The sequence below is a fragment of the Lissotriton vulgaris genome, chromosome 1_1 (genome assembly GCF_964263255.1).
Source record: "Lissotriton vulgaris chromosome 1_1, aLisVul1.2, whole genome shotgun sequence".
NCBI lineage: Eukaryota > Metazoa > Chordata > Amphibia > Caudata > Salamandridae > Lissotriton > Lissotriton vulgaris.
The window spans coordinates 1,366,636,014-1,366,708,102 of NC_141685.1; the positions used below are offsets into that span (position 1 = coordinate 1,366,636,014).

At 43.7% G+C, this 72,089-nt stretch overlaps 1 protein-coding gene across 1 annotated transcript; it reads right to left on the reverse strand.

Annotated features, from left to right (window-relative positions):
* Positions 1-10,558: 10,558 nt before the first annotated feature.
* On the reverse strand, positions 10,559-57,132 carry LOC147749193 (maestro heat-like repeat-containing protein family member 1). Its single transcript, XM_086936549.1, has 14 exons — positions 57,072-57,132; positions 56,364-56,425; positions 55,369-55,488; positions 38,693-38,800; positions 37,367-37,487; positions 34,683-34,723; positions 34,252-34,393; positions 33,295-33,347; positions 31,871-31,978; positions 28,453-28,572; positions 27,375-27,473; positions 13,873-13,956; positions 12,240-12,311; positions 10,559-10,603 (listed from the first exon to the last, which is right to left on the reverse strand). Exons 1-14 carry the CDS (start codon positions 57,130-57,132, stop codon positions 10,559-10,561), a joined length of 1,236 nt encoding a protein of 411 aa, XP_086792675.1.
* Positions 57,133-72,089: the final 14,957 nt, after the last annotated feature.

A 72,089-nucleotide genomic window follows, 5' to 3' on the forward strand; every position in this document is an offset into this window, starting at 1 on the left:
CAGGCAGGGTTTATCCCTACGCGGGCAACATCCCATAACACTAGGACACTGTTTGCCCTCTCGCACTATCTTCAGCCTTCCACGAAGGCAGTGGCAGTCATGCTCAATGCCGCCAAGGCTTTCGATTCTATTGAATGGAGCTATCTGATTGCTATTCTGCAGAGAATGGGCTTCCCCAAACGTTTCGTACAATGGGTATCGTTGATATACACCAATCTGTGCGCCCGAGTTCGAGTGAATGGTTACGTCTCTGACATCTTTAATATAGAGCGAGGTACCAGGCAAGGGTGCCCGCTTTCACCCTTGCTCTTCACGCTAGCACTGGAGCCATTGGCCTGCCTGATCAGACAGAAATACAAATCGTCGGCCCTGCAGTTCCCTTCCAGACCACTTCATATCTCGCTGTACGCAGACGATATGTTGTTATACGTTCGCGATCCCAACACACATTTAAATCGGCTGCTGTGAGAGTATATCAAATTCGGGGGACACTCGGGATTGGCCATAAACTGGTCCAAATCCTCCATTATCCCTCTAACGGATACGACGACTCCCTTTGACACTGAATATCCGCTAGAATGGCAGAAAGATCCCATACGGTATCTGGGTGTGATGTATCATAGAGACCCTGAGGTGATTATCAGGTCGAACTATGGGTCAGCGATCTCCAAATTGGAAGACAAGGTACAGCGTTGGATACAATTGCCACTATCTTTGGCGGATCACATAGCGATCGTGAAAATGAATGTGTTACCTAAACTATACCTTTTTAATAACATTCCTATCACACCCCCTGGAGAGGTTTTCCGCCGCATAAAATCACTCGTACTAAAGCTCATATGGGCAGGCAAACAGGCTCGCGTGGATCTAACTCTTCCATATATCCGGGGAGGTTTCGGGGTGCCGGACTTTCTATTGTATTATTTATGTGCCCAGGCCCAATATGCTGCTTATTGGTACCACGAGTTACCGTACATCGCTCATACTGCCATTGAGGAAGGGGACGGGGAACCAATCCCATTGACAGCAATCCTGTCTCATGTCAGACAACCCCTTCATGCTCAAGACATCAACACTATCGACACCACAGTCAAAGCCTGGCAGAAACTCGGGCAACTGGCGCATAAGACCCCGCTATATGCACCTGCAATGCCATTACATCACCATCAGGCGTTGTCGGTCACAGGTGAAAAAGTAGGCATGTCACTATTACAACAAGTGGGCATAGAAAGAATGGGTGACCTGTTTCATGAGGGCACATTTCTTGACATTGAGGACCTAACATATATTCAAAACAAGTCGCCCATGTTCCACTTCACGCACCTCAGATTGAAACGCGCACTGAAAGAACTTTATCCTACATTCCCCAACGAACCAGATAGTTTAGACACACTACAGCTGCTCATTGAAACCCAAGACTTATCGCACCTAGTATCAAGACTATACTCCACAGCACAGGCTGAGATACCACACACCACTGAGAAGGCTAAAGCAAGATGGGACACGGTATTAGAGGATTCACTGACAGACCAAGAATGGCAGCAAACTTGCGCATTAACACAAATCCTCACTCCTAATGGCAACCTCAGAATTATCCATTAAAAGTTTGTACATCAGGCGTACTACACGCCTGCGCGTATGTGTAAATTTGGCCTACAAGTAGAAGACAGGTGTAAGAGATGTGGGGTGGAGGGCGCAGATTTCGCACACTTGGCTTGGTCATGCCTAAAGGTCCCAAACTACTGGGCGGAGGTAACCACAACACTCTCTACTATGATAGGGGTAGAGGTAGAATGCACAATACGGTCCTGCCTGCTGGGAATCGTACCACATCTTAAAGCCGCCAAACGCAAATTTTGTGTGATTTCCCTACTGTTGGCCAAAAGACAGATTGCACAATGCTGGCACAGTAGGAAAGTGCCAAAAGCATCCAGATGGCTACACGACATGTCCAGCTGTAGAGATAAGCTGTTAACATACGAGGAAGAGCTACCGGTGAAATCTAGGCCCAAGAACTTTTGGGACTACTTCACGGATTATATGGGTACACTGGATGTGGACGCGCGTGAGTGATCCATATACATGAGTTACAATGTAAGGGTCGATGTTGTGATGGTTGTGTGCCGTACTGTTCCGTCGGATTGTACATGTCATGAATCATACAGATTACACTGTTGTGACAGCTGGATTGTAATGGTCTCATTTTCAGGTTTCTAAGTAATTGTTTTCTGTTTGTCGTTGGACATCTACAAAAGAACCATAAAACTGTAAGACTTCATGTAATGCATTAAGCCGCCGGACCTAGCGTTGTCGGCTGAAGGGCTGTGTAACTCCTTCATTGGCTTGTCCTATTTCTTACCTCGCAGCCGGCCCCAGGGTTGTAGGCTCCTGGCTGTGTACGATTATCAAATGACAATAAAGGTCTTGCAAAAAAAAAAAAGAATACAGTTTCTACCTTATCTGATAAATACCATCATGTTTGCAAAGGGCTCACCTACCATTATATATCACTCTCCTCCCCTACATTGTAAAGAGCATCAGGAAAGAAATTACTGGTGGGCGTGGCCAAGCAGCCTAAAATGGTGGCCGAGTTTTAAGCAAGCTGGTGTCAGCTCTGAGAATCCTGCTGAATCTGACCCTTAGGCGACCTTTTTCGGTCGCAAGCACCCAAACAATGGTCCTTATTTTCACCCCCTTTGACTCACCTGAGCCCATCCAGGGAGCCTGTGATGAGAGAGATAATTTCGGTGATCGACAACATGGGTGTGCATATGACCTGCCGGAAGACTGCCTGCCGGTGGCTAATACCACCTGGAGCTGTGAACCCACAGTGGCGAACACCCCTTTGCATCAACTCCTGGATGAGCGAGGGAGAGAAGACAGCTGATTAGCCGGGGTGTGGGACAAAGCTGTTTTCACTTCCAAGTTGTAGCCCGTAATACCGGAACGGGTACATTAGAGTGGAGGAGATGGGCTGCCTGGACGAGCCGACTATGGGGCAACCTTTTCTCTGATACAAAAATCCATAAGGTGGCTCGAACCCTTGTCCCCTTTGGCTTACCCAAGTCCATGCTGGGAGCCGGGGACAAGAGAAACGCATTAGTCCATACAACGCCCTGCCGTGAGACTGGCATGCCGGCAATGGACACAACCTGGAGCTGCAATCGCACAGTAGAGACCCACCTTTACCTCAGCATTGACTGTTGGGGCACAGCGAGGCTGAGGAGTCAGTCTCAAGAAGAAGAGAGATAAGGACCCCCTTTCACCTTTAGGCAACCACAAGAGTTTGTGACAGCCCAGCTGAGCTGATGGACAAGGGTAGATGAGACAGACTGAGCAGCATGAGACTCCAGGACTACGATTGCAGCCTGGGTGGGTGGAAACCCACACAAGACATCTCGCCCCAAAGCCAGAAGACCTGCACACAGCTTCCCCCTCAGGAGGTGACCACCCCAGGAGCCCAAAGGGCCTGCGACACTACTACAGAAAACACTGGGCTTTGACGGTCACACAAGTACAGCAATACTCCATCTCCCCATGGTGTCTCAGGAGGATAGAGGGGGTGGCCCCTGTCCTGGACCCTCAAGACATGGCATCATAGAGACAAGCGTAACCAGATGTTCCCTGTATCTGGTGTTATGGGGGGACCCTCCTGTGCCCTTATGGCTGATGGGCCTGCCAGAGGACACGTAAGACCATCACCTGGAGAAATTCCTCATGGAATAGTACAGACCCTGGATCCTGGATTGTGAGTATTTCCCCTACTTTGTTGTGCAAAGGGCACACAGGGTGCTTGCCCTAAGGCCTCTACCGGGGGGACCTCCTAGAGCCATTGTCATCAGGGTACTGAATTTGTGAACTGATAATCTATCCTGTGGCAGGTACACCAACATCTAGACATCCATTGTATCAACTCCAGGGTTATGCTCTTCTCCGATTACACAACTAAAGTGCAGCTGCTTTGTAAATTATTCCTAGAGGTTAAGTAGAAAGTCAGGGCTGTGGACATTCAATATATACTGATGCAACCTGCCAAACTGAAATGAATGTCTCAGTGGAGAACCATTTTCTTTGAGAGCCCGGAAGAGGCATGGGACTGAGCAGCGGAGAGGAAATAACTGCCCATATAAACATAGGAGCCAATGACATCTCGGGAGACCGTAGGGGGTCAACCATCCCACCCTAGAAGGAAATGCAGCAGACTGATAGGAGGGCAACTCTGGTCACAACCAGAGGACAGACATAGGGCATCCTCTTCATAGAGCTCGGGTGATCACCGGAAAGGGGACCCTACTAGTAGATGATGAGAAGTTATTCAGCGTTATAGAGGGGAAGTTTGGTCCCCTTCCTACCTTTCCTCCATGTATAGCTACAGATTTCTTCTCATTCACTGATGGAGAAGAGACACATTGCCTCCTGAGAGAGGGGCTTGCATGCGGTGAAGCTATACAAGACTATGGTGATTACTTTCTGCCGACTTCCCCCCTCCCACCCCGTCCCACCCCACCGCTGTTACCTGTGCCAGCGAACCCTGAAGTTGGGTACTTTAGGGCTGATTTCAGTTGCAACACTATGCCTCACGCAAGACACATTACACGGCCACGGGCCCTAGTCAAACGGGCTCAACGACTCGCCTTTACCTCTGACAACAACACCATTACAATGGGCTTTGCACAATGCATTTCCGTGGCGGCAATGCCACCACGGAAAGGCATGCGGAGACTCCCTGCGGGGGCCCCTTGCGGGCCCCCTCGGAGTCCGTGGCTTGGGGGGTGCACATGGGGGGAACCATGTGTGCAACATGGCAGGCACCGTGCGGTGCCTGTCATGTTGCGCTTTGCAAAGTACAACGTGCACTTTTACCATTGCGGTGGGCGGAGATTCCTGCTCCGCCCGCCGCAATGGTAAACATACAGGATGCGCCCGCCTGTGTGGCGGGCGCATCCTAATGCCATTGTTGGGACCCCCGCACTGTGAGCGGGCGGTCCACTTCTCCGTTAGGGTGGCGGGCGGCCAAAGCCCGCCCGCCATCCTAATGGACCCCTAAAGGTTTTCTCCATGTACAACAAGAATAAATCCCATATATAGGGGGATCTATTATCTATTATAAGTTATCTATTACAAGGTCTAGTCTTTTAGCAATCTAATGCTGGGCAAGGTCGTATTACAACCATCATATTACAGCGAGTTCATATGGGGACCTAGGGCAACATCCTTTTGCGGATTAACACTGTTTGTGAACAGACCATAGGTTTTGTATATTGTACAGTTCTCTGTAAAAAAAACGTAGCACTATCATATTGTTCTACAATTTGCACACAATCAAATCTCCTTAGGCCTTAAAGACGGGTGCCCCAAGAGGCAGTTATAGGCCTTTAGTGAGGCACTATGCTCTATAACATGAGTTTTCATATATCAAGTAAAGACGAAGTAACAAGGTGCATCATGAGGATAGAAATCCCTCCCGAGCGTGCTGTATTAAGCCTGCCATAAAAAGCACCAAACCCTCATTCTGCTCATCAGATCCCATCCCTCCCAATTTTATAAACAACAAGAAAATTCTCTATAAGTGTTGGACTTGGCCCTTTTTGCAGGGTCATCCCTAAACTTTTTGCCTTCCTCCTCTATTTTTTCTGACCTGTTGTTGGCTGTTTTTTGACTCTGGGCACTTTACCACTGCTTATCAGTGCTAAAGTGCATATGCTCTCCCTATTGTAAATTGATGTATGGATTAGTGATTCCATGATTAGCAGATTCGGTTTACTTATCAGACCCTAGTGCAGTGCACTGAGTGTGCCCAGGGCTTGTAAACCAAATGCTGTTAATGGGCTTGCAGCACTGGTTGTGCCATCCACAGAAGCAGCCTGTAAAAGTGTGTCTCAGGTCTGCCATTGCAGAGCCTGTGTGCAGTCTGCTACTGCCATGTTGACTGGGCAAGTGCACCCACTTGCCAGTCCCTAAACCTTCCCTTTTCTTCATATCAGACACCCTTATGGTAGGCCCCAGGGCAGGGTGCATTGTAAGTATAAGTTAGGACAAGCCCTGTTGTGTGTGGCATGTGTCCTAATAGTGAATTACAGCAATTTTCGTTTTTCACTATTGCAAGGATACCTGTTCTCCATGTGCCAGAATGGGCAGTTAGATTAAACCTCTTATAATTCTAACTGACTCAGAGGACATGGTAGAAATTCAAGTTTAGTACGCCTGAACTCAGAATGATAAAATACATATTTTTAGCGAAGTTGGTTTTAACATTCTGTGTTTGAAAATACCACTTTTAGAAAGTAGGTATTTTCTTGTCTAACTACCCAAGCCTGCCTCTACTAGTTTGTGTATTCCTTGTCTGGAGTTTGAGTGACAGGGCTGGGGGATTCCAGGAGACAGGATGAGTCAGCCCAGTGGTGAATATAGAGATCTGCATCTAGATGGGTGGGAGGAGTTGCACTTGGGACCTGAATAGGGCTGTGCCTGCCTTCCACAATGCCGGCTCCACCCCCTGTGGTGCGTCTGATGTTTCTGCCCTGCACTGTGAAAAGAGAGAAGGAGTCATGCCAACAGATGCTCCAGGGCTGTGCCTTTCCTCCACAATGCTGGCTCCAACTCCTGTGGGGCGTCTGATGTTTCTGCCCTGCACTGTGAAAGGAGAGAAGGAATCATGTCAACAGAGTGCTCCAGGGCTGTTCCTTTCCTCCGCAATGCTGGCTCCACCTCCTGTGGGGCGTCTGATGTTTCTGCCCTGCACTGTGAAAGGAAAGAAGGAGTCATGTAAATAGAATGCTCCAGAACTGGTTTGGACTAGGCAAAACCCCCTCTGCCCTCAGAGGACAAATAATTTTGGGGTATAAATATTGGGACCTCATCCCAAGAAATTAGATCACTTTTGGACAACAAGAAAAAACCTTTGCTGAGGAGAGGAACCTGACGAAACTGAGGAAAGATTATCCCTAAGCTGAAGTGCTGCTTGGGGGACTGGCCTACAGTGGTTGCCTGACTGCCAAAGAAAGGTGAGAGGAACTTTGTGTGTACTTTCATCAACTTGTGTAAGGCTCTCCAAGGGCTTGCAACAGAGCTTGCCTCCTGCTGAAGTCTCAGGGACGGCAATTGCAAAAACAACAAGTGATGGACCGAATGTGGATCAATGTCACACATTCACCCCAGTCAAAAGATCTGGGCCCAAATCCATTGTTTTTTTGCACTCCACACCACCCTGGGTTAGACAATGGCGATATGCAAATCAGCTCTGACCCTGTTGCCCCATGGGAACAGTCCAGTCCGAACTACAAAAGCCATGTCCTTCCCAGAACGGAATCAAGCATCCGAGGAACGGACCGGTTTCGAGGTAACACCTCTCATCAGCCCGGCTAGCTTGACTCCAAGTGGTGTGGAGTGCCTGGGACCCACGTCTGGGCATCCCCAGCGCACTTAGGGCGGCAATTGCAAAAAAAACAAGTGATGGACCGAATGTGGATCAATGTCACACATTCACCCCAGTCAAAAGATCTGGGCCCAAATCCATCGTTTTTTTTGCACTCCACACCACCCTGGGTTAGACAATGGCGATATGCAAATCAGCTCTGACCCTGTTGCCCCATGGGAACAGTCCAGTCCGAACTACAAAAGCCATGTCCTTCCCAGAACGGAATCAAGCATCCGAGGACCGGACCGGTTTCGAGGTAACACCTCTCATCAGCCCGGCTAGCTTGACTCCAAGTGGTGTGGAGTGCCTGGGACCCACGTCTGGGCATCCCCAGCGCACTTAGGGCGGCAATTGCAAAAACAACAAGTGATGGACCGAATGTGGATCAATGTCACACATTCACCCCAGTCAAAAGATCTGGGCCCAAATCCATCGATTTTTTGCACTCCACACCACCCTGGGTTAGACAATGGTGATATGCAAATCAGCTCTGACCCTGTTGCCCCATGGGAACAGTCCAGTCCAAACTACAAAAGCCATGTCCTTCCCAGAACGGAATCAAGCATCCGAGGACCGGACCGGTTTCGAGGTAACACCTCTCATCAGCCCGGCTAGCTTGACTCCAAGTGGTGTGGAGTGCCTGGGACCCACGTCTGGGCATCCCCAGCGCACTTAGGGCGGCAATTGCAAAAACAACAAGTGATGGACCGAATGTGGATCAATGTCACACATTCACCCCATTCAAAAGATCTGGGCTCAAATCCATCGTTTTTTTGCACTCCACACCACAGCAGACTTCACCCACTGGCTCCTCAAGAGTTCTCCTGAAGTGCCTGCAGTTGTGTTGGACTTTTTAGGGACTTGCGCGTCGCAAGGAGCTGGTAGCACGACTCAAGATCGAGAAGTGTGTCGCAGAGCTGCCTCTTCACAACATGAGGTGCCTCGCATCGCCAGAGGAGAGTATCGATGTTGCAGCAGACGCCGCCGCCTCACCGGGAAGCGTGTCGTAGGAGTAGAGGATCGACGTTGTATCAGTCGCCGCCGCATCTCCGAGTAGCATGTCGCAGGGCCTGTCGCCGCTCATCGCCGGAGAAGAGGATCGACATTGCAGCAGATGCCGCCGCATTACCGGGAAGCGGGTCACATCAAGGAGAAAGCACCATCTTTATTTCTTTGCACCGGATATTAGCTGCATTTCCATCGTTGCAACACTTTCGTTGCCCTTCGTGTCGGATCTTAAGGTACATAGACTCAAAGTGTTGCATTTTAAGAACTAAAGAGAACTAAGCTAAAACGACCATCTTAATTTTAGGATTGTGAATTTTTGTTGGTAGTGGTCTTGTGATAAGCCTATATAAAGAATACTTATTTTTTATATAAATCCTGTGTGGTATCCATCTGTAGTGTTGTCACTTGATTACTGTATGTGTTCACAAATGCTTTACACACTGCCTCTGAGATAAACCTGTCTGCTCGTGCCAAGCTACCAATAGGGTGAGCAGGGGTTATTTTAGGAGTATACCCCCCTTACCCAGACTAGAGGCAAGGGGCCCTATTTGTCACAAGTACCTACCTGGGCCAACTACAGACCCCCAAATCTAACAATAAGAAAGGACATTTTGAGACACACAGCTACGGGGTTTGTTTACTAATTACCTTGTCTCTTACTTATGCCAGAGAAGCCATATGATCCTCAGGTACATCTCTTCCTTCTTAGAATGAGTCAGGAGTCGAAAAAATCATTTGGGGTAAAAAGCGAAAAATCTCCTACGAGTTAGGGGCTTAGATACTCTTTCACTTTTTTTTTACTTTGTTATTTATTTCCCCAAGAAAGATGTATGGGCCCATTACCCTGCTCAAGGACACTACATAATAATTGAAACAGTGAGATTATTTTTGTCCATTGAAACATCCCAAATAACGAAGATGGTTAAAAATAGTTGAAGAAGATTCATAAATGTGATCAGCATGGATTTCGTTTTTTATGGTAATTTGTGTAAATGTGGTTTCTTAGATTCTTCATGTCTTTTTAATGGCTGGCATAAGTGTTTACATAAACAAGGGACAAATTAGTAGGCTTGAGTGACAAAAAATTCCACAGCGCTCCATGGAGGTCCAGAAGCAGCAGAAGAGTGAGATAAGTCATGCTGCTGATTTTTACCACAAGAAGTAAAACAGCGTGAACAGCACCACAAGCAGAGCAAGAGGAGCAAGCTTCTTTCTGCCAATTGAAAACATGTTTAACTTGAGTGGCAGCTTCCTCAATGCAAGTGGCCGGTTTTTCAACATGAGCAGTAACGATCTGCTGTGACCACCCATGTTGAGGATTCTCGCCAGGAGATAGTCAAGCCTTGGTGAGCCAGGAGAGAGGAAATACTCCACTCCATGCCACTTTGCAGAGTTTTTCAGATCTCCGTGCTCTGTGCGGGGCACAGAGTGGGAAATACTCTGCAAACTCCGGAAGTGCAGCAGAGTTTACTGCCCAGCTAATAAACAGAATTCTTTTCTTCATGTTGCTTCTCTTGCACATGTCTGAACCAAGCAAATTCATAGACAAAGACCAGTGTGTCCCTGTGTTTCAAATTTGGGAATGTGATTTAAGAAACATGTTCCACCCAAATCTTAAATTCTGCATTAAAAAACCTTGCTGAGTGTGATTTTTCAAGAGTGTTGCATTGTGTTGCAATATGCCCCGCACCTACTTAGTTTTAAAACTCTATCTTGAAGGATTATGCCAGTCATGTAGCCAAGAATATATGATAGCTCTCATTAAAGGCAAGAGTATGGATTTTCTTTATTTAATTTATTATGTTCCAAGGGCACCTTAAAATGCATAACAAACAAAAAATGGACAATGTTTACCTTCAGTTAAGTGTGGGTAGGAACATTCACATTACACATATTTTTTGTGTTGAAAATTTGTATTGAGTTTTATAATATAATACAAGTTAATAATAAGGCATCAATAAGTGGTTAATAAATACAATACTAAAAAAAGGTATCAATGCAGGTATAACATTTGCTGTTGAATAAAACAAATAAATATGGAATACATAAATAGGTATATAATAAATGTTTATTTAAATAAATATGTAAAGAAAGGAAATGGTGAGGGATCCTCCATAAATGTGATCAGTGATATCAGTCACAGTGGTCAGAATCGAAAGTTGGCATTTCGGCTGGAACCTGAAAGTTGAAAGGTACAAGGTCAGATTGGTAAAGTAGGCAATTGCCCATCCTTACAGTCTAGCAAGCAACGTGGAGGCACCATGAGCTCATAAAATATCTATTGCCTTGCTTTAAATGTTGGCTTGCAAAGAATTTAAATAACTTTAAGTAAGGTAAAGGGGGAGTTAGCTGGGAAGAGATTATGCCTCTTTAAACACTACAAGAGGTAAGACAGTTCATAAAAATGTGCTTCCATACAATATTGTACTCCAGTAGCGGCCTCATCTCTTCTCCAGTGTCACAACCTCTCCCACGCAGGAGCTACTCCACAGAATTCTACTACTCTTTGAAGTCTCTAAACAGCCAGTAGGAGTTTTGTACTCATTCAGATTATTTATAACAATCTGACTGCGACCTGATAAACACCAGTCTTGGACTCTAGGGGGCAGATAATGTTACTTACCCATCGGGCCCCCCTTGCATCTGAACTAGATTTGCAGAATTATTTTGCTCTTCTGTGGCAATCCCAAAGCATCCATATAGGGATGACAGTCAAGCTCTTGGGAGCTCTATTCTCACATGATGCATGTAATTAATTCATATAAACAAAGTCTTTCTCTTTTAAAAGGTTTTGCACCCAATCTTAATCAACATAAATGTGTTTCTTATATGATGAGGACTGCTTTGAATGACCCTACCCCAGAAACGCTCCTTCTACAGCACCATTGGGATGTGAGCCTCAGTCTCTCCATGTCGTATGTTGATTTAACTTTTTCCCAAGACTCTTGAAAACCTATGCATTTACTTCTTTTTCTACACACCCAACTGTAATGTAATTTAAAACATTAATCAAATGTCTTCCATCAGAAGTGGTTCTGGAATTCTAAGACTATGAAGGGCCGATTGTATTCTTTAATATCTAGGACAAGAATATTGTGGCACAGTAAAACAGTGGACAAAATATAGAGAGACAAAATATCGAATGGTAAATGCACAGAGGGATGTATACATTTGCCATTATTAACCCCACATAAATGAAGATATATGTGTATGTTTTTTTTGGTACACAGATGTGGAATTAGGTACAGAAAATCTATGCAAATACCTTTTGACATTTTGTCTCTCGACTTTTTGTCAATGATATTAGTGCCTCACAATATTCATGTTCAGAGACACATTTGGAAGGCCAAATTATTGAACACAGTGAAAATGATGCAACATAATGTAGTGCATTCTGTGATAATACTATTTTGCTGTTTCATCACATATTAATGCTGTTCTCACAAGACGTTTTGCCTCTCTAGTACCAATATAACACTTGGGTGAAACAATCAGGTGAGTAGTTAACGTTTGCCACCGCGCAGCACCATGTGTTATATTTGATCCTTCTAAACAAGCCAAACATTTATTTGTGGAAAACTGCAAAGTGTGTATCATAGGATGGATTATTTGGCAAGTAAAGCAAACCCATATTGGATGGGAGGAACCCCTGGATACCCTCATGGGTGACAAGCACTGCTTTACAAATCCACCTTACATTTACATTACATTCCAGAGACCACATTGATTAGTAACGGTTAGTTGTGTGATTCTTTCAATTGGATAGTACTCACACTCTCTCTCACATTGACGGACAAAAGCATCAAAATCTTACCTCGCCCTCTGTAGATAGTATGAACTCGCACAACCTGAGAGTGCTGTTCATCATTTTGATCATGTTCTCAAGCTGATAGATAGAGAGAATGGAAACAAGAAGGCTATTTAGACTTGTAAAACTGTTGATATATTTCTCTCTAAAATGGCAAAACTGGTTGATCCTAGGTAATACGATAGGATAGTATTTATAAAGCGCACTTATACCAGCTGGTGTCAAGGCGCTAAGTGAACAGGGAGAAGTGACAGCAACAACAACCTGCTAGGAGGCAAATAACCAGGGGCCAGATGTACGACCGGGGCATTTAGCGACTTGCAAATTATGCTCAATTTCGAGTCGCAATTTGCGAGTCGCTAAATGCCATGTACAACAGTGTCAGAGACACTGTTTGTGATTCCCAATGGGGTTGCACAATACATGCCTCATCAGTATTCATGAGGCACTCGCAGTTTGCGACCCCAGTAAGAATGGCTGGCCTTCAAAGGTATGGCGACTTGCTCGACTTAGAAGACCTCCATGTCTGGGACTGCTTTTCAATAAAGCATTTTTTTTTTTTAAATCCAGCCCCTTTTCCTTTTCCTTAAAGGAAAACTGGATGTGTTTACAAATTAACGTTTTTGTTTTCCCCTGCATTTGCAAAGTGGAAGGGTCCCCTGTGGACACCTTCTCATTTGAGAGTGCATTATCACCCTCTTGAAGAGGGCGGTAAATTGTGAGTGTTTTGTGACTGCAATTGCAATCGCAAAACATCCTTACATAGGGTAGCAAATCGCAATTAGGAAGGGACACCCTCGGAATGCCCCATCCTAATTGTGAGTTGCAAATCCTATTTATCAAATTGCAAATAAATTGCTACTTGCTAAATAGGGTTTGTACATGGCCCTATTAGATTTTGCATGTGCAAACAGGTCGCTAACCCATTTGTGCATGCAAAAATGGGTCATGCATCTGGTCCCAGGTCTTCAAGAGCTTCCTAAAGACCGGAAGGGAGTCTGCCTTGGATATCAGAAGGGGCAAAGATTTCCAGAGTTTTACGGCTGCCACAGAAACGGAGCGGCCACCCCACTTGCACCTGCAAAATCTGGGAGTGACCAATTTTTTAAGAGAAGATTTTTTTATTCTTTGCTCAAAGCCAATGCCAGCTGTTTCCTTTGTCTAGTTTAGAAGTGAGGCAAAATTTGATCCTAGAGTGAAATGGAATTTTTGAGCCCATAAGTTCTTGCTTGTCCACAAGTAGGATCAACCCAGTGTATTGTTTTCTCATCTCTCACAGAAGAGGTTAGTCTAGTAGTCAAGACAATTGTTTTAATTAATCCCTGTTACCAGCAGGAGATAGATTCCAACTCTGTCTGTTTACTCTATGCACTAAAACCGTCTTTGAAATGAAGAAATCAGCTCTAGCTTTCTAAGGGTACCAGTGGCTGAGAGGCGGATTGAGTTGCTACACCATTCACTCCTTGCTAGTATCGTAAAGAATTCCTTTGTTTCTGAGAATGGAGTGCATTTTCCACAGGCAGTTATTCCTGTGATATCTTGCAGATTTACTTTGATTTGTGAAGATGGAATGGAAGAAACAGAGTCCGAGAGAGGAGGCACATAAACATGATGTTATGGTATTTTAAAGAAGACTCACATGTTTCTCAGCTGCTAAGGTGGGGATGTTGAAGGCATCTCTGTGTTCCGGTGGTGTTACTTCTTCAAGTAGTTTATATGGATACTGAAAATATAATAAAAAAGATCAGCATTACCAAGACCATTGTCAACAAATGTGGACTGTTATAAGTTTTCAGAGATGGAAGTCATGAAACGCTGCACACCTCAAACAACTAAAAATGGAGAAAAAAAATTGTACAAGTAACTGCATACTATGCTTGCTTCCTGTTTTGGCATTTCACATCCATAGCACCTTGTGTTCATCACCTTTTAAAGTAGAAGATATGTGTGAGTGAAATGTTTCTATTTGTGAGTAATAGATCAAAGATGCAGAAATAGTGAATAATGGTGAGCTGGCAGTGTACAAGTGTACTGCTACTAGAAGTGCTCACCCTGCTCTTTACTCAAGAAATCTTATATGACTCCTAAACAATACATTTTCTACCTTTTTCTACCTTATTGATGAATACCATCCTGGCTCCAAAGGGATCATCTACCATTGACATATCACTCTCCTCAACTACATTGTAAAGAGCATCAGGGAAGAAATTACTGGGGGGGGGGGGGGGGGGGGGGGTGGCCAAGCACCCTAGGATTGTGGCCACATTTTTAACAATCTGGTGTCTGCTCTGAGAATCGTGCTGAATCCAACCTTTTTTCGGTTGCAAGCACCTGAACAATGGCCCTCATATTCACCCCCTTTGGCCCATCCAGGGAGCCCGGGATGAGAGAGATCATTTTGGTGATCGACAACATGGGTGTGCGTATGGCCTGCCGAGAGATGGCCTGCCGGTGGCAAACTCCACCTGGAGCTGTGAACCCACCGTGGCAAACCCCCCTTTGCATCGATTCCTGGGATGAGCGAGGGAGAGAAGACAGCTGATTAGCCGGGGTGTGGGACAAAGCTGTTTTCACTTCCAAGCGGTAGCTCGTAATAGCGGAACGGGTACCTTAAAGTGGAGGAGATGGGCTGGGCGCTATAAGTAGCCAGGACTGCAACTGCATCCTGGAAGAGCTGACTATGGGGCAACCTTTTCTCTGAGGCAAAAATCCATAAGGCGGCCTCCGCGCTTTTCCCCTTCAGCTTACCCAAGCCGGGGACAAGAGAAACGCATTAGGCAAACAACGCCCTGCCGTGAGACTGGCATGACGCTAATGGACACAACCTGGAGCTGCAATCCCACAGCAGCGACCCACGTTTACATCAGCATTCACTCTTGGGGCACAGCGAGTCAGAAGAAACAGTCACATGGAGAAGAGAGGTAGGGACCCCCTTTCACCTTTAGGCAGCCACATGGGCTTGTGACAGCCCAGCCAAATTGGCGGACAAGGGTAGATGAGACAGACTGAGCAACATGAGAATCCAGGACTACGATTGCAGCCTGGGTGGGTGGAAACCCGCACATGACGTCTCACCCCAAAGGTAGGAGATGGGCACACAGCTTCCCCCTCAGGAGGTGACCCCCCAGGAGCACAGAGATCCTGGGAGACTACTACAGCAAACACTGGGCTTGGACGGTCAAACAAGTACAGCAATACTCCACCTCACTGTGGTGTCTCAAGAGGATAGAGGGCGTGGCCCCTGTCCTGGACCAGCGTAGGCAGATGTTCCCTGTATCAGGTGTAGGGGGTGACCCTCCTCTGCCCTTATGGCTGGTGGGCCTCCCAGAGGGCATGTAAAACCAGCACCCAGAGAAATTCCTCATGGATCCTGGATTGTGAGTTTTCCCCCTACTTTGTTCTGGAAAGGGCACACAGGGTGGTTGCCCTAAGGCCTCCACCGGGGGGGGACCCACTAGAGCCATTGTCATCAGGGTACTGAACTTTGTGAACTGATAATATATCCTGTGGCAGGTACGCCAACATCTAGACATCCATTGCACCAACTCCAGGGTTATACTCTTCCCTTATTACACAACTAAAGTGCAGCTCCTTTGTAAATCTTTCTTAGAGATTAAGTAGAAAGTCAGGGCTGTGGACATTCAATATATGCTGATATAACCTGCCAAATTGAAATTAATGTCACAGTGGAGAACCATTTTCTTTGAGAGCCCGGAAGAGGCCTGGGAGTGAGCAGTGGAGAGGAAATAACTGCCCATATAAACAAAGGAGCCAATGACATCTCGGGAGACTGTAGGGGGTCAACCATCCCACCCTAAGAAGAAGTGTAGCAGACTGATAGGAGGGCAACTCTGGTCACAACCAGAGGACAGACGTAGAGCATCCTCCTCAAACAGGAGAATTTTGGTACCCTTCCTTCCTTTCCTCCATGTATAGCTACAAATGTTGTCTCATTCACTTATGGAGAAGAGACACATTGCCTCCAGATAGAGGGGCTTGTTTGGAGCGAAGCTACACAAAACTATGGTGATTACTTTCTGCCGACTTCATCCCTCCCACCCCTTCACACCCCACCACTGTTACCTGTGCCAGCCGCGCCTGAAGTTGCGTACTATAGGGCTGATTTCGGTTGCAACACTATGCCTCACGCAAGACACATTTCACGGCCACGGACCCTAGTCAAACGGGCTCAACGACTCGCCAAGACCTCTGACAACAAAACCATCCACTAAAAGCTGTTGTCTTGCAATGTCAGTGGGTTGCTGGATAAAATAAAATGCACAACAATTCTCAATAGGTCCACAAGCTGACCCTGGTGGTTCTATTGTTGGAAGAGACATATTTGCTTGGGAGTAGGGGTTCCTTTTTGGTACAGCATGGCTTTAACTGCGTATATCATGCAGGGTTTACTAAGTGCTCAACAAGAGTTACCTTTCCCCTGATGGTCACGCATGCTATCTGAGACACCATGGATAGATATTTGGTGGTTACTCAATTCCTGAATGGCATCCTATGGATGGTAGTGTCTGTGTATATTTCACCGAACCTGCAGGCGACCACAATGAAAGATCTGATGACAGTTATCACCACAGTCTCGGAGTGGGACCTTATTGTAGCAGGCCACTTCAATAATGTCATGCACCCACAACTTGGTGTGAAAAGAGAGGCTCAACCCTGGTGCCATGGGTGGAGTCCCTGATGCTTTGCAATCAATGGAAAGCAAAGAACTAGTCAGTATGTATTATTTTCACTGCTGGACTCCGATTTCTCAGAAGGGTACCATTGGACCACTGACCGATTTAACTAATTGGGGATGCCTAGGTCTAATACGCACTGAAACCTTCAGGTTGGGTGACTGAAGTATGTTAGATTTTTGGAACACATGAAGGTAAAGATATACCTTTACCTCAGAACAAACTCCACAACAGATGTCTCCCCAATCACATTGTGGGAGGGAAGGAAAGCAGTTCTTCAGGGGAACACAATAGCAGACCCTGCATGGGCAGCAGTGTCCGATTCTCAAAAACAGCGAGAATATGGGAACATTGCTACACAGGTATGCAACCAACTCTGGCAGACAGGTTTGTCCCATAGACACGGGGCCCGACGGTGAGGTGACAAATGTTGCTGAGGCAATCGGCAATGACTGCACACATTACTATGAGAAACTTTACCAATCAAACACGTTGGGCACGTGGAGCAACAACACCCCATAGCTGCGGACCTGATCATGCTGCAGGACTTGGATGCACCTCTGTCGAAGGAGGAATTATTTTCAGCCTTGCAGGAGATGCATTCTGAGAAGGTGCCCGGTTCAAGTGCAGAAAAGGTTACACCAACACTACTCTCTCACTTCTTTACAATGGTCGAAGCTGCAGGTACAGCTATGATAATTCCCTATCATATCTAGGGGGCCTCAGTTGTAGTTTTCCCCAAACCATATAGGCCACCTACAGACTGTGCATTTTACAGCCTGATTCCCCTAAGTAATATTTAAACCAAAATATTTGCAAAGGCCGAGGCACCAGGGTACTGAAACAGGTGAGATTCCTAGTGATGCAACTGGACTTAGAGAAGGCCTTCGACTCAATTGAATGACCTTTCCTCCACGCATCATGGAAAAGATTAATTTTGGCCCTAAAGTCCTTCAGTCTGTAAAGATGTTATACACAGTGCCATGTGATAGGGTCAGAGTGAACACCATTTACTCACAACAGTTCCAGCTAGGCAGAGGCCACTGGCAGGGCTACTAGTGAAGTAGTGTGGCTCACTGGTTAGAGGCGGCAGACCCGAGAGCAGAGGACGGCCCGGGACCAGGGTTCGATTCCCGACGCGGCAGGTTTCTAGGACCAGGGTCAGCGGACTCGATAATTCTCTCGCCTCGGTGCCCACTCTGATCAGCGATCACACTCGGCAACTCTGGGCACTAGCTTGCCTCATCTTCACTAACGGCCCCATCAGACCGCCGGGGATGCCTGGTCTCACCCCGGAGATACCCATTAAGGGACCATCTCTCAGGGAAGCCAGGAAGGGTTTCGCAGCGGTCTAAGCGCGGGGACACTCCGGTGCGCGTAAAAACCCAGCGCTATATAAATGCCCCTATTACTATTACTATTACTATATCACCTGCTGTCTACTCTCCTGTTCGCTCTTGTGATTGAAACACTGGCCAAATAGATTGGGGGATGCGCAGGTTTGGGGCTTGAGGTGGGGTGTAGAATTAGGGTACTGCATCTCTTTGTATGTGGTATGATGTCCTCCTTTATATTCAGCACCTAAACCAACTGATCCTACAGCTGATTTGCATTCTAGAAATCTACAAAGAAGAAACAGGCCTGAGAGTGAACTGGGGGAAATCAGTCATAATCCCTGTGGTGGCCATTCCTCCAGAGTTACTTCCAGGTGATCTGGAGCATTTAAATAGTTGGTGTTTGACCTGTCAGCCCGAGGGTGGTCTTCCCCAATCTTTTTGCCTCCACATTTGGCTGAATCTATTGTTGGTCCTAAGACTCTGAGCGCTTTACCACTCTGAATCAGTGCTAAAGAGCATGTGCTTCTTCCTTAAACATGTGTATAATTGGTGTATACTTAATTGACCTGTTTATTTAACTTGTAAGTCCCTTGTAAGGTGGTATATCATATACCCAGGGCCTGTAAATATAGTGCTACTAGTGGGCTGCAGCTCTGATCGTGCGACCAACAGAAGAAGCCTTTCAAACTTCTCTCAGGCCTGCAACTGCAGTGCCTGTGTTTGCAGTTTAATGCTACTTTGATTTGGCATTTAGAACTACTTACTAAGCCTTAAACTCCCCCTTTATTACTTATAAGTCACCCCTAAGGTAGGCCCTATGTAGCCCTAAGGGCACAGTGTATGCAAGTAAAACGTAGGACATGTACTTTTCTGTTTTGCGTGTCCTGATAGTGACAAACAGCATATTTCACTTTTCACTACAATGAGGCTTTTTTGTGTTTCGTATGTTTGGAATGGTAGTGATAAATCCTACTTACTGGTGAAGTTGAATTTAACATTGCTATTTTGGAAATGCCGCTATGCTTTAAGAAAGTATGCAAAAGAAACAATTGCTGGACAGAATGCTGGACAATGCAAACATTCACCCCCGGTCACAAGGATCTGGGTTTAATCTATCATTCTTTTGCTTACCACACCACCCCAGTTTGGACCCAGCCATATGCAAATCAGTCTTGACCCTGTTCCTTATGGGAGCAGTCCAGCCTGAACTGCCAAGCCAGGTTCAAGACTGATTTGCATGTAGCTGGGTCTGAACTGAAGTGGCGAAGTGAGCTAAAGAATGATGATGCATTCATCCCAATCTGTGACAGGGGGTGAGTGTCTGAAAAGTGTCAGCGCTCCGTACATCATTTCCTTGTGTTTGCTTTGTTCACAATAAGAAAGTAGACATTTATCTGCACATACTGCGTTGTGTGCCTGACAGCCCATCTCCAATAATTGGAGTAAGTGACAGCTACACTTTTTGCATTCCCTCTCGACAGCCACAACCAAGAAAAGATAGGTGTGTCTGAGTAGCCATCAACATGCATTTGTATTCTGATGGCCTTACCTGGGCAGAGTGCAACAGAGGGTCTAACACTTTACTTGAATAGGCAGTGGCCTGTCCCCACACAAAGGACTGATTATCCCCTATAGATAGCCTGGAGGACAGGACTGGGCTGAAAGAGGAAGCTGTGCACTTCAGAGAGCTGCTTTGAATTCACCAACCAGCATCAAAGGCACTTTTGGCTATAAGTCTGGGTCTCTGACCAACACGCCCCACTCAAAATCAGGCACTTCTGGATCTTGAACTGAATCTATGTCAGAAGGACTGCTGTTCTGCTTAAATGACTTATCTTTGGCTTGCAGGCTTGGAAGGCCTGCTTTTCTCTGGTGTTTCTCTGCTGTCTGCTTTTCTCTGACTGCCCTGAAGGAGAGCTGGGCTCTGCCTATCCTCCAAGTGATCTCCAAGGGCTTGTTGGCTGGCCTCCTATTGCATGAGACTGAGGGACATCAAAGTCTCTATCCCTGCTCCAGTACCTGAACTCACTGGAAGTGGCCCAGACACTTGTAGCATGGAATTTGATGAATTGTATGTCTGTGTTTAACAGAACTGGCGCATCAACCAGTTGCAGGAGTAAAATGGGCACAGCGCATCAGAACTAGCGCTTTGCCCTCAGAGATCGATACATTAGACTGCGTATCGCCTCGGCGGCAGCTTGGTAAGATCGATGCATCCCCTCGACTGTGTCGCAGAATCCGATGTGGCACATCACTCAACACATCTACCACCCATTTTCAGAACTGACGTATCGCCTTCACTACGTGGAGCAGATCAACACATCTCACTGTTTGAGACCAGGAAAGGTACTTTTTTCACTTCTTCCTGCCGGGGTTCTGTAGCTGGCCTGCGCTTCCACGCGTTTGGCCTGAACTTTGACCCGATACAGCGCAACCTGAAGTAACCTTTTTAGAGCTGCTTGCTTCTAGGTGCTCTAATGCATTTATTCATTTAAAAATGTTATATATCTCAACTTCTATACATTGGATTTTTGTCATTTTAGGCTTGTTTTGGTTATAATATAATTGTCTATCATTTTCTAAACCTGTCTAGAGTCTTGTTGTGGTGTATTCATTGTGTTACTGTGCATGTGTGTGTGTTGCACACATACTTTGCACATTGTCTCTTTGGATACCCCTGAGTGTTCTGTGCCAAGCTGAGCACAGGTTATCTTTTAGTGTGTATCTTGCTTATCCTGACCAGGATTATGGCTTCTGCTTGGACAGGGTGCGTACCTGTGCCAACTAGAAAGCCAATTTCAAACACTGAGGCATGATCTTATCAAGAGACCCAGAGGAACGCTGGGGCAGGAATATAACCCCTTTGACATGCAAAATTAAGGGACATATGGCAAGATGGAACTCTCTCCCCCTGATCATGATGGGGTCTATAGCCCTCTTCAAAATTGTGGCCTGGTCACAGCTGTTGTATGTTTTGCAACACTACCCCCACAAAATCCCTAGCCTTTTGTTTACAACCCTAGAGGCCAACTTCAATAGCAACAAGTAGCGAGGATTGTTGTTGTGAATCTCCCATAAGAACTGCATACAATCCCCTTATGATGGTGGACTAGGGGCAGTAGACATCAGACTGTATTACTTTACTGGGCCGCCCAGCTGGTTGTGGTTATTGATTGGATCTTTGGTGCACGGGGACCCACTACGAGACGCACATGGACTTTACCAGGCAAGCACCAGGGTTTTGGCTGTATGGGGAGTCCCTCCTACCCACTCCCCCGGCCATTCCAGCCATTCCAGCCATTCCAGTGATTAGCTGGAAAGAGGCATTGCAATGGATATGAAAGTGGAGGGTGCCCACTAGGAAGAAGCCATTGTGGAAGGGTACATGGCTGTGGAAAACAGTAGGGCTCAAGTACACTGAAATAAGTTGGGGATCTCAAAATTGGGAGACGTCTGGCAGACACACCATATGATGTTCTCTGACCATCTCAAAGCTGAATGCCATTTACACAGAACTTATTCCCGGGTTGGGACAGGTAAGGGGACAAAAATTGATGGTTGGGATCAGTTATTTTTTGGCTAAACATCACATAGCGGGCCATTGAGGATCCGGGGGGCCCTCCCAATCTCAAAGTGGCTAAGAGGGATGGATTTCTTCTTTTCAGCTGAGGAAGCAGTGAATAGGTCCAGAGGGGGACCACAAAAGTATGATAACATCTGGGGACAGTAAAAAGCACTTCACAAAATACCCAGAGCGGCCCACCCATAGGAAGTTGTTGGGGAAAAGCACACAGTTGACTGGGGCACAGACCCATCTATAGTGCACCGGACTGGTTGCAGTGGACTTGACTGTGGTCTACTTCATGGTATTTTGGAACTGAATGGGATATTAAGAAAGGGGAGAATCAGGTGGATGGCGAAGCAGTGTCACAGTATTGTGATCTTAAAATTGTTGAAAACTAAGTAAAATAATTTTTTTAAAGAAATAAATTACTATCCAGCTACAGGAAATACAACAAGAATTATCTCTTGTGCAATAGCTACTCTCGAATCAGAGTAAAATGCAGCAATGAATCTCCACCAATCTGTTCACATCACAGTCAAAGCTGACCCTGCAGATGTGCCGGCTGAATTTCTTCACAACTTTTGGTATTATTGACCCAAGTCCTACAAACTAGCATGGGATTTTCAGAGGGAAGAAATCCCTCAATATGGTTGGCTGTATGTCTGCCAGTCAGTAGAGTACATGCCACCACTGTCCTGTCCAAACGGAGTACACTATTTGATGGTCTGGCCCATCCATCAACACTACAATATTTATGAAGTTCAGATTATAGAAATATCTATGCATACATACATGCAATATCAGTGTAGAGTGTTAGGTTACCTAGGAAGAGGTGGGACTGCTGTTGTGACTGATGTATTCTAAGAGAATCAAATTACATGTTTCTAGATTGACAACTATTGGTTAAAGTAGGCACCTCACTTCAGCCTTTGTAGGTGCTGTTGCATTTCTCTAAACTCTTCATCTAGTCTGAGCCTTTCATTGTCTTGCTTTATTAGCCACTGATCATCTACATTATCCCTTTCATAACCCTCAGCCAATGCACAGAGACCTTCACAGTTATTGGATTGCATAATTTAACAAGCATTTGCAATACATTAGGACTCAGATTTTTGATATTTAGAGCAATTGACGTACATGACAATGCCTTTTACCTATATATTTTGGTTTGGAGTGAAGTGGATGCATGTGGTGTAGAGTGGAAATATGTGGGTTGTATTGGAAATTGTTAGTTTTGAAATTGTGTTGTGTATTTGTGAAAGGGAATGTTGTGGCATAGTGAATAGATAGGGATGAGAGCTGCACAGAATAGATAGAAAAGAAGATCGAGAGGAATAGGTAGTTTGTGCAGGAAGAGGTGATTGATATTGAGATAGGGTAGCAAAAAGAAGGGGACAGCAGGCCACAGATGCATACAGTGGGACCACATGTGTAAGCAGAAGACACCCAAAGAAGAGGAGGAGAGGATGGGTTTGAGGGATTGAAATTTTGAAAAGGCACGAGAAAGAAACTGTGCTTCAAGACCTGAAGAGAACCATATGAGAGAGGCGGTAAGCGTGTGTGAGGGAGCGAGAGAGAGGGATGAGAGAGAATACAAGTGAGAGAGAGAGAGAGAAAAAGGCATGAGTGGAAGGGGCACCCATGGGGGAGAAGCGGACCAGTGCAGAGCGTGAGGAGGTACAGGAAGGTAGCGTGTGTGAGCAGGCAGTATAGAGAGGAGACAGTGAATGTGAGGGAGGGATGAGAGGGCAGTGGTATTGCAAGATGAGAGCGGGTACTGTGAGTGTGAGGGAGAGATGAGAGGGGCTGTGGGTATGTGGAAGAGAGATGACAGGTTTGGTGGTAGTGCAAGTGTTGGATTGAAATTGTTTGTTGTGGAATTGTGTGGCGTAGTGTGAAGTTGTGTAGTGGAAATATGTGGCATGGTGTGCTGTGGAATTATGCGGATAGAATTTAAGAGTGACAAAGGTTTCAGCAAATTGGAAGCCCATGGGCAGGCTGAAGCCTATGTAGTAGATGCAGTATTTCTTGGTTTGAGACAGCTCATGTGTGCTGTCTAGAGCCAAGACCTAAAAACATGACTTAATCTAACTGTGTAATTTACCATCAGAGAGATACCTGAATAGCGGTGCAAGGCTTTGCCTGTACCAATGCATATATGTTTTCTTCGCATTCTCAGAGTGAGGCATAGAGCAAGATAGACTGACCAAGCAGACACTGTGGTTTATGAGTAAGTGGGAGCAGTATGCCTGACAACAAAAATGGCTGCGTGTGTTTTGGCCACGGTATAGGGGTAGTGGACAAATTTGTAGATGCAGACATAAATGTGCAATATGGCATCCTGTCCTTGGGGTATGCACACAAAGTAGCACACATGTGTACAAATGTAATCCTAGGAAAATCACATGTACATGCAAATATGGTGTAATCCAATATAATAAAAGAAACATATGTAACAGGTTTCTTCAAATTAGATGAGTGTAAAATGACTCCGATGGTTCTCAAAATGTTCATAGTGTAGTACCTTACAATCTGCCACTCTTTTCGATCACATACCAACCTTTCGACCCACAGTTACGTTCTGAGAAAAGTAGGCGTTGTTCCTATTTTAATGAAGAGGTGGCACACGGATTGAGAGGTTGCTTCAGTGCGGCCCACACTGCAGTGAAAGGCCCCTCCTGCAGAGAGCCCAGGTGGGCAGTGGCAAGGGACACATAAGCTTTTGCATTTTCAAATCCACTGGAGTGTGAGAGGGTACCTAGCCCCAGGAGTTAGAAAGAGAGAGCAATAATAAGGGCACGTTATACAAATGAAAAAGCCCAATAGGGACCCATCTCAGCACCTGTTTTTTAGTACTGCTGGTGCACCGTCAAGACCCAGCCCACTTAAAGCCCTGGGACTACGTGATATTTATTTGTGCCTACCCACCGGATGCCAGTGCACCCATTCCCCTGAGCTGCATACTCCTCAGCATACGCTCCCTGCACAGACATGCAGTAGAAATCTGGGACTTACTCAGCGGAACCTAGGCACCGCTACTACACCTACAACCAGCAATGCCAACCAGCCTACCATCACCGCATGGACCCCTGTCACCACAGAAGACACAGCTAAAACCATGAGAAGCATACACTCAGGAGCCCCCACTGACCCCAGCCCGACGTACATCTACCACAGAGCCGCCTCCCCTATAGCACCCTCAAAACAGGCATGTTTCCCGGTGATTGGAAACACACTGATGTCAAGATCCTCCTCAAGAAGCCCTCCGCAGAGCTGACAACCTCCAGAACTATAGATCCATCGTTCTCCTCCCCTTTGCAGCCAAAGTCACCGAGAAGATCGTCAACAACCAGCTCACTAACTTATAGAATCCAACTCAATCCTCTACACTTCCCAATTTGTATTACGTAGTAACCTTAGCACTGAGACTGCCCTTATAGCCACCACGGGCAACATCCGCACCCTCCTCGACCAGGGACACATGACTGCCCTCATCCTATTAGATCTATCAGCAGCCTTCGACACCGTCTCCCACTGTGCATTAACCGCCAGTCTCTGCTACGCCGGAATTCAGGGGAATGGATCCGTTCCTTTCTCACCTCGCTCCTCCCCTTCGCAGCCAAAGTCATACAGAAGATCGTCAACAACCAGCTCACGAACTTTATTGAATCCAACTCGATCCTCTACACTTCCTAATCTGTATTCCGTAGCAACCTCCGCATGAGACTACCCAACTAGCCGCCACGGGCGACATCCTCACCCTCCTTGACCAAGGACACATGGCTGCCCTCATCCCACTAGACCTATCAGCAGCCTTCGACACCGTCTCCCACCGTGCACTAACCGCCAGACTCTGCGACGCCGGCATTCAGGGGAATGGATCCATTCCTTTCTCACCGGCCGAACTCAAATAATCAGACTCCCGCCCTTCCTCTCTGAACCAACAGAGATCAGCTGCGGAGTACCCCAAGGATCCTCTATCAGCCCCACGCTCCTCAACATCTGCATGGTCCTTCTTGCCACCATTGTCAGAAAACACAGACTCAGGATAGTATTCCACGCTTCCGACACCCAGCTCATTTTCTCATTCACGAACCAGGTACACGAACTGCAAATCCGATGCCTAACGATAACGCTATCCTCATCAATTGCCCATTACTCTTATGCAATGTAACCCAAACACAAAACCCCTAACACTAGCAGCATAATTTACACCTACATTCCATAAACCTAAACCTAGTTCAATCCTGCAAAGTATCCTTAACCTTAAGAAAATCATTTACCAATACCCTGTATCAAACCCATACTTCATCTCTAGCCATAAAGGTATCCCTAAGACTAACATTAAACAAAAACTGTTCCATAATTGGCACAATATACACAACCTGGAGTCTATCACTGCACCTAACTTTAATGTGTCCCATTACTCCTACTGTAGCTCTTATTCACACACACACACACACTCTCTGGTATTAACACTACAGTCAACACTAAGGGGAGCGCCCTAAGTGTTGACTGTAGTGTTTACACTACAGTCAACACTGAGGTAAGCACAAATTGTACCATGATACAGAGGAGCAAACTTATCTGGGTCATGATGCAGTGTCTGGCCATACCCTTTTCCCTGCCAGACTGTTTTAAATGGCCTCCTCTATAATTTATCACATGTTCCTAATGTTCCTTTTTGTAAATTTTGCATTCCAGCCCATTTATTACACTTCATCCGGCCTGAGCTGGAAAGAACGACTCAAAATGGAGAGTAATGCCACAGCTGGAGAGTACTGCCCCAGCCGGAGAGTAAGGCCTGGGTGTGTAGAGTTTGGGACAGAGGCGAAGATTCCGGCCCGACTGCAAACGTATAGATACGACTCATAAATGACCTCTTTGAATACCAAAAGTCATAAATAACTTCTGTGAATACCAAAAGTTGTAAAATTAGACTTTTGTCTCAGATTGCCTTTGCTATTCGGCCCCAGGATGTCCTGAATGTAGCACAACACACCAGGGCCAGTGAAGGTTGCCTCCTGGCTTAAGCCAGTCACTATTTCAACTGGAGTTATGAACAGAGCCCTTCCCCTTTCCTCAATGTAACTGTATTGTGTATCCTGTGGATACAGAGCCCAGCCTTTAGCCAGGCCTGGTGTTTGATCCTGAGTACTCCGCCACCTCGGAGTGCAGGGACCGGTCTTAGACCCTGTCTTGTATTGATTCCTAAATGCGAGTCGCCTTGGAGGGCAGCCTTTCCCTCTGTGCTCTATCACTTCTGAAATCATGAGTAATGCAAAGGAGGAAGTAAAGGTTGAATGTTCTTGTTGTTTATAGTGAATTTAAGACATTGTTGCATTTGGTATCATAAGCCCATTCAAAATAAATATTTAAATTTCTTTTGTTTTCGGTATTGTAGACCACCTACGCCTTTAGACATATTTTTGCTTTTCTTTCTTGTAAACTGTTATCTAATTGCAAATTACACTTTTATAGATGTGAATCGCCACTGCTGAGGAAAGTTGGAAATATGAGACAAAAAGAGATGCATGGTTCTTACCAGGTCAATAGCAAAAAGGTAGCCTTTGTACTCTTCAATCACCCGACGGCTTTCGAATGGATGAGTCTTGGCACATGTTTGAAATCCAATTATTATATCCTGCAAAGAGTGAAAGACAACTCACAGCATTAGGGAAACATTAACCAAACACAGGCATTTAGGAATAGAGATTCCATATTCGAAAGAAATTATAATGATACGGTTCTTGATTGGACCTTCAGTGTTTACAACTGGCAATTACAAATGGTTCTCCACTAGTAAAGCAAATATATTCAGTTTCCAGAAAGCATGATTTAAGGATACCCCCTATACAACTATGCTGGAGTGTCCTTACCATGCAACTGAAGAAACATCTATGGACAATAAGATGAGAGTTCAGTCACTATTTGTGTTCTGTAACTTAGTTCTTTCTGGTTTTCACCTAAAGAAACTGCAAGGACTTTTTAGTACACAAGCATTTGGGAAGAAGGAGTGCACTTTCTTTAGAAGGAATGCTTATCCTCTCTTCCTCAAGGGTACTGTGCAGGGATTATACCAGATTCTGCTCTGTCCTTCATTCTTTGAGAAATCGCCCCCCTCTGACAACAGGTAGAAACAGACAGCTCTGTTATCTATTTGGGCCTCTCTGAAAGCTTCACAAAGCTTTAGAACTTCATCCCATTTATCTGCTACATTGATTAAGCTTGATTTATATAAATAATTCACTTGTGTCCATCAAGACGGATCACCTAAAGAGGCAAAAATAATCCCTGATGAAATGCAGCAGTAGTAACCCGAACAAAGGCGCTACACTTCTAGTTTCAGCTAGCTTAGTCTTCACCCACTCAGCGGAGGGTTTCCACTCTGATATGATTTGGCTATCCATGGGGTAGATATCACACTTTTGGGTGACAGGATGTGCTAAGTGAGGAAGGTGTTTCCTGTTATCATTAATTTACCATCAAGCTCCTTTAATGAAGTTACAATCCAGAACAATATAACCCAGATGTTCTTCAGTTCCTTAAGACTCCATGTGCTTGTTCTGGTCATACAGGGTCAAATTTTACCTAAGGGGAATAGAAATACACTTGATACTTACTGCATGGTGAGGAGTTGTAATAAACTTAGTAGAGTTGAACATCTTTCGAAGGTAACGTAAGATCAGCTCAGTATCATCGCATGCGGCGAGGCACTTCCCGAGGCACCGGAAAATAAAACCCTAATATAGGAGTAAATTAAAGACAGTCTGAGTTAAGAATGAAAAGAAACTCCTGCCCACTCTATGAGAGTAATACTTATAGAGGAGTATTCATCTTTGATTCACTCTACACATGTCTTCAACTCACACTATGAAACAACTCTTAATGAGTTGAGCGAAATGTTTGTTATGTTATGTCATGTTATATCTTCTGGACATTGTAGAGATTTGGATATGGCCATGAATATGACTCAAAACAATGAAGAGGGAGGACTGGGAGCCAGTAAAGGTCCAGTACCTATGCTCCGAAACTGCTAATCCAAAAAGCAGTTGAGGTACTGTTCCTTTCAGGAAGCAAAGAAGAAAGAAAGGCTGACAAAGAAGGGAGAATCCCTTTGATTATATCTTGGTGCCATCACACATCCATGAAGATGTACTATATCATCATAGGATGTGCTCCTCATAGGGCTGGTGCTGCAGTGCCCCACGAAGGGTCGCTTTAGCAAAGACCTTTTTAGGTTTGCTATCTGATGACATGTGCCAGTGTGATGGCATTTTGAATGTGTGGGGTGGAGTGAATGGGTATAGTGAAATGAAGGGAGACTAAAACAGTCTAAGAGATACCACGCAGGACTTTAATGTGATGGTTCCCTCTGCAAGATTGAAAAACGTAATTTGGTAGGGGCTATTACAGGGACGTAATGTATCCAAGTAGCCTAAATCTGTAAGTGTGGTCAGGTCAACATGTTTTGCGCATGATGGTCCAAAAAGGATCCAAAGTGCTTCTTCAGAACCTAAAAGGGGGGGTAACCCTACCCCACACCTAAGACGTAATATGCAGTGTAGGTATTGCCCTAGAAAACAACTTCTTGTTCAAAAATTTTAAAATTGATCATCCAACCTAGAAACTAAATTAGAAAATAAAGAAGACACACTGTAAACAAATTTGTTTCATGTATGGCAAGTAACTCATGTAGTCCTGTTAAACTTTTCAGAAGGGAGCAATGGTGTATTTTCTGCCTCTCCATGAACAGCAAAGGTCTGAATGATGAAATCCCTTGGTGCAAGGTGTAATTCCCATGTCAGTCTCCTGCTAAATCAGATACTCCCTTGCAATGGATTTATTGACATGCCGTCATACAGGGGATCTGATCTACCATTTCACCATTGAGACCATGTAACATACCTGCTTTAGAGTCTCATATACCACAAAAAGCAGTGCTTATGATAAGCCTTTTGCGACTTGCCATGGGTATCTTCTTCATTACTACAAATGTTTCTGTGGAAACAATGAGGTGGTACCCTTCATAAGAAAACATTTAACTGTGTTAGTCTACTGTTTTAGACGCCGTTTTACTAATATAATTGATGACTTTGGGCCAGCCCACATTTAACCGCACCACAGACTCCAGGATGGCCACCACTGAAGGATGATACTTCTGTTACACCAGCACATGAGGGTCTCACTCCTATGACTTCTAGCACACCCCTACTCTTCTCTCTTATCCTCATTAGCCATTTGCCCAACAGTGCTCTCCAAGCATGCAAATCCATTGGCAGTAGACCACTTAGCCGCCCTTGTTACTTATTAAATGTGACCGCCCATATTTACAACATGAACATAGACGCCAATATGCCTAGAATAATCCATGAGGGATGGCAAGCACTTATGTGCACCTGACTTGCTTCCCGTCACTATATATGCGTGAGCACTTAGGTGCCCCATACATTTCTCTTACCATCACCTTCCATTAAGAAAACCTTCAACTGTCTTAGTTTACTGCTTAGATGCCACCTTTCAAAAACCATGGTTGACTTTGGGTCGGCCAGCATTTCAGCACTACACACTCTGAGATGGCCGCCAATGAGGGATGATACCTCTGTTACACCAGCACGTGAGGGGCTTGCTCCTACTGGCTCAAGGTTACCCCTCCTCTCCTCATTGGCCATTTGGTCATCACTTCTTCCCGCAAATGCACACACCACACCTGTAAAAATCACTCCAATTGCCTGCACCTTAAAGCAGAGGAGAATAGACTCTTGTGCTTTTGAACTATGGGGCATAATACATTGTATCAAAGTGTAAGACCCTGCACTCACACCTGAAGACAACCAATCACTCATGAAGCGATGTGTAACACCACCAGAGATTGGTTTTATGTTGTCTGTTCCACGTATGTCCACTTGCTTTATCTGTTATATTGTAAGTACAAGTGTGTTTTTCACATTTTTCACATTGTGGTGACTGATCAGCACCAATATGAGCATGAACATTTGTACCTTTGGAGACAATGTGATACAGTGAGCTGGAAAAGCGATTCCAGTGAATCATTGGACCATATATACAAAACATTTGCTTACTGTGTGTTTTTTTTTATATTCTCATTTATTTTCTAGATTGGATGATCAATTTTTAACTTGTTGAACCGGGTATTTTCTTTTGAGGGAATACCTATACTGGATGTCACGTCTTAGGTGTGGGAAAGGGTTATCCACCCGTTTTTTAGGTACTGAAGATGCATTGTGGATCCTTTTTAGGCCATTGGGCGTGAAACATACCGACCTGCCCACACTTTAGGCTACTTGGGTACATCACCCTACTAAATTATGTTTTTTAATCCTTGCAAGGGACCCATCACATTAAAGTCCAGTTTGGTATCTCTTAGATAGTTTTAGTCTCCCTTCCCTTCACTTTATACTTTCACTCCACCCCTCACATTCAAAATGCCCTCACACAGACACTTTTCATCAGACAGCAAAAATAAAAAGATCCCCGCTAAAGCGACTCTTTGTGGGGCCCATAGAGCATTGCGGTGCTGGCCTTACAAGGAGCACGCCCACTATGAAGCATGACATCCTCATTGATGTGTGAGGGCACCAAGAAATAATCCTTAGGGTTCCCCCTTCTTGTCTGCCTTTCTTTCATCCTTGCTTTTCAATAGGAACAATAGCTCCACTGATTTTTGCATGAATATGACCTTACATCCACTGAATGGGGAGTGGCTCTAATGAATAATACCTATTGGCTAAAGAAGATCCATTAGGGCAAGGAGTATAGCCCTGGTATGTGGTGTCTCCTAACGAGCCAGGTGGAGAGGAATTACCTCATGGTGTTTATCTCCATCTGACTCTAAGACGGTTGGCTTTTCCAGGGAGTTGGAGAACCATACCTGATTTTCCCAACTGACTAATTCCAGTGCTGTGCACCCATAGTATACAAGTGTAGTTTACCAATCACAGTGCGATTGGAATACAAAGTTATATCCTTCTCTGACTTTGTATTAAACTGCCTTTCCAAATGACCCTTGAGAGCACTAACCTCCTCATTCTCATGATGGGCAAAACTGTCAATTTGTGCGGTGAGTTCTTCCATAAAAAAGGCATGCCATTTTCTGTATGGTGCTTGCTTCAGGATAGTCCCCAGGAACTAAAAAGAAAACAGTGAGAGACTTTAATGCAGTAATATAAACATTAATGCAGTATCCACAGCTGATGTTTGCAGTGACTTTGAGAAGATATGGGAAAACAAACTTCAGCTGACAACAACCTCAGTAATGATGAAATAATGTGTGGACAGAAGAACCAGAGAACACATAGAGCAGCACGTAAATAGTGTGGTGTGAAATCAGTGGTCAGAAGAAATAGGATGCCTTTACAGTGGCAGTGATTTACACAGAAACATACGCACCAAAAGCATGCTACCTGCAAATTATTGTGAAAAGAGTTACAGTGCAGCCATCCAGACAGAAAACACATGGGGATTTTGCAGCTATATCATATACTTAGGAGCAGAATGCAAACCTCTAGGGGCTGATTTACAAGCCCCTTGAGCCACTTTTAACATGGGAAAAGTGGGAAAAGTGACGCAAAAGGGGCGGACAGGGTTGTAAATCTGCTCCATATACCCTTAGATCACCAGAGTTAGGGCTGAATGAAAATGTAGTGTTAATAAGGGTGAAGACTGAACACAAGGAAAAGAAAATTACCTCACAGGAGCACCATAAAAGCAAAGTGAAGTGTGATGACCTGGCAAAGAATAAACTGTTACAAAGGAACCAAGTAGGAGTGCGATAACCAAGGAGTGAATAGAGACAGTTATAACCTGACCATTCCAAGGTTAAACTAGAACAGTGACAATTCAGATGAATATGGGGAGCACTGATCACATGCCAAACTGATTGCAGAATATAAAAATTCTGATTATGTGAAAAGCAGTTGGCAGACCCGGAAGAGTGATATTGTGACAATCCAGGGAAAGAAGAATGTTGTGCTAGTGTGACTATCCTGGGGACAAAAAAAGTCAGAGGACCTGATTTCCAACACGGGGCTACATTTCTAACCCTGTGTAAAAACAGTCAGATTGATTTAATGCAATAATCACTGCAGTGCCTGTAATTTATGTAGGTAAAACATGGAGATAAAATCTTATACATGCAGGACTATCTGCAGTAAGCACGTAATTCCAAGGTTCTGAATGTGAATATGGCCAATGAGGTTTTAAATGGTTCTGGTAAATATTGCATTTTAGGAAAAAGTTGTGTACCGAGATTGGCTTCTCCCTCACCGTGCCCATTCACAATCCAGAGAAACAATAGGCATATGGTGAACATATTGCAACCACATAGCAGAACAGCACTATGATGGGGTGAATTTAATATCTGCATTAATTCACTCTAAATGAGTGAATATGAAAGACAATGCGTTAAGAGCCATGTGTGACATTCATTAGCAATTAATCCTTACTGAAACAAGCGCGCATTTCCACTGTTCCAAGTCAAAGTTTCTTTCAGTTGCAGCTGAAATAGCAGTTGGGAAAAAAGAAAATATGTAAGTAAAAGTGAACAGCAGGCAACATTTCAAATGCCATGGGCTTCAATACCAAGCACTAGCAGAAGTAGAGTCACACAATTCAAAGTGTGCAAAATCTGGCTGTTGGCTCAGCCTGTCCTGGGATTTGAATTCAATGTCATCAGTTGTTCATGTGCCCTTGATGTCACTCTTACATCCTTATATCTGGTTGTAATTTTAGGTTTATATATTTTTGTTTCCTTTCTTATATAACCGAAAGGCTGCCACATCACTTGTTTGCAGAAGATCTATTTTTACAGAGCTTTAGCCTGAAAGCATTTGGCTGTCAGATGCAGCCTTGATCACATAGGGGATGGCCGTCGTGGTTCAGAGATAAAAAGTACATACCTGCTCTAAAATTACATACATATAGAAAAATACTCCTTTATTATAACCAAGACCAAAATGATTATAACACTTCATAGTTCGACCTCCTCATCTGTTGACCTATTGTTTCATATCATTCACATTCTCTTCTGCCCTCCACAGCATTCATCATGGGCCAAATCAGCCTTAAGCTAACTTCACTGTAAGTGATGGCATTCTGCTTTTTCAATCAATCAATCAATACACTTGTAGAGCGCACTACTCACCCGTGAGGGTCACAAGGAGCACATCCACAAAGTATTTTTCTTTAGTTCCAGGGACTACTAAGGGAATGTGGGCTTTTTGAGTACCTGGCATCTCCTCCCAAAGTAAAGGCTTACAAAAACTGTGAAAAAAAACAAGCGTGGACAAAGCCTAAAAACTAGCAGCCAACACCAGGCTTAATAGCTTTGTCAATGCTTGTTTGAAATACCATTAATTCTTGTTTAAATTGGGTGCTCAATGGCTTGTGCTTTGGGAACTCACCTTCCAAATATGTTATCAATGGGGGGATCTTCATTCTGATGAGCCTCGCTAAAAATGGGTAGTTTGCAGGAATCAGGCGTTCGAGAAGAGCCAAGACAGCGGTTCCCTTTTCGACATCCCAGCGAGGATGTGAAGAAATGACCTGAAAACCCACAACAAAGAATTCAGCAAGAGAATACTCACTGGTCTTTAAAGCATATGGAAATGCTACCTTGTTTTCTATACAGTACTTAATACCTCATTTTGGCTGTTTCTGTGTGATATAAATAGTATGTCTTACTGATAACCAATTGACTAGAAATAAAACCATCAAGTTCAAAAGGATAAAAGCCGAGTTGAATGCAAGCTCTCCATGGGCAGGTTGCATAGAAATGCCAGCAAAGAACTTGAGGAGAGGGATCTGTTGGAATATGGTGGGGGTGGATACTCACAAGCAATATTATGAAGAGGCTGTGTATTGGAATTCCTTTAGCTGTTTAGATACAAAAGAAAGAAGACATGTCATTAGGTTTCTTTCATGTCAAGAAACCTAATGGTGTTAGCTGCGCCTTACAAATTTCTTTAACATAACATAACATAACATAACATTAACATGTCATACTCAGTCCATAAAATACTGAGCAACACTTGCCAAAGGAAGACATGTGGCTGACAAACACACTTAAGACACTCAGTAGTATCTGCAAAGAAGAGGATGGAGTGATGGGTGGTATTTCAATAAGGCACTAGAGGTCATGAGGATGCTTTAATGTCCCTGCAGATACTGACAAAGACAACCCCACCACAAAGGATGCTGCTAGTGGTATACAGTACCTCAATGGTCTGTGCTACAATGCTCCACCTCCCTACCCCAACAATTGCTGTCAAGGAATGACAGCCGCAGAAGATGCTACCTAAGCTGTCATGCAATGGTACTGCTTCAGCTGTCATTGAGTGACAGAAGACTACAGTGGGATAAGAGAGGATGCAACAGGAGCCGTGGACACGCCCTACATATTGAATGGACCATGCTAAAGAGGAGTCATTCTGCGACAGCGGATATCCCAACAGAAAGAGGACACCAAAACATGTTCTTGCATAACCATTTTCTAATAATGTTAACCACCTGGGGAGCAGGCTATAATGAATACATAATTGCCTGTTCTGTTCTGCTTAGGACCCTTTACATGAGTGACAAAGAAATAGACTATGATACCATCTGCCCAGGTTACTTGTACTTTATCAACATATTCATTGGAAAGTTGAGTGGGGACTGCTAATTGGAGCTCTGGAAATGTAGTTTTCAATTACAGGTTCTCACCACATGATGCAAATCTACTTCTTGACCTTGGAGTCAGTCCAAATAATTATTTTCACTTACCCTCATTGAGTAGGCCTCCCTGTCTATCAGGTCCATATGTCAAGTGAGAGCCAATAACTAGCAATTTAGTCTGGATCTGAAGTCCAAAATAATGAACCAGAAACATTGAAGAGACAAATATCATAACCAAAAGTAACTCCATAGAGAAATAAAATACATCCATTTTGCGGCTGACTAAAGTAAAAGCGTATAAATAGGTACCATACCTAGAAAGGTCTGATCACCATACCAGAGATAGGTAACTCCATGGAGAGCAAGAATACTCCAAGGTTTGAAGAGGACCATTAGAGGCCTGAGAAGTCTCACAGAGTGTGGAAACCTGAGACAGTCAGCACATTGCATTTAAGTGGTGAGGGTAATAACCAGATGAAGAGCTGAAACCAACAGAAAGTAACTTTATGGCTGACAAACTACAATAAGTATATAGAGAACAAGGCGGCGGACCCTCCCATATCACCGGGCACATTATCTTTAAGCGACCAGGGGAGGCATCTATGCTAGTCACAGATAGAAGTACAAAAGGGGGTGGTAATGGACGGAGCATCTGAACCAATCAAACACTCACACCCAGTCAAAAGATCTGGGTTTAATCCATCACCGTTATTTAGCCCACTCTGCCACCCCAGTTCAGACATGGCTATATGCAAATCAGTCTGACCCTGTGCCTCATGGGAACAGTCCAGTCCAAACTGCCAAGCCATGCCTTCCCTGGACCGGAAACAAGCTTCCGAGGACCGGTTTCTGGCATTCCAGCCGTCTTCAGCCCGGCTTGCTTGAATCCAGTGGCAAAGTGAGCAAGGGACTAACGTCTGAGCATACCCTGCCACACTTATGGCGGCCAAAAGCAGTACAAAAGGGGGTGGTAATGGACGGAGCATCTAAACCAATCAAACACTCACACCCAGTCAAAAGATCTGGGTTTAATCCATCACCATTCTTTAGCCCACTCTGCCCCCCCAGTTCAGACATGGCTATATGCAAATTAGTCTGACCCTGTGCCTCATGGGAACAGTCCAGCCCAAACTGCCAAGCCAGGCCTTCCCTGGACCGGAAACAAGCTTCCGAGGACCGGTTTCTGGCATTCCAGCCGTCTTCAGCCCGGCTTGATTGAATCCAGTGGCAAAGTGAGCAAGGGACTCACGTCTGAGCATACCCTGCCACACTTTTGGCCGCCACAGGACACCTTACACTTTGTCTTCTTATGTAAATATTTTCCCCACCCCAGGAGATTGATTCTTAGGCTCCTTTTAAAAGCCATGAAATTTAGACAAGCCTGGGTTGTAGTAATGCATTTGCAGCTTTTGCCTAACAACCATACCCTTTTTGTTGCCACAAATTTCCTGAGGGATTCTTTTAGATCAAGAAGCTCAAGATGCGACTGATGTCAGCTTGGACCATGCAAATTTGCACAGTATCTCTTTTAATGTAATGAAGTTCTTCTTATAGTTATATTTTATATTTTTTCGAATCTTTTATGGATGTGACTACTTCCGAATGAAGATTTATTATTATATAGAAAGCAGCAACATCAACACAGATACATATATCACTAAAGTGAGAGCAAACACTGTTATTGAAAGAATGACACCCACATACTATAGTAAATTAACCAAACTCCTGAGCTAATGGACTGGTTCTTCACCTCATGCCAGATCATTACTAAATATGAGGGAATCTGGGGAGAGGAGGAGGAAGCATTAACCACCTTCAATGGTAGATCCCACGGCATCAATGAGTAGGATGTTTAAGACTCACCACATTCCTTAAAGTTGATGCTTGCTTTCTTATCTACAACAAGTACCATCTGGCACAGTGCTGGCACAGATGAAGTATAGCCCTCTTCCAGCATGTAGAGCAAAATCTCTTTCCAAAAGTCCTGCAAGAATGAGTGGTGAACGTGTTATTTGTATCATTAGCATTTAATAAGGCTTTATTCCCACAGATAAACAATCATGGCTGGTGGGAGGGTTTTTGGCATTTTATTTAGTTCATAGGGCATTTTGCAAGCTCCCATATCCAAGAGATGGGGCTATATTTGATTCATCCCCTTGCTGATACAATTCCTCGCTGATGGGGTCCAAGGCAGATGCCTAGTATTACACTGATGTAGCACTTACTGTGTTTAATGCTACAATCTGGGATTCTGCATCCAATCAAAATGAACCCATTATGTGCAGAGAATGTGTGAAACATGTTACTTTCCAAAAACCCTACAAGTGAGCTGAAGTTTGCAAATTAGCTCATTATCTGTTGGAATCTTCATAGAATCATCTTTAGGAATGTGCCAGAATACGAAAAGCAATGGCTGGGAATGAACAACCATGTTGATATGAAATATTGGTGCCTGATGTATCATGGGACAGGTAGCAAATAGGAGATGCAAATTGAGAAGCAAAGTTATGCAATATAACCGGTGTACCATTAAGTCTCATTTCAGTCTATTTAGAAGAAGCTGCAAACCCTTCTGCCTCATTCTAATGAATGAGGTAGGATTCAATTGGTGCTCTTGTACAAATGCTCCAAACCCTGGGAAGTTCTGCATGGGACAGCAGACCTCCATTCCTCCATCAGAGGACACAACTTTTACATCGTATCTCGAACCACTGCGCGCATTAACAATGTGATCCAACTCACTAATGCATCTTTACAATGTATTCCTTTACCACACAGGTAGTTGCGATGCCTCTCCTAAAGGAAAGCGTTGTTGGACTAATTTTGGACTTTAAGGCCAACACTTTCCCTACTGTTGCACATAATGGAGTTGGAATAGTACATTTTACTATTCCAAAGTCCAGCACTTTCCCTAAGGCAATTCATTGTAACAACTTCTCTGGTAAAGGAATGCGTTTCAAACATGCAATCGTGGTTCAGAACACGTTGTTAAGGCAGGTGTGATAAATGCCTGCATGGTTCCAACATACAACCCTGCAGCAGAGGGAGCTTTACAAAAATGTGCTTGTATTTGAGCCGGAGGATAATGAAGATCACCCGGGAATTTAGGAGTCTTTGGATATTCTGCAAGTTATATTTTCTATACACCTAGTTAAATAACCCACCTTGTTTCACATCCTCCTCGCTTACCTCATCAGTATTTCTATGGTGTAATGCAATTGTATTGAGGAGCTGAGAGATTTGGATGAGGATGGTCTCTTCCTCAACATCAGATTCATCATCCAGGTGACTAGCGATCTGTGGAAATGTGGAAAAGAAAGCAAAGTAAAATACGATGTATTTGCACATAATTTTAATTGTGTTTTCTCTCCTTATGGAGGGACAAGAGATTTGAGAGTTAAAACATCACAACTTTCTAATCAAGGTTGTCAAGCACAAAGAGAACCTCTTGACAAATCCAAATGTGAAAGCAAAACTACTAACCTCAAACATGTAAATAGAAATGTACAAATGCGGTTATGCTCTCATGTTCCGCTCTGTTGAGTATAAAAGTACCCAGCCATTAGGCGTGGGAGGGTATAGCATTCATATACAGTCAAAATACCGGTGGACTCACTTATAATATATAAGGTTCTGATACATGGGACACTACCCCTGAGAAATTGCGCCTCTGGCACCACACAGTAGTATCTCGTGCTCACCACACAGATTTGCCCTTCCCCTATGACTTGATGAGGAAGTATGTGATACCTTATGGGACTTAATACACTCAATAAAGACTAAAGAATACCAGGAACCACGTTTATGGTAGGCAGTTTTTATATGAAATACTGATTTGAAGTATGTTCATGCTACTTTGCGCTGGATTTGGTGGTTTGCCATGTTAGGCATTTAAACTGTAAAGTGGGGTATGCAACAGAAAATAACCCACTAGATAAAGCACTGTCAGTGAAAAGCCCAGCTTATCAGTGCAGTAGCTGAATGCCCATGTGCCTTCCCCAATCACCCCAGAAATAGCCCAGTTAGCCTTGGTAAAGTCTAAGGGGTAGTTGGATCTCATAGGCTGGATTGTGTGGTTGGCCTCTGTACTGCCTGTGAGCACTGATGTTGAGCCAGTCCCATTCCCAAAGTGTCTGAGCATTTTATTTCTTTGCGCTTAAGCCAGTCAACATGTGCATCAGGTTAACTAAGATGGGATCTAGGTGTACAAGCATCATTCTTACAGTGCGATGCAACACAAGGACAGGCATCTGAATTGTCCCCAGCATCAGACCTTGTTAGAATAAAATTGTTTTTGCTGTTTTGATTATGCACTTATTCATGTAAAAATTTGCATTTGCGGCACCATTTTATCTTTGGCCACCATTTTGAATCATGACCAAAACTGACCCTTGCCTTTCCAAAAAATGGCTTTTCATAGGTTTTGTTTTTTTAAGGTTGGGCCTTGCTTAACTGTCAGTCAACATGAGCTTTATTCGACAGATGTCACAAAAGCAATTCACATAAAAACGATTTTTCAAGTTATAAAAAAAATACAATAAATTGAAAATTTCAATAAAAAGATAGAATCAAACACATTAAAAGAGCATATACTATATGTTGATAGACAAAATTAATGCTACTAATTGATAGATAGTTTAAAAAAGTGTCCAAGCATTAAAATATAGCATATTATTATTATTATCGGTAGGAGACTTCATTTACAGAGGTACAAAAGGAGCCTAGATCCAATTGTCCACATCCATCTCAAAAACGTTTCCACTGATACTGCGCACTGGACTGATGGATCAGAACACAATATTCTCATTGCTACACTTAACAAGTGAGTACCCATGTTCCTACAAATGGGTGTCAGCCAGGCTTTGCGGGGAGCAGCGTACGCCGGACAGACAAACAGCACATGCGCGTATGATTCTTCAGTGTCAGTGCAGTTTAAACCTTTGTCATCGGCCGCAGTGGACCATGCAGCTGTAAAGGACTTCAAAGGTAAGCAGCCTGCTCTAAACTGAAAACACAGTTTGCGATCTAGCGGCTTAGTACTAATTACGTGGTTTCAGAAAGGAGAGGGTACCCCACTTCCCCAGGGAACAGGGTAGAAAGACAATTAGTCAAAGAGGGAGATCCCTGGAGTCGAATAGTCGACTAGTAACTATTAGCCTTTCCTATATACAAGGGAAAGGTCACACACTACCATGGGTGTTAAACTAACACAAAAATAGGTTTTCCACACTGAAATAGAATCGTTTACAGTCTATTTTTATTAAAATTTCAATCAATTTAAACAATAAAAAACAGAGTAAATTCATATACTTTTCACACCACAATTTAAAATCCAAGTAAAAAGATACTTTGGAGGGTTAAAAATAAGCAAAAATATTATTCAACAGTATTGCACGAGTATAATGCAACTATAAACGATAAACAAAGACACAATCAAAGCATATTCACTGTAAATAGACGACAAACTACATATAGTCACAAAAACCCCTCAATTTCTATGCGGCCAACCAGATATCTAGGCCACTATCATTTGCTTGATCCAATGGCCTCAATCCGTTTTGCTATTGTAAAACTCTAGTGGAGGAATGACGTGCCCATCTACAGTTTTATACGGCCCTCATTGGATTCTATTAGAAAAGGACAAACAGTGCGTCGACGCGTTTCGGTGCTGTACTCTGGATTCGGTTGCACCTTCCTCAGGACTTCTTATTTTCTGGGGTTTCAAGCAATGGATGGTTCCACCATATCTGTGGATATATATGGAGAGATGTGCAAAATCAGTTATCGTGCAAAATATCTATTCTCTCCTTCTCTTTAAGAGATGGGTATCTGGTATGTAGCTTTCCCACCGTGAGTTTCAATAACATTATTGTCTCCCACTCTTACTTAGCTGGCACCTATGCATTTATATAAGACATGTACCATTGGGGTAACTCTGTATTCTACACGTTGTCCGCTGCTGTTGCTCCGGAACGTTTGTACACTTATTCAAGAAGTATCCATGTGCTACTGTTGTTTTTACCCGTATATACAATAACTCAATTTTCTGTATAGTGCCCACTATATAAACTTATGGACAATCACATTGGCCTGAAGTTATAAGGCCACACCATAATCCCTCCGAGTCTTTATTTCAATGTGGAAGACCATTTCATTCACAGAAGGATCGGGATATCTATGTGGATATAGAGATATGGATCCTCACCTTTTAGATCATGTGGGGGACGTATCAGGATGTAGATAGCTTTAAATTTCCATTGGCTTCTGTCAATAGTATGGGCTTCTGTCAAAAAACCACAGACTTATATTAGGGATAGCTAGGGGTGCATTATATCCTGACTACTGGACGGGTCTCTAGGTTTGTATGATTACCTCTCCCTTATGATAGGAGTTCCTTGTCTTGGCTTTCCTTGCTTTGTGCTTGACAGACGTATATTCAAGTCACGTGCATCTATGGTGAGTATTCTGTCAAATGACCACATACTTATATTAGGAATAAGTTGGAATGTCCTCTGCCCTAATTTCTAGACTAGTCTTTGGGGTCATGCGATTACCTTTATCCCCGGACAGGGGCTCCTTGTCTTGGGTTTCCTTGCTCTGAATTTGTCAGGCGTTTATTCAGGTCTCGTGCATCTGTGATATAATGCATATTTTCACTTTGATATATCTTGGGGTCACAGTGGTCTAGTCTCGTACCATATTGGTAGGGTTGTCTTACCTGGTAAAATTTTAAAAACCTCTTAGAACGGGCATACCATTTCTTTAATCTTCTCCAGAACTGGATATGTTCTACAGAATGGAGACAAGTGTAGGATAGTCATATGTTACTTGTACTTTAAATGCTAAGACAATAGTCTGCTCTCTCCTTTTTTCTTACTTTATTTGTCACTGGGAGAAAAAATATATAACTCTTCTATGTCTTTATACTCTCTTATGTTTGATGCTGTGATGTGCTCTCTATTTTCATCTACATCCATGATATACAGTTCCCTATTACTTGCCCTTATTGTCTAATATCAGAGGGGGACACATTGTACTATTGATAAGTGGCTTGCCCCATATCACTCAGGTTACAGTATCAGTTATGGATCTAGATTGAATTAGGACAAATTATTTTTACCTATTTTGTGCTACAAGAAGGTACAGGGTTAAAGTTATCCCCTGCTTCAGTCCCCTTCAGGAAATAATTCCCTATTACTAGCAAATAGCTTTTAGAGTAGGACCCTCTCTTGCAAAGGCACCAGCTACACTTACCGGATTAGCGCTGCGTGTGTACTTCTGCCTCGTTCGTCCCCTCGATCTGGTGTGTGGTGTTTGGTGTGTGCATTTATACCTCACCTTAATTCCTAAAGTGATTGCACCTGGCTGTGGTCGCGCTGGTCTCGTAGTTCCGAAACCGCTGTGCGCGTGGGCGCCATCTTAGAACGGGGTTAGATGCCTCGCTATGTATCGGATGCCTAATTTGCTTATTAGTTGTCTGTGTCTCAACTCAATACGGGATATATCCGTACTTTTCTGCTTGCTGTCCCGAATATTATGAGCCGTCAAGTCGTCCTGGTACTGCCCGGGCTCGCGTTGCCGGCATATGGTGGCGTTTTGCGAGTACAACACTCGAACTTCGCCCATCAACGTCCCGTATGGATTTCCGTTGCCTGGTATAATATAACAACGGCTATACAGATATTATCGTGGTACGCCCGGACATATTTAGTGTTACTATTTAGACTGATTGGCCGGTTTACTGTAACTCCTCACTACGGGCGCCATCTTGGACTGGTGTGTCCTCTGTGTTCTATTCACCCATTTCCCGTCTGAATAGGGTATTTGTTCAGTTGTTCTTTTCCCTTCTGCTTAATACAATCGCCAATGTGTTTATATTTGGGTATATTAAGGAAACGGCTAGACTAGTATTATCAAAGTATGTCCGAGTGATCCTAGTTGCACCACTAGTGCTATTATTAGGGCCAATGGGCCGCCCTGCTGTGTCCCCTATTCATGGGCGCCATCTTAGACTGGTTCATCCTATACATTTAATTCGCCCGCTTTCGGTCAGAGTAGGGTGTTGATTAGTTGCACTTTCCCTCTAAGTGGTATATGTGTTCCTAGTCAACCATATATTTGTATTTAAAAAGGAACCTCACTGATCTAGGAATTGTTACTGTCGGAGCTTGTCTTGATCTAATATAAGGTTAATTTTACAGAAAGTGGAAAGATGGTCACACAGTGTAATAGGCTACCTAAATGAGAGCCTCCCACTCTTCCCTGGAATTTAACCCTTTCCTTATGGTATCGAATTTCACCATATACCATTGTTCCTGTAATTTTCGTCTTTTTGTGCTATCTCCTGATCTTGTGAGTTCTCTAATTCTTTCAAGGATGACCCATCTGAGATCTTTAATAGTGTGTCCATTTTCTTTCCAATGGGACACAAGTGGGGCGTTTTCCTTGTTGGTGTTTATAGCAGACTTATGTTCCCCTATCCTGAACCTCAATTCTCTACCGGTTTCACCTATGTATGCCTGATTGCACGGGCATAGAATCATGTATACCACATTTTTTGTCCGGCAATTGTTCAGAGTGGTAATTGTGTGCGTGACATCATTGTGTGCTACTATTTTGGTTACTAAACATAACTCACAGATACAGCAGTTTCCGCACTTGTTGTTGCCTGTTGCTTTCTGTCCACTCAAGGTGGTTTGGGTCTCTATTCTATCCTCTCTGTATGTACACACAAGATTTGACCTCAGGTTCTTATTCTTCCTGTATGCATACAGGGGACGTTCCAACGGGGTAACATCTGGACCATTGTTTAAAATCTTCCAATTGTGGTTAATGATGTTCTTGATTTGGTTGGCTATGACTGAATGCTGGCTCACCATCACTATTTTGTCCTGCGTCTTTTTGTTATCTGCCTTTTTGATGAGGCAGTCCCTATTGTAGCATTGTGCTCTCTTAAATGAATGATTAATCAATTTCTTGGGGTAGACTCGATCCCTAAATTTCTTCTTCATTTCTTGGGCATGTTTGTGGAAGTCTGCTAAGTCCGTACAATTCCTCCTGAGACGGAGAAACTCACCAAAAGGTATCGAGTCTTTCCCAAGAGCCAGAAAGACTCGATACCTTTTGGTGAGGCTACCCCAAGAAATTGATTAATCATTCATTTAAGAGAGCACAATGCTACAATAGGGACTGCCTCATCAAAAAGGCAGATAACAAAAAGTGGACAGAAAGCAACAGGCAACAACAAGTGCGGAAACTGCTGTATCTGTGAGTTATGTTTAGTAACCAAAATAGTAGCACACAATGATGTCACGCACACAATTACCACTCTGAAAAATTGCCGGACAAAAAATGTGGTATACATGATTCTATGCCCGTGCAATCAGGCATACATAGGTGAAACCGGTAGAGAATTGAGGTTCAGGATAGGGGAACATAAGTCTGCTATAAACACCAACAAGGAAAACGCCCCACTTGTGTCCCATTGGAAAGAAAATGGACACACTATTAAAGATCTCAGATGGGTCATCCTTGAAAGAATTAGAGAACTCACAAGATCAGGAGATAGCACAAAAAGACGAAAATTACAGGAACAATGGTATATGGTGAAATTCGATACCATAAGGAAAGGGTTAAATTCCAGGGAAGAGTGGGAGGCTCTCATTTAGGTAGCCTATTACACTGTGTGACCATCTTTCCACTTTCTGTAAAATTAACCTTATATTAGATCAAGACAAGCTCCGACAGTAACAATTCCTAGATCAGTGAGGTTCCTTTTTAAATACAAATATATGGTTGACTAGGAACACATATACCACTTAGAGGGAAAGTGCAACTAATCAACACCCTACTCTGACCGAAAGCGGGCGAATTAAATGTATAGGATGAACCAGTCTAAGATGGCGCCCATGAATAGGGGACACAGCAGGGCGGCCCATTGGCCCTAATAATAGCACTAGTGGTGCAACTAGGATCACTCGGACATACTTTGATAATACTAGTCTAGCCGTTTCCTTAATATACCCAAATATAAACACATTGGCGATTGTATTAAGCAGAAGGGAAAAGAACAACTGAACAAATACCCTATTCAGACGGGAAATGGGTGAATAGAACACAGAGGACACACCAGTCCAAGATGGCGCCCGTAGTGAGGAGTTACAGTAAACCGGCCAATCAGTCTAAATAGTAACACTAAATATGTCCGGGCGTACCACGATAATATCTGTATAGCCGTTGTTATATTATACCAGGCAACGGAAATCCATACGGGACGTTGATGGGCGAAGTTCGAGTGTTGTACTCGCAAAACGCCACCATATGCCGGCAACGCGAGCCCGGGCAGTACCAGGACGACTTGACGGCTCATAATATTCGGGACAGCAAGCAGAAAAGTACGGATATATCCCGTATTGAGTTGAGACACAGACAACTAATAAGCAAATTAGGCATCCGATACATAGCGAGGCATCTAACCCCGTTCTAAGATGGCGCCCACGCGCACAGCGGTTTCGGAACTACGAGACCAGCGCGACCACAGCCAGGTGCAATCACTTTAGGAATTAAGGTGAGGTATAAATGCACACACCAAACACCACACACCAGATCGAGGGGACGAACGAGGCAGAAGTACACACGCAGCGCTAATCCGGTAAGTGTAGCTGGTGCCTTTGCAAGAGAGGGTCCTACTCTAAAAGCTATTTGCTAGTAATAGGGAATTATTTCCTGAAGGGGACTGAAGCAGGGGATAACTTTAACCCTGTACCTTCTTGTAGCACAAAATAGGTAAAAATAATTTGTCCTAATTCAATCTAGATCCATAACTGATACTGTAACCTGAGTGATATGGGGCAAGCCACTTATCAATAGTACAATGTGTCCCCCTCTGATATTAGACAATAAGGGCAAGTAATAGGGAACTGTATATCATGGATGTAGATGAAAATAGAGAGCACATCACAGCATCAAACATAAGAGAGTATAAAGACATAGAAGAGTTATATATTTTTTCTCCCAGTGACAAATAAAGTAAGAAAAAAGGAGAGAGCAGACTATTGTCTTAGCATTTAAAGTACAAGTAACATATGACTATCCTACACTTGTCTCCATTCTGTAGAACATATCCAGTTCTGGAGAAGATTAAAGAAATGGTATGCCCGTTCTAAGAGGTTTTTAAAATTTTACCAGGTAAGACAACCCTACCAATATGGTACGAGACTAGACCACTGTGACCCCAAGATATATCAAAGTGAAAATATGCATTATATCACAGATGCACGAGACCTGAATAAACGCCTGACAAATTCAGAGCAAGGAAACCCAAGACAAGGAGCCCCTGTCCGGGGATAAAGGTAATCGCATGACCCCAAAGACTAGTCTAGAAATTAGGGCATAGGACATTCCAACTTATTCCTAATATAAGTATGTGGTCATTTGACAGAATACTCACCATAGATGCACGTGACTTGAATATACGTCTGTCAAGCACAAAGCAAGGAAAGCCAAGACAAGGAACTCCTATCATAAGGGAGAGGTAATCATACAAACCTAGAGACCCGTCCAGTAGTCAGGATATAATGCACCCCTAGCTATCCCTAATATAAGTCTGTGGTTTTTTGACAGAAGCCCATACTATTGACAGAAGCCAATGGAAATTTAAAGCTATCTACATCCTGATACGTCCCCCACATGATCTAAAAGGTGAGGATCCATATCTCTATATCCACATAGATATCCCGATCCTTCTGTGAATGAAATGGTCTTCCACATTGAAATAAAGACTCGGAGGGATTATGGTGTGGCCTTATAACTTCAGGCCAATGTGATTGTCCATAAGTTTATATAGTGGGCACTATACAGAAAATTGAGTTATTGTATATACGGGTAAAAACAACAGTAGCACATGGATACTTCTTGAATAAGTGTACAAACGTTCCGGAGCAACAGCAGCGGACAACGTGTAGAATACAGAGTTACCCCAATGGTACATGTCTTATATAAATGCATAGGTGCCAGCTAAGTAAGAGTGGGAGACAATAATGTTATTGAAACTCACGGTGGGAAAGCTACATACCAGATACCCATCTCTTAAAGAGAAGGAGAGAATAGATATTTTGCACGATAACTGATTTTGCACATCTCTCCATATATATCCACAGATATGGTGGAACCATCCATTGCTTGAAACCCCAGAAAATAAGAAGTCCTGAGGAAGGTGCAACCGAATCCAGAGTACAGCACCGAAAGGCGTCGACGCACTGTTTGTCCTTTTCTAATAGAATCCAATGAGGGCCGTATAAAACTGTAGATGGGCACGTCATTCCTCCACTAGAGTTTTACAATAGCAAAACGGATTGAGGCCATTGGATCAAGCAAATGATAGTGGCCTAGATATCTGGTTGGCCGCATAGAAATTGAGGGGTTTTTGTGACTATATGTAGTTTGTCGTCTATTTACAGTGAATATGCTTTGATTGTGTCTTTGTTTATCGTTTATAGTTGCATTATACTCGTGCAATACTGTTGAATAATATTTTTGCTTATTTTTAACCCTCCAAAGTATCTTTTTACTTGGATTTTAAATTGTGGTGTGAAAAGTATATGAATTTACTCTGTTTTTTATTGTTTAAATTGATTGAAATTTTAATAAAAATAGACTGTAAACGATTCTATTTCAGTGTGGAAAACCTATTTTTGTGTTAGTTTAACACCCATGGTAGTGTGTGACCTTTCCCTTGTATATAGGAAAGGCTAATAGTTACTAGTCGACTATTCGACTCCAGGGATCTCCCTCTTTGACTAATTAGTACTAATTACGTCACAGTAAAACATGGATTTGGTTTAATTTGTTAGAACTTCCCTGTTAGAGAGGTGGGATCGCTCATTCTATTTGCTTCTTGCACCATCGGTTCCCAGTACTTTTGCTTAATTAAATGTTTTGGTGGGAACCCAGTAGCACTAGGATCATCCCACAGTGATGGCATACCCATGCTAATTAGTAATGATCTGATGTTGCATAGTCAGCCAATCTTGTGGAAGTGATCTGCCTCCATTATATCTTTAAGACCGTCTGCAAAGATGGCCAATTCTGGGGTACGCCAGATTCTACGCCAGAAGAGAATAGGGCATAGCCTTGCAAGGTCTACTATGGCTTTTCTGCCTAAATCATAGGGGTACTTTGATGTAGGCTTGTTATCCCACTCAGGAACTTATTCTCGGAGAAAGCTAGAGGATGCATTTTCTCTAAGCCCCATAATATAGATGTGCAGTGCCGGGGTAAAGGGGCTTAGTCAGTGATGTCTTATGTTCCTTTTTTTCATGGCTCCGGCCAACTGCATGTGCTTTAAGGCCATGGTGTCAATATGCGGCCTCCAGCTAAGTCGTTTATGCAGGGTGATGCCTAGATAAGTAATGCATCAAGCTGATCCACGGGTTGCCCATCCATTACCCCCCATTAAATGACCTATGCGGTTTAAAGGTCATGAACTTTTATTTGAACTATTGACTGTTAGGCCAGGCAATAAGCAAAATTCTTCAAAATGCAAAAGAGAATGCTGTAGCCCACTCAGTGTTTTAGACAGTATAAGCGTATCGTCCGCAAACATTATTATGGGAATTTTTGTGCCTGCTAAAACTGGAGCATCTGTGGAAAAGGAAGCTAAAAAGCTAATAATACCATTAATAAGGAGTGAGAATAACGTAGGTGCTAAAACGCAACCCTGACGTACTCCCATCTTTACCGGGAACTGGTCAGTCTTGTTTCCTGGCGCCCCCCAACAAATGTGGTCATAGTTGTATTCGTAGAGGCGCACAATTAGGAAAAGTAGGTCGGGGGCAAGCCGAGTTCCTGCAGTACCCTCCACAGTTTGGGCCGTGATATCAAGTCAAAAGCAGACTTAAGATCAACAAAGGCTGCATAAAGGCTTCCTTTTCCAAGTGTTACTGTCCACAGATAAATTTTTATTAATCGGAATACTTTATAAATAATGCTCATATTAGCCCAGAAGAGGACTCAAAATGTCATTATCATCAATACAGGTTTAAATTTTTGCCAAGATAAGTTGAGCTATGACTTTCTGGATTGAGTTTAACAGGCTTATTTGCCTGTAGTTCCCAGGTAAGGATGTATCTCCTTTTTTTATAAATCGGGATGATTTCCGCCCCTCTCCAGGTATCCGGGATCAGAGCTCCATGAGCAATTGCATTTGCTAAAAACATTATGTTTTGATTCCATTGTCTTTATCCTGGAGAAAAATATCTGCGGGGACCTTGACTATGCCTGGCGCTCTCACAATGGTAACAGTGCTCAGCGCCATTGTCACATCAGCTAAGTTGAAGACAGTATCCGATGATTTAAAATAAACCCAAGAAGGGTCATAATCCATTTTATTATTAGATGCATATTGATCTGAAAAAACTTAACCTACAGAGCAGGCTCCACATGATTTTGCAGTGATTACATGTGCTTCCTGCACCCCATTTTATCAGGCTCCAAAAGTGGTGCATGTTCCTCTCCTTACAAGCTTCAATAAGGTCCCGCCATCTTTCACAGTGATCAAAAAGGACATGGTACGTTTGCTGTTCTGGAGGGATTGGGGAGAGCATAAGCAACTGTGGCCTACTCTCACAGGGACACTGACAAAGCCAAGTGTGCTGCAGCCTTCAGGCACCATGCCACCTCCCATTGCCCATGCTTTCACACCATCACCTGCAGCCCCACAAACACTGGTGAAGGGCACTGATCCAAAACTCATTCCCGTCCCCTAGTCAGATGACAGGTGTTTCTACAGCGACTAGAGATATGATCAAAGTGTAAGCGTCCATAGGACTTGAGAAGGTCCAAGAAAAGAGAAGAGGCAGAAGACGTGCCCAATACAAAATCACTCATTGGATCTGTGGAGGAAGAGGAGGGCAAATAATTAGAATGAGAATAACTAAAGGATATAATTGGACCCTTTTCTGATGTGCGTTGTTCACAACATTGAACAATTTTTCACACCACAAGAGCTTGATGAAAGCCATCAAAGGATCAGAAGGGCCACAGTCCTACTCAAACCAGTGGCAATGACTCTTATTTGGGGACACTGACTGCACTTGTGTTTGACATCAAAACTCGGACCCCACAATAGTAAGGGTACACTGTGTTAATCGTTTTGCAATAATTGAAAAACCATGGATAGGGTATACTTTGGCTGTCTTAGTTTTAAACCTATAATAACTGATAAACCCTCACCAGTTTAAACTTATAAACACTGAAAAAACACCTGTGTACCACTAATTAAATGCCATTCAAAGAAAGGAAAAGGAGAGTGAAAGAGTCATTTTTTCCTGAGGGGGCCTATACAATATAACTTTGTTATATAAGGTGGCAGCAAGAAAGACTGGGCTAACATTATTCTGCTTGAGTTTTGCTGTTGAGGGATGTCACTGAAATAATGTTTTTTCTTCCTTTTGCTTTTTGCAGTTTTGTGGTCTTTGGTCTAAAGATGCAGAGTTTAGAAGCATGTTTTAGGTTGTGTTTAATAATTTGATAAACTGTAGAGAATCAGGAAATATCAAAATCATATTTGATATTTTGGCTGTGTTTGATTCTTTCACTGATAGGTAAAATGGCTGGTTTCATACAAATCTGTCCCAAAATGTGCCATCACATTTATCCACAGAGAATGGGTAAAAGCCCTTGATAGATCAGCCCCAAGTTTCTAGTGAGTCAGTATTGATAGTAGGTGAATTGAAAACACCACAGGCTTTAAACATTCAATGCAATGTATAATGACAAGTATATGTGAAAAAAGTGCTATCGCCAAGCATCTGGGATAGTGGTGAAAACATGACAGGATGAAACATGGATCGCAGTGTCACTCGGTATGCCGCTGCAAAATGTTTCTTTCTAAATTCAACAAAGATTGGAGTGATTTTGATTGTACTTGCAGTGATTCAGCTACATATATAAAAAAGCTGTGTAATGACCTTTCAAAATTGATACCTGTAAGAGATCCTTTCCACTTGTTAGATGGTATGCTAAAAGCATCTTTACAATCTTCAGAGTTAATGAAGAATGCTATTGACTTTTTAGTCCATCCTAGTGCACTGTTTTGTTGTGCGAGGGGACTAAAACACAAATATTTCTCATTTTGTGCTTTGTGTGGCATCAAAGAAAAAGTCATCCCACTGTGAACTGTGTCACTTAGCTGATGGTTCTTGGACCAAGGGGCTGTGAAATGCTATAGTACCCATGTGGAAACCGTTTACAACATGTTTGCTGAATGATGATGCCAAAGGCAAGAAATGTGAGGATATTTGTTCACAAATTACTAGTGATGTGAAAAGAAGTACACTCTACTAAAGTCTTAGATGTTTACAGGAAAACATAACTGCTGTAGTGGACATAAAAAAAAATAGAGGCGGAAAACACCCTGGTCTGCCAAGTGTTCTGCATACTTGGTGTAAATGTGAAACATCGTCTTGAGAGTTGTCTGGGTGACACCTTAAATTGACTTTGGCACTGCAACATGTTCCATGTTAGAGTGCTTGCCATATGGTAAACAAATCAGTGTTGAAGAGCAATTCAGGAACTTTTATTTTACAATGTACGAGAAACGGCTTGACATAGAAATGTCCCTTCATCAACCATGGCATTTGAAGTCAATAAATCCTCACTGTGGTACACTGTGCAAGTTCTAGTTCCCTTCAGTAAAGGGGAATTTTCTCAGTAGTTTCAAAAGTGCTGCTTTATTTTTGACCACTTCAATAACTCGGAGGACAGAATCGCCCAGTTCAAAGCAAATGCTGCAGAACCTGTCCAGAGAATTGCAATCTTCAAGGGCACAGTGTAGGTATAGAAAGCTATGTCAGTGGCCAGCGTTAGCAAATAGTGTACTGGCTGTCTTGTCATTGCCCATTTCAAGTGCCAATGTTGAGAGGGCCTTTTCACAGAAAAAAGGGACATGGGAAGGAAAAAGCGAGCGCACATGACCAAAGACTCATTGAAGTCTCTGGTCTATGGTGTACTACAATACGTTTGATTTGCAAAAATGTATTTGGACCTCATATACACTGTACATACACTGTCTATATACCATGCATTATCAGTGTAGAAAGCAAGCAATAATAAAAGCAAAATGTTCCATACACACCAGAAAAACACTGATTCTGTTGCTTTTCATGGCGCGAAAAAGTTGTAACCCCTGACACCACTGATTAGGTCTCGATGAGTCAGCGCGCATGCGCTGTCCATATAGTAGCGGCTTTGGGAAGTGCTCCCAAAGCAGCCACCAGCTTGCTAGAATGCGCACAAGCATGCGGCCTGCTGCGCGCGCATCCCTTACGTGTTTTGGCACGTCATCGCAATCACTTTCGTTTTCACAACGATCGCGATGACCCACTTTAGGTTGCTGTGCTTCATGTTTAAACATCATTTGCACCTACAATGCTTTTTCGGCCACCACCTACGTGCTTTTTACAAAATGTCCTTCAGATGTTTAGCATGCGCGCGGGCACTCTCCCACCCCTCCCTCTCGTTTACTTCTTGCCTCGTGCGCGCACCACTCGTGTGCTGCTGAAGCTTGTATTTTTTTCTGTTTCTTTCACTATTATACTTTCAATGTTCATCTATAATGAAACCAAGTGAGATACATGTGGCGTCTCTGTTTCTTCCAGCATGCAGCTGTATGCTCTCTGTTATGTGCCGGGCAGATTCTAAAGCAAATGGTAGAATACAAATGCATGGTTTTGTTTAGTTCCGGTTGTTTCTAGTTTTCTTACATTCTTTGGCGAGAAGGCCCTGTGGGAGTCCATGCTCAGTCTGCACCACAAGGAAGCTGTGATGGAGGTTAGGCTCCACCTAGTGGAGGTAGCGAGCAGAGAGAACCTGCCTATCAATTCGAGCATTGGTATGTTTGGATTATTCAGTGCTGCATTTGACTGGGTAAACGTGGTCGCTCGTCGCTTAACGTATGTCTTGTAAAAGACTGGCAATAGATATTTACTCTAGCTGTGCAGGATGTGTGACTGTAGATTTGTAATGTGTTTGCTAGGCTGGTAAGCCCTGGAAGTAATTAAATATTGGATCCCACAGAGCTTCCAAACAAGCCCAAGCAAATGAGTACTGGGGTACCAGTCTGTCAAATCGCGTCTTTGCACCTTTCTAGGATTTTGAAGTGCTTTATAGGTGCAACGCCAACTTCTGATCTACAAAAGTTTAACAGATAAACCATATTGTTTTCCGTATCCCCATAGTCTCTATTTTTCCCGTTATTGTTAAAAGTAAACAAAAGCATTGTTAAAGCAGTGCAGCTCACAAGCCACTGTTGTTCCTCACTAGTAGTCCATTTTGTTTAGCATACTCGGTGCTCCAGGCAAAGAAGGAAAGCCGTCTATTTTAATGGCCTTTCCTTGATTTATTGCGCCACCTAGTCCTAATACCCTAACATTGCTGCCTCATTTCGCCTTATGCGAGTCATGGTCCTGCTGCATGGAACTTTATGTAATATTAAAACCGCACTATCTGCCCATTTATCATGAACAACTGATGAAAAGTGTGGGCACACATCTTCTTTTACATGGAAGTGCGAGATAGTTGTTTCGGAGCTGGGCCGGTGCTGCTACCCTGCTGCAGGACTCCATAAATCATAATAATTCCGACACATTTGCCCAGTCCTATCTCGTCCCTTACCAGTCCTGGTGTAGCCACAGATGGCTTTAAGCTGCTAGCGTTCTGTGAGGAACTCTGCAGCCCACCTCTGCCAATTCTTTCCACCATTATGCTCCATTATGCTCAATAAATTAACACATTTACTCCCTTTGGAAACCCTTTTATCAGTAGTTCTTAAACATCCTAATCGGAAAGGATGGTTTAGGAGCTCATTGCGAGTGGCCTGCTGGGGATGTGATATTTATGGCATTCTTTTACATCTAACACCACGGGGATCGGAAATTAAAAGGTGCCATCATTTTTGCCTGTTACAAGTGGTGCCCTTTAAAAGAGGGCATAACAGGGATATTGGTGATTTGCACAGCAGAATTTACATTTACTCCTACTTACCGGGTGTTTTGCTTGGGAAATTGTGGAGATATGAGATTTTCTAGGAAAGCTGTAATTTTGATCATTGTATAAACCATTGAGAAGGGATTTTAAAACAAGCATTGGCATAGCCAATGGGTATTTCCTCTGGGACCCTATAAGTGTTTAGCCATGCAACACTTGCTGTTGCACCAGGATATTGTGCTGGATAACTAAACACTTATAAGGTCCCAAAGGTCCCAAAGGCGAGCTCTATTGACTATGCCAATGCTTGTTTTTTAAAGGTATTGAAATAACTTGAAAACATTGAAAAAAAACACAAGAATGGACCACAAATAGAAACTGAAAACAGGAAAGCCTAGGTATACTGAAAGGATGACTGTCCAAGTGAAGCTACAAGTAAATATACTGGAAAGCACTTGAGTGGCTTGGTTCACGTCATGGGCACCCTGAAAGAACAAGACATAAAGAAATGGCATATACAGTGTTGACACTGGTAGTCAGCAGCTGAATTTCAGGTTCAAATGTAATCAGCCTGATGGAGCAAGGGAGACCCATACGGTTGAGGGAGGGTGAAAGACGCACTGGAATGCAAGTGGGGAACATCAGGCTCAAATGGAGAACATGGAATGTTAAGTGGGCCTATGTGAACTAAATAGAGGTACATAAGGTCTATATTCCACCACCAGGGGCAAATATGGAACACTGCAGATCTGTATTACGTGGCAAACAAGCTACATTGGGGCACAAGGGGGCTAAAAGGTCCACTTATTTCTTTTGGGCTGACTACGGTTGCTGTTCCCCTAACACATTCACCCACCCAAATATGTACATCTGCCACTTACCTGTTCTTCAATGATGAGACTGTTTTTCCTAAGCACATATTCCATCAAAGCTCTTCCATTCATATCATAATATCCTTTGGTTGTTAAATTGGATATTAAACTTAAAGTGGCAAGAATAACCTGTGATGAAGCAAAAAATGGTTAGTGAGAAACCCTTTTGATGTATAAATAAAACCAAATCCCACATTCTGGTGAGGGAGCAGCACGGGAGTGTGAGAAAACCATACAATCTCTCCTTCCTTTTTGTTCATAGAGGAAATAGAAATACACTTGTATGTGTGGAAAGCTAGTACCTGGATATAGCCTTTGAAAAAATATTGGAAAATGGTTATTAAGACACTCTGAGAATAAAACTTGAATCAATTTAATTAAACTGTTTTTACAGAATGTCTGACCAAAGCGTGATTGAGGGAATATTCAAACATTCCAGGTGGTGTACGCCTTCTATAGGTGATTGGAACTTGGTAAAAGATTGAAAGATACATTGCAAAAGATGTCTAGGTAGGTTACAACTAGCAAAGAAGCTCTCAGGACCTTGTATTGATTACAAAAATGCAAATGAGAAATCAGTAGGCTGTAGATTCCAATAATGTGGAAATGAAAAAAACCTAGAGTAGTCTGTGGGAAGAATGATGGCCACTGTCTAACTCAACCTGCAGGATTTAGCAGACCTACACTATACTATATATTGGGTCTGAAAATGAGTTGACACAGAGAAGGACAGGAAAACTTGGATATGTCCACTTGAACAGGGAAACAGTAGACACAAGACACTGAGGAAACACACATGGATGGAGGTTGCATGACCCAACACCTGCACGAAAGACCAGCCTTAGAAAAATACAACAGACTGTGGTATACGCACCACTGCAATGAGTCCACGTAAGTAGAGAATACTGCACTATTCAAAAAGTGCATAACTTAAATTAGATTGTGTTGCTAATTATGAAACTGCTTGACCACAGAATGCTGCACACATAATAACTTGATGGTACCTTGTGATTGTCATCCTCAAGCACGTGACGGACAGCATCCAGATAAGAGGCACCTTCTGAATCTATGAAATGAAGCCATACATCAAATGTTCATAACACATAGATATTGTCTTTGTCTAGTACGATCAGGAATAATAGATAAGTAGATGAAGCATCCATTATTACATGTGCCTACCTACCTGAGGGTCCTGTCAAGTCTTGGTGTGTGTGTCTGTGACTGTGAGCCTCATGGGCCTATCAATGTCTTCCTGTTCTACTGTGCATGTCTGTGCCATCATGTACCACTGAGTGGGTCTGTGTCTTCCTGCCCCATATTTTATGTCCCTTTTTGTTCCTCACCGAAGTCTATGTCAGGATCTCTTTCCACAGTGTCCCTGTCCCATTATTGGCTCACAGTGGGAACAATTTATCAAAAAGACAGATGTGGAAATGTTTGACCACTACTTTATTTCTTCACCACGACTCATGTTAACGATGGGAGGATTTATTCTTAAATTACAGTGCTCTACCAGGAACTGTTGGCAGTCAGTGTAGCTGAGGAATATGAAATTGAAGTGATTTGCTCATAGCTGCACCATGTCGGTTAAGTAAGAGGGTAAGTTGGAATTATAACTTAGGGCTCCACATTCCATGAAAGCATTCAGTCCTTTAACTATCTTCCATGTCTATCGAAATCACATGCTGCCACCCACCCACTGAGAGGCTTACCAGTTTCAGCAAGAAGCTTGCAGAGCAGCTTTATTGTTGTGGCACGGGACTCTGCACCCATATGGATCAAGCTACTTCCAAAATATTTAAGGACCTCACTAGAGCTAGAATGGGCTGCAAGAGTAAAGTGAAGAGAAAAATAGACATACATGAAAAATGACATACAATAAAATCATGCACGGAGGAACTAAACGCAGGGGAGCAGGTCATCAAGGCCAAATGTAAGGAAATTTTCAACGCATATCCAGGAGGTACAATATCAATAGTTTACAACATTTAATGATGATCGGTGGAGCACATGGTACTCATGTGACTACTATAGCTGTATATAGTAAATTGTACAACGTGTTCTAATGGAAAGCTAACAAATGCACTGGGAAGGGAGGTAATTACTGAAGCAACAATAGCTTTTAAGAAGATCAAGTGATGTGCAGAGCAGTGGACAGAAATTAATGTTTCGGAGGACCCGATCACTGGTAAAGACCGTCATATACTTGCAGTATCACATATATACATTTATGACCAACTCACCCAGTGACAGGATAATGGCCGTGGACACCTTGACTGACTCTTCCCTTTCATCTGAACCTCCACGGTAGGGTGCGCAGATCTGTCAATAACAAAGCCATATTAAACAATAATGGAAGCTAGGCTATTTGAAAGCCAACCCTATACATCTGGAAAGCAAATTCCATTCAGTGGGGAAATGACGGCATAAGAGTTTGTCAGGATTTGTGGGGCCATGATGGTGGAATTGCAAATTCTCAGTTGCCATTCTAAGATTAACGCCTTAGTTTCCTATGGTTTCTGCATAGTTTGGAGACTGAAGTCTCACAACATTGCAGCAGGCAGTCGTACTGAATGCTATTTAACACAGTTGGCACTAGTGACAGCGTCTGCTGTTCAAGGAAATCAAGACAGAGGCTGTTGTTGCACTTCAACTTAGTTTATCTCCAGGGACTGTAAGTGCGTTCCCCCTTTGCATCTCACAGTGTCTGGCTAGCAAGGTGGGTTGCATGCTTTTCAGAGCGGGCCTCTTTCGTGCACTTTTCCTCCCTTTTGTGTCCCCAGTTTTTGGTTGGCAGAGTAGTGAGCGAGTGTTTCTGTTGGTGCCTGCATTAGGGTCTTTTTCAGGTCTCACCGCCACTCGCTGCTTCTGCCGTACCGCTAGCAATAATTTCTTTTTTTTTGTTCTTTGCTTGCATTCAGTTCTCGCAGATTGGTCCCCATCAGAGCTGCATGTCTTTTTGGTTCCTGTTCATTGCAAATTCCGCACACCAGCATTGCTATTTAGAATTTCATGCCATGGTCGTCAAGTTGTGTATTTCCTTTTTTAGGTCTTGTGACATAGGCAGCGCATGTGCTGCTCTCGTCTTACGAATCTTCTTGGAATTGATACAATTCCAAAAGCCTCGTCTTAGCTCCACCTTCAGCTTTGATTCGTGCGCGACGTTTGGCATCAAAATTATGCCGATAGCAGTGCAATGATTGCATGCAAGGCATGTAAATCGCTGCTTGTTGCCATCCTGTCTCCTTTTAGCCATGCCTAGCGGGATTGGATCTCTTACCCGTGGCGTGACACAGTAGATATATTATCAGCTTGCCACACTTTTTTTGTAAGCTTCTTTATTCTCTGCCGCCATGACGGTAAGCGTATGCTTCTCATAATTATTTATTTTGTTCATTGCAGCACTTTTTTTTGTAAGCTTGTTTTATGTAGTAGCTATTAAGTGACACATACTTTTGTAGAAGGGAATACTGAATATTACTTTAAGGGTGATTTGTCATCAATTATTCTGGCTGAACGTGCCACACCTGAACCGGTCATTTAAGGAGTTGTGACACTGGTCTTCGACTCCAGCCATTCTGATGACTGGTTGGTGCCATAATTGCGGGTAAGCAGCCGCACGGAAGATGACTATGTAGGTCTGTTAGTAGGGAAGAGCATGATAATGGGAGACAACAGTTACAACGCGGTCTTTACACCGCGATATGTTTACAACGCGGTCATTACAACGCAAGTCGTTACAACGACTTGCGCTGGATGGCGCTATATAGTAAGGAATAGTATGAATTACTATTCCAATACCTTCCCTACTGTTACGTAGCTGGAGTTGGAATAGTAAATCATACTATTCCTAAGTCCCTCGCCTCTAGCGCAAGTCGTTCTAACAACTTGCATTGTAATGACCGCGTTGTGAACGTATCGCGGTGTAAAGACCGCGTTGTAAGGTCATACATTCCATGATAACAGCAGGTATGTTTTGACATGAGCACGACATCTTTGTAAGTCATCTTTGAACACGTGTGAAACCTAAAGCAGCATCTTGTAGGTGATTGGATGAAACCGAAACAGTAATGGATAGAGCGACTCCACTGAACAGTGGCATTTCCTTCTAGAGACAATTGGTAAAACCCTATGATACTCGTGGTTCGAGGTTCATTGCAGGGAACTTGATTCTAGGAGTTTGACATCATGGGATTTTGACAACTTGGCTTGTAGGTATGCTGCTTGCAGGTTAAAGTCCGAGACGGGGACAAGGATTGTGACACAATAGGAGATATAGAGAATGACAAGACAGGTACATGCATTGAAAGTTGGTATGTCTGGGACGCATGAAGATGCTCTTTAAGCCTGAAGGATATTTCACAATAGCCTTGGCTATTCGTCTGAAAAGGCGAGACCTGTGACTTCAGATGTTAGAAGCAAAACCCAGCTAAGATGCGTTCTACCCCGATTGATGCCTGACACCATCCGGGTATGGTGTGCGACAAGGTGGGTTATGAAGAATGACACGCAGTGTATGAGGGTTATATGTATTGTTATGGGTGGAGGAAGAGAGACTAGGGCATGAGGACTTTGACATGGCGTAAGGGAGACGGCTTGATGCATGATGACAACTGCTAGTAGCGGAACACCTGCACATTGAGGCTTGCTACCGGGAAGACACAGCGTGACACATGAAAATACTGAACAACTTTAAGTGGGTGATAAGCATGACACTAGTAGGAAGGGGTTAGGAACATTGCATATGTTGAAGTGAGGCGGAATTGCCACTACAATTAAGTGGTGTTTAAACTTTTGACATCTGTAAACAGAAACCGACTGAATCACTACTAGAAGCTGGACCCTGCCTGAGCACAATTGCTTCGATTCAAACATCTAAACAATACAGGAAAATAAAGAAACAAGTGTACATCAAAAAAAATACACAACATATGCAATTATTTCACTCACAAATAAAAAACTATGAAAAAGTTGACATTTTAATTGGAAGGTTGGAACTTTTCAAAATGTGTTTTTATTTCTCTGATTCAAAACAATATGCTAGACTGTTGCAAATCACTTTCTTTTTTGTTCCTACTGCTGGCGTTTTTCGTGTCTAGCAGTGCTCCAGTTGAGGCCACCATTTGTCCAACTGGATTCTAGTTGCTGTTCTTGTGCTGCTCCCACGAATCGTGCTAACAGTACCAACTTAATTTTTAGACTCCCAGTTGCAAATTCCTACTAATTTATAGAACATTAATACATTTTCGATGTTTAGCTAGGTTTGCTTAATTAATTTGCTATTTGATTTGATTTTCTATTGTGGGCAGCCTGAGTAGGTGTTGCAGAATCCAGGTTAAGAACCACTGCACTAGATGGTAGAATCTATATTACCAGGCTGGAGGCATGGCTTTGAAGAGCAATTTTCATGTAACATGAGCCAGGTTGCCACCACGTCGATAGTTACTCCGGAGACCGAGAGCATATAATTAATTAATAGATGTGAAGACCTAGAAAATAGGTCCAGACAGGCAATCTAAGAGGCTGTAATATGGAAAAGGAAAGGGAGAAGAAGGAGAATATGTGGTGGAGTGCTTGAACAGCTCTTTAGACTTCCCTATAGGGATTGAAAGAGACCACAAAGGGGGAGAAAGAGCTATATGACAAAGTTAGACCTCAGGACATTGTGGCAAAGATCATCTTGTGTTTGCCAAGATACCACATACCATCTGAATATATTAATTCTTGCAGAGAGGAGCAAACAGAAGACCATTCAAAGAGGAACCTGTAAAGGGATGGTTTTCCAAGACTTGATACACGACTCTCGGAACAAGTAGACTGTTTATGGGATAGCATGGTTTTGTCTAAATATAAATAAATCTAAAGCACTTGCACTGATGCCTGCACAAACAGAAGTGAAGGGATTTAAAAAATAACTTCTATTACACTAAATATTAAAGACTTTGCATCACTCCATCACTGCCAAAGATGGTCCCTGATAAATGGTTAGCATTAGTAAAAGATATTAAGCAGGATCTGAGTAAATGTAGTATGCTCCCAGTCTCTTGGAAAGTACTCATAGCAGCAATAAAAAAAACAAGCATTGAAAATGCATAGGTCTTGCTTTTGATTAAGTTAAAGGCATTAGCTTTGCTAATGCTATTGTATAGCAAAGCGAATGGCTTTAACTTGATTTTGAATTATGCATTTGGATTGTTTGAACTTATTTGTAGGGTAGTTTCTGTACATATTGACTTTAGGAATCCCAGCTGGATAAATAATGAATTTACTTTGATCGATGACATTAATCAGATGTATATGATATATACTATTTATCATTATTTATATAAGTATATGTTATATAGTAAAGTCTAGTTGGACAATTGACCCTCAGAGATAATCATTGTTAGTGATTATATATTTGTTTGTAAACCATTGTTATTGGGCAAATCTTTTCTTTTTCATGTCTCCATCCTTGGTGTACCTCCCTGTGTCCCTTCCCTTGTCAGGCCACTCTGTTGCTACCTATTATCAGAGCCAGAGTTGCTGAGAGGTAGACTTATGGGTGGTTCCTGCTGATGACCTCTCAACGCTGAAAGATCTGACAGAGGTATTTGCATTGTATTCTTTCTTTGCATCCTTGAAGCAAATTGGTTCATGTAGGCTCTTTATGGGTGATCATTTAATATTTTATACAAGCGAGTTCCCAAATGTTCCCCTCTAAAAATACTCTTACTATAAATTGGATTAATGCAGGACCCTCTTTGTTAGGAAATGTCAGTTGTCTCCTGCTGAAATACTTTGCATGTCCTCATGTATATACTTACCAGGTGATGCAGAGCCGTAAGCACGGTTGGCACAGTTTCCTTCAGTGCTCTGCAACTCTTGGTAACAGCTGCCTTCATGCATAACTCAAGGGTCTGCAAGGAGATAAGTCAATTGAGATGAGGCCAAAGGGCAAAATTGAGGACATGGTGAGGGTCAATGGTAAATGATAAACATCAAATTATAAATTCTGTATGAATGCTAGAGTGAGTTTGTGTGTGAACAAGCTCTCTTATGTACTAATTCTAAATACACATGACCACAAGTATTTTTTGAAAGGTGACCATTAATATGTCTAATTGTTTCTTCATTGATGGCTCTGTTTTTTGACTCACAGTGCCTCACACAGGAGTACCCTTTTATAATTAATGCCTGTCAGCAATCAAGATCTCTAATGTCCATAGGGATTTCTGTAGAGGTTACCTAATGGAGTCAGATTTTGGATTATAGACCTTCAAGGAACCACAAGAGGACACATGCAGCATTTAACTGGTGTAACTGTAATAAATGATGGATGGAATGCTGAATGATTCAAACATTCTCCCCCAGTCAAGAGATATGGTTTAAATCCATCATTCTTTTGCCCACTATGCCACCAGAGTTTGGACGCAGCCTTATGCAAATCAGTCTTGACACTGTGTCTCATGGGAACAGTCCAGAAAAAATCGCCAAACCAGGTCCTCCCTGGACCAGAAACAAGCATCCTGGGACCGGTTTCAGGTTATGTCACCCTTTATCAGCCAGGCTAGCTTCAATACAGTGGCACAGTGAGCAAGGGACCCATGTCTGTGAATGTCCTTCCCACTTAGGGTGAAAAGTGTAACTGCAACAAATGATGGACGGAATGCTGAATGATTCAAACACATTCCCCAAGTCAAGAGATCTGGGTTAAATCCATTGTTCTTTTGCCCACTGCTGCACCCCAGTTTGGACCCACCCATATGCAATCAGCCTTGACCTTGTGCCTCATGGGAACAGTCCAGAACAAACTGCCAAGCCAGGTCTCCCTGGACAGGAAACAAGCATCCTGGGACCAGTTTTATTTCACCCTTCATCAGCCAGGCTAGCTTGAATCCAGTGGCACACTGAGCAAGGGGCCCACGTCTGGCGCATACTCATCCCACTTAGGGCGATAAGTGTAACTGCAACAAATGATGGACGGAATGCTGAATGATTCAAACATTCTCCCCCAGTCAAGAGATCTGGGTTTCCTTTGCGTATGTCACCCCAAGTTGGAAGGGTATGCCCAGACGTTGGTCCCTAACTCACTACACCACTGGATTCAAGCTAGCTTGGCTGATGAAGGGTGATGCCCTGAAACCGGTCCCAGGATGCTTGTTTCCGGTCCACGGAGGACCTGGCTTGGCAGTTTGAGCTGGATGGTTCTCACAAGGAACAGGGTCAAGACTGATTTGCATATGGCTGTGTCGCAACTGGGGTGGTGCGGTGAGCAAAAGAATGATAGATTTAACCCAAATCCTTGTGACAGGGGGTGAATGTATGCATTGTCCAGCATTTCGTCCATCAATTGTTCCTTTACATATGTTGCCCTAAGTGGGTGGGTCCCATGCTCACTACACCACTGGATTCAAGCTAGCCTGGCTGATGCAGGGTGATGCTCTGAAACCAGTCCCAGGATGATTGTTTCCAGTCCATGGAGGACCTGGCATGGCAGTTTGGGCTGGAAGTTCCCACAAGGAACTGGGTCAAGACTGATTTGCATATGGATGGGTCCAAACTGGGGTAGTTTGTTAGCAAAAGAATGATGGATTTGACACAGATTGTTGTGACTTGGGGTGAATGTTTGCATTGTCCACCATTCTATCCATCAATTGTTCCTTTTGCATATGTCGTCCTGAGTAGTACGGGTATGCCCAGATGTGGGTCCCGTGTGCACTACACCACTGGATTCAAGCTAGCCTGGAGGATGAAGGGAGATGCCCTGAAACCGGTCCCAGGATGCTTGTTTCTGGTCCAGGGAAGACCTGGCTTGGCAGTTCGTGTTGGACTGTTCCCTCAAGGAACTTGGTCAAGACTGATTTGCATATGGCTGGGTCCAAATTGAGGTGGTGTGGTGAGCAAAGGAATGATGGATTTAACCCAGATCTTTGTGACTTGGGGTTACTGTTTGCATTGTCCAGCATTCCGTCAATCAATTGCTCCTTTGCATATGTCACCCCAATTGGGAAGGGTATGCCCAGACGTGGGTCTCGTGCTCATTACACCACTGGATTCAAGCTAGCCTGGCTGATGAAGGGTGATGTCCTGAAACGGGTCCCAGGATGCTTGTTTCTAGTCCATGGGAAGAAAGGCTTTGCAGTTCAGGCTGGATGGTTCCCATAAGGAACAGGGTGAAGACTGATTTGTTTAAGGCTGGGTCCACACTGGGGTGGTGTGGTGAGCAATAGAATGATGGATTTAACCCAGATCCCTGTAACTGGGCTTGAAGGTTTCCATTGCCCAGCAGCCCGCTCATCAATTGTTCCTTTGCAAATGTCGCCCTAAGTGGGAAGGGTATGCCCAGACGTGGGCGCCGTGCTCAATTCACCACTGGATTCAAGCTAGCCTGGCTGATGAAGGGTGATGCCCTGAAACTGGTCCTAGGATGCTTGCTTCCAGTCCAGGGAGGACCTGGCTTGGTAGCTCAGGCTGGACTGTTCCCACAAGGAACAGGTCTAAGACTGAATTGCATATGGCTGGGTCCAAACTGTGGTGGTGTGGTGAACAAAAGAATGATGGATTTAACCCAGGTCTTTGTGACTGTGGGTGAATGTTTGGATTGTCCAGAATTCTGTCCATCAATTGTTTCTTTTGCATTTAACTGGGGCATGCCCTAACGCATGTAGCCTAGAATCACTTCTTGTCATTGTGGGCCCTGTATTCCTAACCACAGTTGCTGAAGGCCCTCGTTTTGGTTGTCCTAGTTCTCTTGGTGATTCTAGTTCTCTGGGTTGTCTGCTATGCCTGCTTCTTATGGCACTCTTGTCTAGATCCTCTTGGCCATTATAGTCCCTCCCCCCAGTCATGGTCTTCTTGTTCCTCATCCTCCTGCTGGTCTTGATGGTACTAACTAGTTTTGTTGCTCTCCCTTTCCTTTTTCAAATCCTTATTCTGCATTTGCTACACCCATCCCTAGTCCTCCTAATGCTTGTTCTCACGATTCTCTTGTTGCTTGTATCCTGGTCCTCCAGGTCATGGTCCACTGATTCTCTTGGTGGACCTGGTAATCCTAGTGCTCCTAGTCTTCTCAGCTGCCCTGGTCCCTCTGCTCCTCCTGGTCATTCTCCTCATCCTGGTCTTCCACCAGCAGGTTTTCCTCTTAATGCTCCTGGTTTACCAGCTCTTCCTTTTCCTAGTTCTCCTAATTTCATGTTGGTTTTCAAGCTATCCTTTTTTCTAGATCTCTTCCTCCTGATTATCTTCTTAATCTTCTTTACCCTGTCCCACCTCGTAATTTTCCTCAAACTCATACTTCTGGTCTTCATCCACATATTCTTGGTCCTGATCTTCTGGGTATTGATAATTGGTCATAAGTGGCCCTCATCCTCCTGAGACCCTTGTCCTGTTGGTAAATATTATTTTTACCATGGTGCTTCTTGCTGTGTCCCTCCTTGTTGTTCTTCTGGCGATCTTGCCCTGATGTTCTTGGAACTTTTCATCCTTCTGTTCCCAGTCCTGCTGGTCCTCATGATCTTGCTTGTCCTTGTGTTTATGGTCCAGCTAGTCTTGGTCATCCTCTTCCTAGTCCTCTGGATCCTCTAGTGCCATTCCTCCTAGCGGTCCTGATGTTGACCCTCATGGTGATCATGGCGGTGACTGCTGTTCTGTTCCTCCTTGCCTCCTCTTATTGTTCCTTCTCTTCCTAATTCTCCTCCTTTTTCTGTTCCTGCTCCTCCTGGTTTTCCTCCTTATTCTCCTAGTCCTCTTGGAAGTCCTTTTCCCAGTCCTCCTGGTCTTGATCCTCTTGGTTTCCCTAGTACTTGGACAAGGTATTGGCCCCCTGTTGGTCAAGTGACCCAAATCCTTCTGGTGGTCCTGGAGTTCATAAACTTCTTAGTGGTCCTGGACCCCCTTCAACTCCTCTAGTCATCCTCATGGCCATCTTCCTTCTCCTCATCCTGTGTGTGGTCTTTGTAGTGGTCTAAGTCCTCCTTGTGGATCTGGCCGTCTTCTTCCTTCTTGTTCTTGTGTCCTAGTCCTCCTGATGCCCCTCGTTTTCCACTTGCCAATCATTCTCCTCCTCTTTGGCCTCCTGGTTCTGGTATTCCTCATTCTAATTCTCTTTTTCTGGTCCTTTGTGAGATTCTTGTACCCTTGTCCTCCTCGTCTGTGTAACCTCTTCACCCCTTAGTTCTCCCTCTTCATCCCACAGGTCCTCTGGGTATCTGCCTGATTCTGCAAGTGCTTCACCAATATATCCTCATCCAAAGTCAACCAGATACAGCCTCCAGTCAGAGGACACACTGAGATTGAGAATATTTAGATGGACACCATTGAAAGGAAATTAGCCCCTTGTTTACATTTAGACAGTAAAATACAGTCATAATTTGGATATTCCCCTAAACCCTGGACCTAGGTGCCACTACACCTGTTTCAGTATTAGCATTAGTGGATAAGGGATTTTTCAATGTCCCTCTTGCAGCCCTGCACATTGTGAACCAAGGGAGTGCAGATGTGCCTAATAGGGGGAGGGGTTGCTTAGAAGAGACACAGAGGTGACTTAGAGGCAGTAGCTGCAGCACATAAGATGGGTGACTGAAAGTAGATTTAGGAACACATTTAGGTTCACAGATGTTAATGAGGAGAATGATCACCTGCAGTGAAGGCTCAGAAGACTCATCAGGGGAACAGCCTCAAATGTGCATGGCCAGTAGGGTTTACACCAAAATGTTGTCATTTGTTTTTGGTTTGTAGCTGGCTTTCAAATTTTTATTCTAAGTGGAGGCTTTCAAAAGAAGGCCCATAAGGGAATCGTAACACCCTGTCCTTTGAACTGTAAGAGCTCAGACCAGGCAGAAACTGAATCACTTTGGACCTCAACATTAATCTTCTAGTCTCAAGGCTCATAAAAGTATATTTCTGTGCAAATGAAAATTGGCAGATTCAAGAAGTAATGATTCCAATAGCGAGTCCACCAAGGTCTGTCTCTCTTGCTTTTCCAGCAAATATAATTCACACCCCAGTAACTGTAGACTATTTAATTTGCAAAAATATTTTTTAAGTTCACATCGCAACCACAAATAGTATTCAATAATGCAAACACATTATTGATTTCCAACATGGTACATTTCAAGGGCTCCTCTTAAGACTGCTTTGTTTTACCTGTTTGGTCACCAGGAGTGTAATGCAAAGTCATTGTGATCTTTAGTGAAGGTCATTTATACATTTACTTGGACTGTCTAACTTTTATTTCAAAGGGTGTATGCAGCTCCTCAGACTAGAGAAGATACAATGGCACACAGTTTCTTCTAAGAGGTCTTCTTCTTCAACCAACTTTATTTCGTTTCAAGAAACCATAAAAGTGCACAGGACAAAAGCAATATAAATACATAAAAGCACAATAGATACGAATCACAGGTCATAGCAGTGTAATATATAAAACAATTACATTAATAATACATTGATTGTGAAAATGCTAAAACAATACTAAGACGAAAGCCGAAGGGACAAAAACCTCAGAAAAAAGTTCTAGGAAGTGGGCTCATTAGGGGTCGCCTATGTTACCTGTGTTATCTATATTATTGTCTAGTATGAGGAGGTCAAAAATATTCACTAAAATAGGTGGGGTACTAATGAGCCCTGCAATGATTGAAATAATATAATTTTCAAGCAATAAAACATAAATGGATGTCATTATACTGATACATTTCACCTAGCTGCTCGTCCTAATATAATGATAGGAGACTTATATTCGATTTTGCGATACAATCATACAAGTACATAAGAGAATCCATCACAGTAAAAAAAAGTATATGAATAGATTCATATGGCATACAATACAAGTGGTATTGTCCCCTATCGTACCACTTTATGAACCCCTCATATGAAACATTGATACTTTATAATATATTAATTGTGAATTTAGAAGTTGTAAAACAAAAAAGTTGCCCTGTCCCAATCAAAGGAACCAATTAAAAGAAGTGGATTTGAAAATTTGTGATGGAGATGTTCAAACATAGGACATATCATCACGATGTGCAAAATATCACTTTTAAAAGACAAATTACAGGAACAAAATGGAGAATCGGTATACTTAAACCATTTTTCCTCTGGATTTAACAACTGTTGAAACAGACCCAGCCTAAAAAAGTTAAAAGACAGTACTGGTGAACAGGCATCCCATAGAGTAAGTATGACTGGAACTGTCTTAAACATGATAATTTTTTTAAATAATGGTTTGGCCAGTGATAGAGCTTCTCTCTCAGCAGCCTGGAACTAACTGTCTGTTGGACTCCTCCCTGCGGTCATGTGCATTCTTGTCAGCAAGCGAGTGAGGCTGCGGTGTTGGAGAGTGGAACGGCCGTTTGGAAGTGACATTGCTGGATTTGCCTCATTGTAGCCGTAGCCGTAACCGTAACTCCTCTGCCACTCCTCTGAGGGCTGTGTTGGGCGCTCCCGCTGCTGGTGCTGCTCCTTCAAGAACCAGGCGGTGTGTGCCATGGTTGCTCACGGCCTTTTGCAGCCTCTTGCAGCAGCAATTGCAGTTGCAGCTGAAGTGATATGAGCCAAGAGCCCTTGTGCCGGCAAAGAACACGGAGCATCAATGTCATCTGGAGGTGAGGAGAAGAGAGAGGGGTGAGCTAAGCTGAGGGGAGAGCCATGGTCAAGTACTTACTTTCGCTTAGTTGCGGCCCACTCTTGAATCCCACTTGACCCTCTTGGCTCTGCCCAGTCCCTCTTCAAACCCTGATGGCCATAAGGCCCTATTGCTCTTTCTCGTCCTGCTGCCTCAACTCTTGACGAATTCCTGCCCGGGGACCCGTGCAGAGGAGTAAACGGTAGTCAGGAGGACTAAGCCCCCTGAAATCCAGAGATGCAGCATCAGCCACAGTAGAGCAGCCGTCAGGCTAATTAGACGGGTCGCGGGACCAGCAGGTTGGGAAGCCAAGCACAAGCGCAGCCACCATTAGTAGGTGGCTGCTAAGTGAGAGACCCGGTAGCCAGCAGAAGCGGCCCGAACAGGACCGGGTGCAGCTTGCAAGCGAACTGCATTGTCCCCACTTGTTGGCCCCGATTGCCTCCCACTTCTCCTCTTGCATTCAGGAGCAGCATCGCAGAAACAGAAAGGAGAGCAGATTAGCAGCAGAGAATAAAACAAGGGCAAAGCGGTGTACAAAGACAACCAGAGACGGTAGCAGCCCTGTGGGGTCAAGAGTTCTTTCTTGTCCTGTCGCTGGGGGTTGAGAGACTCGGGCCCACGGCTTCTTACTGCACCTAGTCCAAGAGGGGTTCCAGTAGGTGTTTCTCAGTGCACTTAGTGGTGGCTGACCAGCTGTCCTCTGCTCTCAGCGTCTATTCCTCCTTGCTGGTGAAACTGTCTGGTACACTAAGATGCAACTAGAGCCAAGAAGCAGATCCACTGGAAGTGAAACTGTGAGAAGTTTGCCTGGCATATGCTGTCCACTATTCTAGTGGGCACCTTGCACCAGTCCAAACGACCCTTATTGATGGTAGGTTTAAAGATAACCTATATAGAAAGCTATCCTAGTGGTAGCTGTGGAGAGCAACCTTCAGGCTAAGTCTTGAAGGTATGTAAACCAGCTTGTTTTGCCAGTCTATAATCTCATGAATGACCAATTGAAAGGAGAACCACACTAGGTATATATATAGCATATATGTATTTATTCTAAACACATCCCTCTAGTCTCTTTATGAGGCTAGAGGTGAAAGTACATTTGGTAAACTTATTTAGCACACAGTAAATTAGCACACTATATGATTAGCCCTAGGGGCGTAATAAACCATATACTAAGAAAGTAGTATAAGAACTACAATAGACATAGAGACAAGGCCTAGGGCCTGTAAAACCGCTGGGGCAACCAGGAACCATCCAAGGAAGTGACAGAGATGACCCACGGGGCACACGTGCAGTGTCTAAACACAGCTGAGAATCACCATTGACTTCTATGGAGAAAGTTGAGGTTAGAATTTTAAAGATTAGGGACACTTAGAAGTGGACTTGGAGCAAGCCCATTTAGAACTAGGCAGTTCTAGAGTCAATACCCACGTGAGCACCCGAGTACTCGAGTTACATCACCCGTGGAAGCCGGGTGCATAGGTGTCTTTTTGTGTCAGGTTTCGTCGTCGTTTTCTATGGTGAGCTGCGGAAAAGAGCTGCAGCGACCAAGTAGAAAGTGTCCGGATGGATCCAAGGGTGGATCAGAGAGATGAAGAACCTGAAAGCAGAGAGGACAGAGTCTGGGTTACTAGACAGTGACCAGGAAGGCGATGAGCAGATGCCCACCGATGTTCGGTGATTTCAGGTGCAGAAGGTGAAGCTTGACTCTTCAGCAATGAGGACCAGGATGCCTCAACAACAATACGGAGCTGGATTTGAGCAGTGCCATGAGGGATGTCGAGTGCTGTGGTGTCGGTATCTGGATTGGACCCAACAAGCCTTGGCAACAGCAACTCATGTAGAAAGCAAATAAATTGGCTTCGGTGCAGACCAGAAAGGTCTGAGGGACTCACATTTTGGAGGGGAGTCGGGGCACATCTGGAGCAATCAGGGAAGCCCAAGAAACAAAAGAGTTACCTTCATGGGGACCCACCAGTCGACGGCCCAGGGATCGCAAAGGGGGCTCAAGCAGAAATGTTTGAAGCGGGCTCACGGAACACTAGAGGAGTGTAGGCCCACAATCTTCAGTGCAAATGGTGCTCGGGGCTTGGACTATAATTAGCCCAATGCACAACTTTGGGAAAGCTTGGTAAGTTGATGCACTAGCAAATGTGCATAGTGTCCAGGAGTTCCGATTTCAAGTCACTTGTGAGGGCTGCGGGTCTCAGCTTTGCTGGGATCTCATGTCGGCCTCGGGGAAGTCTGGAAGTCTGTGTCCTGTGTTGCAAATCTGTCGGGATCCGGCGGGAGCCTTGGAAATGCAGACCCGCAAGATGCTTCTTTGGTGCCGGTTTGAACAGGGGAGTCACTCCTTGACCACAAGGGAGATCCTTCCGTCTTCTAGTCGAAATAGAATGTCAAAGTTCCAGGATATATGTTGTAGAGTTTCGTCCAGGTATATTCCAAAGTATTAAGGACTGGGTTCCTATACTTATTCTAAGTTTAGTGGTTGGACTTACTCTAGGGTCCCAACTACTGGAGGACCCAGGGAGGGGGTGGTTACACCCCTTTCCCCTTGTCCATTTTCGCGCCAGAGCAGGGGCTGAGTGCCCCTGCAACTGGTTTGAACTTGGCTATGCACAGGGACACCAAGTGTGTCCGCAGCACTGTCTGAAAAGCATTCTATAAATGCACCCACCCAGCCCCAATACACTAAAGCCTACCTGGGAGGTGGTTACACCTCCCTGTGACAGGAAACCTATTGCCCAGGCCTTCCCTGCTGGAGTTTGGTCCAGCAGCAGGAGGTCAGGCCCGTGTCTGTGGCTGCAGCATCCATTTTGTGATGCTGGGGTTCTTTTAAACTATTACCAGTTAGGTAAGTGTGTACATGTCTTCTCCCTCTAGAAGGGTGGAATTCTACCCCCGCCGCCAGGACTGGTGGGGTGTAGGATTCCAAAGTGTTTGACACCAAACACATGTTTCCATACAGCTGTTCCAAAGTTAGCATTTACCGCGAGGTTATAATGCATTTAAGAGTATATGGTCTGGCCGCATCACTGAACAGCATCAGAGAATAGATTCCGAAAGGTGCAGAGTGGCTCAGCTCATACTTGGGCACCCTCTCACACAAAACCAAGCACTCTGCCTT

Coding starts and splice junctions, on each gene's coding strand:
- LOC147749193 (XM_086936549.1), bottom strand. CDS start 57,132: ATGGGTGCAGAGTCCCGTGCCACAACAATAAAGCTGCTCTGCAAGCTT. Junction 27,474..28,452: donor TTACAACTCCTCACCATGCA/GTAAGTATCAAG, acceptor CACTCTTTGCAG/GATATAATAATTGGATTTCA. Junction 12,312..13,872: donor CCTTAGCAGCTGAGAAACAT/GTGAGTCTTCTT, acceptor TCTATCTATCAG/CTTGAGAACATGATCAAAAT.